Source organism: Leopardus geoffroyi, chromosome D4 (genome assembly GCF_018350155.1).
Source record: "Leopardus geoffroyi isolate Oge1 chromosome D4, O.geoffroyi_Oge1_pat1.0, whole genome shotgun sequence".
NCBI classification, from domain to species: domain Eukaryota; kingdom Metazoa; phylum Chordata; class Mammalia; order Carnivora; family Felidae; genus Leopardus; species Leopardus geoffroyi.
Window position 1 is genome coordinate 28,679,065 of NC_059342.1, and position 72,089 is coordinate 28,751,153.

The window sequence follows — 72,089 nt, forward strand, 5'->3', positions numbered from 1 at the left end:
TCTAAACCAGTCCTGCCTTCCAGGTGGTCAGAAGGTGTATTTGTGTAAGTGGGAGGCAGGACATGTGCTATTTTCCTGTTTGTTCACTCGAACCTTATACTTTATTTTTTTTTTTAATTTTTTTTTTCAATGTTTATTTATTTTTGGGACAGAGAGAGACAGAGCATGAACGGGGTAGGGGCAGAGAGAGAGGGAAACACAGAATCGGAAACAGGCTCCAGGCTCTGAGCCATCAGCCCAGAGCCTGACGCGGGGCTCGAACTCCCGGACCGCGAGATCGTGACCTGGCTGAAGTCGGACGCTTAACCGACTGCGCCACCCAGGCGCCCCTCGAACCTTATACTTTAAATATTTACCCAGGGATAGGTGCCTCCATCTGCACTCCTGCCCATGGCTTACAAAGTGAGCCTGGAAAACCCCATCCAAGTGCCATCATATCTCACCTGGCCACCAAGATCACCTTCTACCTGGTCTGTCTGGCTGGGCAGCCTGGGGTGGGAAGGGGCTTCCTAAAACCAGACTCAGATCTTGCTCCCACCTGCAGGACACCCATGGACCAAATCCAGTCTCCTGACCTGGCCAAGCAGCCAAGTCTGTGATCAGATCCCTCAGGCACCATTCTCCCCCAAACCACCATGCTCAAGCCCTGGTGCCAGGCCCCATCAACCCTCCTTTTGATCTGTTTCCTGGGAAACCTAACTCTCTGCTGCCCCAGGCCCTTTGCACTCACTATTCCCTCTGCCTTCCACCAGCTGCCACTGTTTGAATCCCTGCACTTACAGCAGGTGCAGCAAACCTTTTGTAAAGTGACCGGTGGTCTCCATTGTGACTGCCACGTATACCACACCACGCATAGACAGTAGGAAGTCAAGGGGTGATTATGTTCCAATAAAAGTTTATTCACAAAAAAAGGTGGTGGGCTAGCTTTAGCTCCTAATCCATTGTTTGTCAACCCCTGACTTACCCCATCTGGCATTTTTCTTATTTGTTTATAAGCAATCTTGCCTCTTTTGTTCACTGTTGTCTCTCTTGTGTCTAGAACAGGTCTTGGCATATCTAGACACTGTGAATATCTTTTAAGTGAATATTGTTTGGTAACTGCATTGCTCTTAGAAGCCGTGGTGAATCCTAGTTACTAGTTTCTTTTCTTTCTGCACCTTTTAGGAATTTAGCTCCACTTTCTCATCAGCAAAGATGACTGAACGTCAACAGATTGGCAGGAAAGACAATCAGTATCTGGGAAAGGCAGATAAGAGAGTGGGGAGGGCTCATCGCTTTCCACAAGTGGTGGGATGCAGTTAGACTCTGCCCTAAAGGAGCAGCAAGTCTTAATTATGCAAATGCAGCTTATTTGTGCTGAATTTTAAATTTGGGGAAACTCCCAACTGTATCTCACTTTCCAAAATATTCCTGGGCACCTTTCTTTACTATCTTCATCTTCAGATTAGGAAAAGTAACTACTTTTAATATAAGTTTATGGAATATTTAATTAGAGGGACAATCACACAAAATAAAAATTAGCCAAATCCTCATCCTCCTCCCTCAAACTAGGATGCTAAAATCAGATCGGAAGGACACGTGCAGTGATAGTAAAACTAGATGCACACGTGACATCTACCTGTACCCCCTCCCCAACATCCTAATAAGCACCCCTCATCTTCCTGGGAGGCAGAATTGGTCTGACTAAGCAACAGCACACTTCTGGGCAGGCCTGGGCAGCTGCACTCGCCTGTTCACTGGGGGGTGGGGGGTGGGGCGGTTGGGAGGGGGGCCACAGGTGGTTCCCCACAGGTAAGAAGGTGGTTCCCACACCCCAAGGTGTGGCTGTGGGGCTCCTGAGCCCCCAGAGCAGCGGTGGGCTGCTTCGCCAGCTCGCTGGGGGTGAACAAGCCTTGATTTACAGCACCGGCTGCTTCCTGTGATGTAAATACTGCCACCACGGCTGATTCCAAGCCCCCAGTGTGAGGGCACTGAACACCCAAGTGGGAAGAGACACGTGTGGTGGGCTCTGCGGGGGGCACCAGAGGCTCCAGCACACGGCTGCCCCCCAATCACTTCGTGGTGAACTGGGTCACAGCACACCTCGCCCAGCTCAGGCCTGTCCCGGCTTCTTCCTTCCCCCACAAGTTCTGGCCGGGGCCACCCCCACCCCCACCCTGTCCAGATGCACTGGCTGCAAGGTCTCATCTCTCCAAGATCAGCCCCCTGAGCTGTCTCAGGACCCAAGTTGCAGCTCAGTGTGTTCTGGCCAGTCCTCTGCTGCCCCCTGCAGGTCAACAAGATGACTTAGGTTGTATTTCTGGAACCGGAAGCCCATGGCTTCTTTAACCATGTTTTTGCAAGATACAATCCTGACTCTTCTACGTGATTAGAGGTGAAAACAAGGGGGTGTTTCTGTTGCTAATTTGGCCCACTGGGAAACCTATGGAATGGTCAGGCAATTTAAGGCCACCCTCCCCCCCACACACACACACCTGCTGTGCAGATACAAACTTCTCCCCATGAATATGTTTAGGATCCAGGGGAGGGGGTCTTACAGAGGGTAAGGAAATGTGTAAAATCAGTTTTTGAGTTCAATGAATGGGGGGAGACTATAACTGGAGCTGCTTGGGGTCCTCATGTCTTACAACGACAGGAAGTCCCACTCACCCCAAAATGCCCACTGCACCCTGGTGAGAAAGACTGGGAACATCAAGAAGAAATGACATGGAAAGGAAATTGGTGACACGATGCTCCTATGTACAGATTGCCCTCTTCCTTTCCCTTATCCGCGGATCCTGGTGTGATCACTCTCCTCCAAGAACCCGACTTATAACTGCAAATACATCTACTGTCTTGGCTTCTCTGTAAGTATCACCTGCTCCTCCTGACAACCTACCACAAGTCCTTGCTGACATATTCTCCAGGGCCGCTCCTGTGACGCCTCAACCACTTTCAAGAACCAGATTCCAGGACCGGGTGTCCCCAGCTCCAGGCAGTTACTTATTTGAGAATATATTTATTTTATTAAAAAATTTTTTTAATGTTTTTATTTATTTTTGAGACAGAGAGACACAGAGCATGAGCAGGGGAGGGGCAGAGAGAGAGGGAGACAGAGAATCTGAAGCAGGCTCCAGGCCCTGAGCTGTCAGCACAGAGCCCGATGCAGGGCTCGAACTCACGGACCGTGAGATCATGACCTGAGCTGAAGTCAGACGCTTAACCGACTGAGCCACCCAGGCACACTTTGGATGTATTTATTTTTAAAAACACGAATGTGGTTAGAAATACATGGCAGCCAACTTCTCCCTTTCTGCTTCATCAGGAAGCTGAGTCTAGAGCCTTCTGAGGGAATGACTGCAGCAAACAAATCATGGGTCTCAGTGAACACGGAGTCCAGGAGACTCCGCTGAAGGGAGCAGGCCGTGTGGACCCCTGGAAGGAGATCGGGCTCACCGCACAGCAGGTGAGCTCAGCACGGGGATGGACCCCCACCCCACAGCTGGTGAGGAGTTGGCACTGAAGCCCGGAGCCCACTGAAGGCCACAGGACATCCTTATTTCAGGACTGACTCTGGGTGCTGCACTGATGAGCGTTTGCGTAGCCTCACTGAGCCCCGCTTTCCTGCAGGAACGTCTCCATCTTTGGGATGTTGTAAAATCATAGCACCTGCTACACATGGACGATTGAATGATGGCTGTTGTAACGCTGGCTCTCAAGGGGGCCCACTTGCCTTGTTGACACTCCCACATCTGCTCCTGGGTGCTGGGTCACAGGAGGGGCCACCACAGGGAAATCCTTATGTTTCCCCGGGATTCAGAGAGTGGTTTGCAGGCTACCAGCAACAACAGCAAACATATGGCATCAGGCAGGGAACTTATCTGATGCACAAAGCCATGAAGTTGGATACACACAGCAGCACTCCAGCATCAGGTGGAGGTGGTATGTGCACCATCCAATCCCTGTAACCCCTGAAGGCACAGGTAAGTTACCTTAGGAAGGGGCCCACACCCCACCCACCCCTGGACTTCTCTTTCCCAACCTGCTCCTATGGCCTGATAGGGAATAAATACAGTCTATCGACAGAGAAAAGAGAAGACTCGGGCCTGGCTTACAGTTGGTTCTCCACGATGGGCAGATGCCCCCTAAAAGTGGATGAGTGTGGCACTGATGTCCCTCTGGGTCGTCTCTGAAGGACAGTGAAAAATGGAGATCCTAACCAGGGGCAGAACTTCTAGCTGTGTACTTAGCTGTTCACTTGGCTTAGAAGGAGAAATGGCCAGACATGAGATCATATTCTGATTTGTGAGCTTGGCCAATGGTTTGGCAGGATGACCAGGGACTTAGGACAATGATTGGGTAATAGGCTCCAAGGAAATTTTGGGGGAAGTATGTGGATAAACATCTCTAAATGGGTGAAATGTGAAGATATTTGTGTCCCGAGAGAATGTCACCAAGGGGTGAGCTCAGCAGAAGAGGACAAGTGAGTAGGGTGACCCATTCTGTGAATAGCGTCAGCCTGTTTACACAGACACCACTGCCATCACCCAATGGGCCCATGGACAAAGTGGCTATGGTGGCAGGGATGGAGGTTAGTCATGGGCTCAGCAACATGGACTTCTGTTCACAAGGACAACCTAGCAATGGCCACTGCTGAGTGCATGGAGACCTCCCCGATGTCTAAACGATTAAGCAGAAGTTAGAAGTTCTTGCATTTTTCAAAGACATTTATATTTATTTAAACTTGTGAAAAGTCTCAGAGGCCATCATGCATAGAAGCACATTGAAAAGAAGCCAATTGCCATGAAATAACACTGAAAACAAATTTCAATTTTAAAAGTCTTGTCTGAAACCTAACAATAAACTTACTGTCAGAGCTGAAGAGGCAAAGATACCCCCTGAAGCTCTCAGAGGGTCTATAGCCCTGCAGACACTTTGGTTTGGATTCTGGCCTCCAGACTATGAGAAAACACATTTCCTTTACTTTAAGCCACTGGGTTTGTAGTCATTTGTTTCATCAGCCCCAGGATACGACCATACCTGGTCTACACAGGGAGCCTTGTGCTCTTATCAGCAACCCAGGAACACAACTGGACTCATGCAGTCAAGATCAGCCTGGACAACTAGACTCACTGAACATCCAGGTGGGAAGAGTAAGACACCTGTCAGCTCACAGTGGTTCTCAGCCACCCATCGGGGACACAAGACCATGTTATATCCCCACAGTCACAGTGGTTCTCGGCCACCCATCAGGGCTGCAAGGTTGTGTTATACCCCCACAGTGTCCATCTAGATCTCAGGAGTCCACAAGCTCAACAGGATGCTGGGCTCCCAGGGAAATCAGCAGGCCACGGTAAGAGAAGTTTAAGAAACCCACATGGCTTACCAGAGGTGTCACCAGAGCAGTGGATTTAAGGATTTGCCAAGCAGAAAAGGGAACTCCAGAAGGTTTGCTACCATTTCCCTCCCTTGCCAGTCCTCTGCCATGTCAGTGAGGCCCCAGCCAGGGTCCCACACCAGAGACAAGGGACACCTGACAGAGAAGCATTCCCTCACACACAAACATGCACTCCAAACATGTTTTGCTTCCTTCTCTTTTTATTTAACTTGTGATTATTCACATGTTCTTTACTCTTCAGTGCCACTTTCACTCGATGACATCAAGTGTCCCCTGTTTTTCCCTGTGAGGGAGAAAAGAGCATGAGAAAGAGATGGGGGGAGACCCGGGAGACCATGGAGGTCTTGGTTGTGGCACCAGACCCCTCCTCATACTGGGGATACTGATGGCCTTTTGTCACTGACGTCCTGACTTCTGACAAGTCCTCTTGCCACAGGGCTGGCCCCCAGAGTCAGGTCTCCTGGGGCAGCTTGGCTCTCCTTTGGTCACTCAAGTGCAGGAGGGTAATCCTGGCCTGTACTTCCTAGACCACCATCCACATTGTCCCAGGAAGTCTGAGATCCTTTGTCACATGATCATCACACTGCCCTGGGTGTCAACCTAACTTGCAGGACAAATGAAGCTTCCAGGGACATGAGCTGCATTTGCAAACAAAAAGCCCTCTTGTGCTTGAGAAGCTCTTTTGTTGGGGAACAGGCCAGAAAACAGTCTCAGGTGGGGCCAGCCATTCACCAGAGAGGGGGGCAGCCCCCCTTGTCTTTTCCTGCCCACCTCTCCAGTGTGAGTCAGACCTTTCCTAGAGGTGGCAAGAGTGAGATCCTAGAAAAGGATGCTTGATATCTTGTATATAGTATTTTTTAATGTTTAGAAACATTCTTTTAGTTTAAATGCCCTTTTTATGTATTTTCTGTTGCTTCCCTGTCAAGATGTATACAAGTCTTCACCCCTCCATCTGACCTTGGCTGCAATGTTACCCTCTCCAAGAAGTGTGTCTTTGCCCAGAATTAAAATTAACACAACCTCTCCTGGTACTGCTCTCCGTTCCCCAATTTGTTTTTCCCATAGCATGGCCGCCATCTGACATAGTGTTCCATTATGTTTGTTCAGGCTGCGATTGTGTCTCTCCACACAGCAGCACTGAATCTATCATGAATCAGATCATGAATCTTTGTTTTGTTCACCTCTCCGTCCTTAGCACTCGGACAGGACCTGGCACAGGGTAGGCACATCATAAAATCTGCTGCCCAACTGAATTAATAAATGATGTACACAACGTATATGTGAACACATTCTCATAGTTTTAAGAGTCAAGCAGCAAAGATAAAGTAAGGATCCCTTTCTTTTATTCTATCCACACCCCTCCAAGAAACTATTAATTATCCTTTTTCTTTATCTATGCATGTACTTAATTATGTGCTTTTTTTTTTTTTTTTTTACTTTTACAAAAGTGGTGCCACATCATCTATTTGTAAAATGCCTTTTTCATGGCTCACTCATTGCAACACGTTTGCCAGTTTTCTGGAACTTCTGTCCTGCAAGGGCACCCGTTGCACTAAAAGCCCAAGAAGAACCATGCTGACCCTCTAAAGCTCTCAGTCTACAAACCAAATAGCAAGACTTTGACAACAGCCTATTGATCTGAGAACTCTTTTAAAACAGCAAACTGCATACTGCACCACAGTGTGCCATAGCAGGGGCCACTTTCTTTCTGGCTTCACTGTTGAAGAGAGACCTGATCGGTTGTTGCCCCCAATTCTTCATAGGACTTACATCGGCCATCTCTCTCCTGTCCACAGGGACAGAGATACCAACAAACGAAGGTATTTGAAACACTTTTCCATTCTTGCCCTTCTGGATTTTAAGACCATTCATTGTGTGCCTGAATTCATCGTTGGTCTTCTAGGAAAAGAAAGAACAATGTTGACAAGCGTGAGATTTTTTTGGCAAAGTACTGAAAAGAGAAAGAACAAAACGTTCAGCAATCCATGCCACACTCACCATGTCACCAAAGCCATTCATTGCCATTGTGAAGCTGTGTTTCCTTTGATTGTATTCCCGATTGTGCTGTTCAATCATCTTCAGATTCGTCTCCCACACTGCTCTCCTCCATCCTTCTTCATCCTAAAGGCAAACATATAACTTACCATCTTTATGTCTTTTTAAAATCAGCTCACCTGTGCCAAGTAAATGTGCTGACAGAAAGGGGGAGAAACCACAGCCAGGGATGGCCTGATGCTTCTGGGAGCTGTTCTCCAGCAACCACACAGCAGGACATATGCCCACGTTGTGCGCAGTCATGGGGCCCTGCTTACTGCCTTCGTAAGAGCGGCCTCAAGAAGCTACTTTCTGCTACGAACTGCCACCAGCACAGATTGTCCTCTGTTGGTCCCCCTGGACAGGTTAGATGTTACCAACCACATTATATATTTTCCCATGTGCCGCTTTCCACTGGAACCATTGTGCATCTAAATTTGGATCGACTTGTGGAGCAGCTGAAGCTATTCCCAGGCAAAGGGCGGCCAGGAAGAGTGAAGGATGCATGTTTCAAAAGCCTAGGCAGCGAAAAGAAATGAGTTTCCTATTAGACCAAACCATCTAAAAAGCCATACTCTTTTCTTCTGAGATGTTAGAGCCTCTAAAGTGGAACTGCATTTATCCTCCCAAGTGTCTTACAGAGGGCTGTGGAGGAAGGCTGAGGGTTTGGGATGTTCTGGGGGCCTGCTGCCCTCCTCCCCACCTGTCACCTTCCCGCAGCTTTCAGGGTACTTGGATCTTGACGCAGGGAGGGGTGGGCCCCGCAGCCAGTAGTGTGGGGATCAGGCTACCGCGTCTGGTGGTGCCAGTCCAGGGGACAGTGCCTCCTGGGAGCCCCCGAACCCCCGACCCCCAAGGCTGGCCGCCATGCTGGTTCCCAGAGTGGCCCCTCTGCTCAGGCCCGGCGTGGGAAGATCACCTGTGGCAGCTGCAACTGGACAGGCACAATCACAGGCGCAGATCCGAGGGTCTCACAGCCTGATGGTGGGTCTTAAACCTCCCATTTAACGCCCGGAATTCTACATTGCTGGCCCCGCCTCCACCACATTCCTTCGCCACGATTGGCTGAGCTGGCCTGTGGGCGGGGCCTCTGTGCCCTGGAATTCAGATCAAAGGACCAACATACTGGATTCCACCTGGTCCCAGAGCAGCCTGAGCCTGCCTCAGGGCACTCAGGGGAATAGAGCTGGGGGACCAAGGACAGCGCTGAGGCGGTGGAACAGAGGGTCCAGAGCCTCTCTGGGGACCGGATTTACTAGTTACCCCGAATTCATGGGATCTGCCGGTGGTTCACCGAAAAGAAGCTTGCAAGAAGTCCCAAGTGGGTTTTCAGCGTCACTCTGCGTGTCCTTTAGTCCTAGTGTTTGGAATGAAGATCTCTAGGGAGGCTGAGAACAGGATAATCTAGTGGTTTCTGTTTATTCCACGCAAAGGTGGGGCAGGGAGAGGAATGCAGCCACCAGGGGGAGATGTTATCAATGTCTCAGGATGAATGCCTCTGGGTTAAGGAAGAATCTGGAGTGGAGTGGAAGTCCCCAAAATACAGGACGCCAGGGGCAAGACCTAATCTTCGGAAGGAAAGTGGTTGGGCAGAAAGGGTGTCCAAGAAAGGCGTGGCATTTTGTTATGCTTCTGTCCTGCCTCGCCCAGTCACGGATTCTTCCCTCTCAAGCCTTTCTCAAAACCGACAGAAACAAGTTATTTACAGAAAAATCTGCTTAATAAAAGGAGGAAAGGCAGAATGTAGAAGCTACTTTTTCCTCCCAACTCTCTGTGTTATGTTCCTCAGTATCCAATGTATTTTTTCAAAGATTTAATTTAAGAACTTTGCTTTAATGACTTCGACTTCAATGATTTTTACTCTAATTTACAATTAATGTCAGGATTTATTTATTTTTTACAATTTTATTGTGAAGAAATATACATAACATTTATCCTTGTAATATTTGCAAGCATATACTCAGTGGCATTAATTACATTCAAAATTCTTTTTTTTTTTTTTTTAGATAGCAAGGCTTTATTTATTAGATATGAATTTTTACAATCACACAAAAACAGTTCTACCCATCGTTGATATAGTACTATGTGGACACATTTTGATTAATGTCAAGATTTAAATGACAATCTGTGAAAACGTTTTAGATGGAGGGAAAACATATACATTAAATATTAATTTATATAAGTAAGAATTTAAGGAACAAAACCAGAAACATACATGTTTGTCCTTTTTTATTACTTAAAAGATGGATTTATTATATAAAATACCCATAAGAAAAAGAATCATCATGACCTCCCTTCCCTTCCCACATCACTTTTTTCTCTGTGCAAAGTTTGAATTCTTCTGATAAAAATGGAGTCATAGTTTATGTGGATTAGGAATCTAATTTCTGTTTAAGATTAAATTAATAAACCTTTTAGTAGTATAATCATACATATTTTTTTTACTGGGGTAATATGTACATAACATTAAAATATCCATTTTAATTATTTTCAAGTGTACATTTCAATGGCATCATGTACACTCACATTGCTGTGCAACCATCCCCACCATCCATCTTTAGATCTTTTTTATCTCACCAAACCGAAAGTGTACCAGTTAAACAACTCTCCATTCACCAGTCCCTGGCACCCCCATGGCATTTTCCATCTCTATGAACTTGACACATGTACCTCACACTTAAGTGGAATCTTGTACTATATGTCCTTGCCTGAGTTTTTCACTTAACACAATATCTTCAGCGTTCATCCATGTTGTCACATGTGTCTAAATTTCTTTTATTTTCGAGGTGAGTAATATTCCATTATGTGAATGTGACCTGTTTAGTTTCTCTCGTCATTGCTGCATGGACACAGGGGTTATTTCCACATCTGGCTATTTTGAATACCGTGCTGTCAATGTTGTGGTACAAACGTTTGAGTTCATGTGTTGAATTATTTGGGGTATAAATCCAGAAGTAGCTTTCCTGGATCGGATAACTCTGTGTTTCATTTTTTTTCCTGTGTTCCACAGTGGATGCACCCTTTGGTACTTCTATCAGCATTGGACAGGGCTCCAGTCTGCTATCATTTGCAAGGATAGTCTCATATTCTGTGAATTCCCTTTTTCATCAAGTTGGTAGTGTCCCTGGATGCACAAAAGTTTTTAATTTTGATGAAGTACAACTTCTCTATTTTTTCTTTTGTTGTCTGTGCTTTTGAGTGATGTCCAAAAAATTAATACTAAATCCAAAATCATGAAGCTCATCCTCTATGTCTGTGTCATAGTTTTTTATCATTTTCCCTCTTACACTTGGGTCTTTGGTCGATTTTGTATTAATTTCTGCAGTGGTATAAAGTAGGGGGTCCAACTTCATTCTTCGGTATGTGGATATTCGATTTCCCCAGCATTATTTGTTGAAAAGAGCATTCTTTCCCTACTGAAATGTGCTGGCAACCCCATATGATTTTTTAAAAATTGATTCATTAAAAATTTCATTTTAAGATCTCTGAGGAAACAGAAGCTCTTCTTAAACATACTTGAGGCTGAAGTTCTTTTTATTTATTTTTTTTTAATTTTTTTTTCAACGTTTATTTATTTTTGGGACAGAGACAGAGCATGAACGGAGGAGGGGGCAGAGAGAGAGGGAGACACAGAATTGGAAACAGGCTCCAGGCTCTGAGCCATCAGCCCAGAGCCTGACGCGGGTCTCAAACTCACGGACTGCGAGATCGTGACCTGGCTGAAGTCGGACGCTTAACCGACTGCGCCACCCAGGCGCCCCTCTTTTTATTTTTTTAAGTTCATTCATTTATTTTGAGAGAGAGAGGGAACGTGAGTGGGGGAGGGGCAGAAAGAGAGGGAAAGAGAGAAACTCCCAAGTAGGTTCCATGCTGCCAGTGCAGAGCCCGACATGGGGCTCAAACCCACAAACTATAAGATCATGACCTGAGCTGAAATCAAGAGTTAGACATTTAACCAGCTGAACCACTAGGTGCCCCAAGGCTGAAGTTCGTATGTGATTACAAAAGTACATTGCATTGAAATGACTAGAGGCTCAAAAATGTTTTTTCTGTTTAATAAAAGTACTTAATGCTGCCCAAAAGTATAAAAATACAGTAGGAATGGCAATACAGTACAAAGTAGTCTCTCCTGATGTATTTCTTTTACATCTTTCCATGTTTCATACACACATTAAAAAACTTACGAGTACATCCACTTAGAGGGCTCTGCAAAGTCTTCTGCTGGTGGTGTTCTTCATTCCCTGGATGTAAAGTTTACTTTGAAAACAGGCAAATGGGAGGCAATCTACAGGTAGGTTCTGGAGTCTGTTTCTGGTCTTTGCACATCAATCATTCAAAATTCATAGCTGCAGGGGCGCCTGGGTGGCGCAGTCGGTTAAGCATCCGACTTCAGCCAGGTCACGATCTCGCTGTCCGTGAGTTCGAGCCCCGCGTCGGGCTCTGGGGCTGATGGCTCAGAGCCTGGAGCCTGTTTCCGATTCTGTGTCTCCCTCTCTCTCTGCCCCTCCCCCGTTCATGCTCTGTCTCTCTCTGTCCCAAAAATAAATAAACGTTGAAAAAAAAAAAATTAAAAAAAAAAAAAAAATTCATAGCTGCAGAATATACTCAAGTAATGACCATTTAAGTGTCTATCCATCTTGGCCTGACCATGTCCAAGTAAGTAGAGTAAGGAGAATTTTCTCCAAGTAGGGAGAATTTTCCTTCAAATATATTTTTAGGGAAAACTTCTGTTTCTTTGTTTTTCTTTTTAAAGTTGGGAAAATTTTTTCCTTTACATTCGGTCTCATTAGCCTCTGTTTCATCTGCTGCACCTTCGGAACCATGTTACTTTTTTGGTCCTCTTGACTGTGTTTCTGTGGAACACTAGCGCTGTTCTCCTCTGTAGTAGCCTGCATTTTAGAGTTTAGTCCTCTTTACCTGTTACCTGTCAGTTTTTCTTCTAGGCCTATCCTATTCCCTCTGTATTTTTCAGTCATTATGTTGGTCGGTGAATGATCAAAAGCAGGACATGTCTTCCTTAGAAAGTTCTTTCTACCGCTTCTGTACATTTGAATCTCCCTTTATAAATTTTGCTCCTTCTATGATAGTCACATATGGAAATCTGAGTTGATCTGGTGGCTGAATAAGTCCCACTGAATATTTTCTCACATTTAGTGACAATTATTTCTGTAACATCATCGCCTTTTTCCATCAGAACAAGACAAGCATCTACCAGTGAAAAGGTGCCTGACCGCCCAGCGCCTGCACCTCGGTGGATTACTGCAGGCTCGTGTTCAGGATTCAAGGAACCACATTCTCTCACTTTAAATATGAAATCGAGAGATGAGGCTGTTAAGGGACTCCAAAATCTGGCCAGGTAGTATAATGACAATGAGGTATTGCTCTGGTTTCACCGCTATTGATAATTTCCAGTTGCAGTAGCTATACTGCATAACAGGACTTCACATCTTTTGACTAGAACTTCACACTGAAGCCTGTTTCTTTAAACAACATCTCTCGGTTGTCTTTCGGGGACAATACCTCCATCTTGCCATTTTGGCTAAGTTTCTGTCTCTTGCGTGTTTTAAAAACTCTTGATGCTTCCTGCACCTGAAAGTAATGCTGTATTAAAAAGGGGTCATGGGGCGCCTGGGTAGCTTGGCCGGTTAAGTGTCCGACTTTGGCTCAGGTCATGATCTCACGGTCCGTGAGTTCGAGCCCCGAGTCGGGCTCTGTGCTGACAGCTCGGAGCCTGGAGCCTGTTTCAGATTCTGTGTCTCCCTCTCTCTCTGCCCCTCCCCTGTTCATGCTCTGTCTCTCTTTGTCTCAAAAATAAATAAACGTTAAAAAAAAATTTAAAAAAGGGGTCATACACTGTCCAGGGCCTGGCACTTCAGGAAGTGTTTCTGGCGTATGCTGTGTGCACTCTCCTGTTGTGTTTTGGCTGCTCTATCCCACTGGTCAGTCCTCTGCAGAGCTCTTCCTTGCTTGCAGTGGAGAGTGTTTGGACCTTTAATAGGTGTGTTTTGATTTGTTTGTCGAAGTAAGCCTGGAAAAAAGCGGGGGGAGGGAGCCTGATGCCCAAATACAAGAAAGAAAAGGAAAGAGAACAAAAAATACTAAGCAAAGAATCAAAAAACTATAAAGCTGATTCCAAAGAAAAAGAAAGGGAAAAGAAGAAGGAGGAGAAGAAGGAGGAGGAGGGAGGGAGGGGAAAAGGAAGGAAAAGGAGAAGAGAAAAAAGAAAGAAAAAGAAAAGAATAAAAAAGCCGATCAAAAAAAAAAAGAGAGAGAGAGAGAGAAAAGGAAATGAAAAAACCAAACAAGAAACTATTTGCCTGGGGTGCCTGGGTGGCTCAGTCAGTTGAACGTCGGACTTCGGCTCAGCTCATGATCTCGCGGATTGTGAGTTCGAGCCCCACATCGGCCCTGTGCTGACAGCTCAGGGCCTGGAGCCTGCTTCAGATTCTGTGTCTCCCTCTCTTTCTGCCCCTCCTCTGCTCATGCTCTGTCTCTCTCTCTCTGTCAAAAATAAATAAACATTAAAAAATTTAAAAAAGAAAGAAAGAAAGAAAGAAAGAAACTATTTGCCTGATTCCAAAGGAAAAAAAAAAAAAAAAAGAATAAAAAGTAAGCCTGGTCCTATTTGCACCAGAAGTGCAGGTATCATTTTGAGACACTTGATTTTCTGCACACTTGGGGCATGCGCGGTGCTGGCTGTGCTGGTCTGGAGGAGAGATCCCCTGTGTTGCTGCCTCCGCTCAGAGCAGTCTTGCCCCAGTAACTAAGCAGTTGCCAGGCACGGGGTGGGGGGCAGGGTTTGGTGTAAGCAGATCCCCCCTGCACTGGGGGTTCCTGCCTGCCTTGGGGGCCTCCGTGTCGCTCTCTGAAGTTCCACCATGCTGATATTGGGGGGGGGGGCGGGGAACGGCACCACCCCAATCTCTCCTCCCAGGACCAGGGATCTTGACACCCACCCCCCAGCTGTTCAGGCAGCCCTCACAGACCACAACTCTCCTGCATTTTTTCTTGGGCTCACAGCTGGAATTCAAAACCTGAAGTCTTAAAAGAATTTGACATGGTGTGGATCCACTCCCCTCCTCCAGGGTAGAGCCTCTCCACGCTGTCCCCACGCCTGCGCAGTGTGCAGAAACTATGGTGTAGCACTGCTGAAAGCAGCAAAGGTTGTATTCCCTCTGGGTGCTGATGAAAGTCCTTTGGCTGGCGCCTGCGGGGTCTTTTGTCCCTGGGAAGGCAATAGGCCCTCTTCTAAAAGCACTCCAGGAAGGGGACTGTTCTCTCCCAGTGCACCCCGGAGATTTCTAGATTTCTAGATTTCTACACTCCAGGGCTGGCTCCCTCCTCCCCAGGAGCGCATGCCACAATCCCCTCCAGAGAAAGTCATGCTCCAAAACCTCAGGGTTTGAGCTCCAAATGCTGTATGAAAAAAACAAAAAACAACAAACAACAAACAAAAACAAAACAACACACACAAAAAAAAAAAACCTGCAGACACTTGGTACTTCTTGCTCCCCATTCTATGGCCCAGAGAGATTTTCCTCGTGTGCAAACTTGGCGCCACACTTTCTCAACTCTTCTCTTTCTCTCCCTTTTGTCTCTCCACAGAAAGGCTTCCCTCCCTCCACGGCACCGCTGTTTTTCTCTCCCCCAATGCACATCCACACACCTTGCATCTGCCACACTGTCTCCCTCCAACTGTGGAGATCCTTCTGCTGCTCCACAGATATATTTCCCGGGCGTTCCATGGGATCTGACCTCAATATAGCTGTGTTTGGGGGATGAGGAAAGCCCAGGGTCTCCCTACTACTGCACCATGTAAACTCTGTCTCTCGGTTGTCTTTTTTTGGCCAGTACTATGCACCTTTCACCAATTCCTTCTGCACAACTCAGTTTAGCATGACAACTGCTTTAGTGCTACCAAACCATGAGCCAGAAGTGGATCCTGTATTAGGAAGTGAACCCTATGTGGAGATGTAAGTCCTTCGCACCTCTTCTGTGTCAACTAATCTGCCATAAATATAATCATTTTCAGAATTTTGCAGCTTAACACGACTGTGATCATATGCACTTACGTCTCTGCATATGTTTCAATTTCTGTGTTCTGGAAACATGGCCACTCTATGAGGATAGTCATGGGACTCATCACCAATTTCCAGATACAGATGCTGCCAGCAATTTGGAGCATCCAACTCCTCAAACTCCCACTCAATGGAGGCAGACACAGAGGCAGGAGCGAGCTGGCATGAACAGACCCGTGCCAGTGGAGAAGTTCAGGCCCCACATAATCCCAGAAGCATAAAAATTTTTAATGTACCATGGACTTCAACACATTCAGTCATTCAAGATCTCTAAGTACATGTACTGATACATGGGTTTTACAGTTGTCCTTATAGCCCAGCTCCATAAGATTGTGCACAGGGACTAAGCTGCCACTGTATGAACACCTGCACGCCTAGGCAACAACCAGACAAGAGGCTGGGTGGCAGGGGCTGCTCCAAAGAATGGACTTCCTTCTTTCTTGGAATGTGATACAAATGCACTGGAGACAGTATGGCCTCTTTTTATACCAAATGTGCCCCACATCTAAAATTAGGCCAAGAAATATCGAATCACCCCTCTGGAAGCTGGTGGGACAGGAAAATGTGGAGGTCCAGCTGAGGGCGCCAGCATGGCTCACCTGTCTTCTCCTTTCAGCCTGGTGCCAGGTGAGCAAGCATCAAAGTCCAAGTGGAGAGCCTGGCTCTGGGGAGTTCGGTGTTTTATCTCATTATGACCTCAGTGCTCACCTGAACCTGTAAATGGATTTGAAATCCCCCCAAAAAGGTGACAGAATTGTAAAACATGTTTCCATTCCATCCCAGGGAAAGTGGTAGGTGTGAGACAAGGATCTTGAGGAGTTGAGGCTTAATTTACACAGCAGGGGTCAAGAGTGCCAGGCCTGACCTCAGAGTGACATAAACAACTGGCCCTTGCTCTTACCAATAGCTCTCTAGCCAGATCAGCAGGACTGGGGGTCCTCTCCATCTCTTCCTTTGCAAATGACCTGCACTCTGTTCCTCCTGGGGATATTGCGTAAAGTGTTGGAGAAGGAAGGGCAGGAGCTCAGGATAATGACAGTACAATGACTGGGTGCAGGAAATGATGTTTTGCCATTCATTCATTCTATGAATCCTTATTGAGTCCCTTTTATATCTAGCCCTGCACTAAGGAATCAAAGAAGAACAAACACTGATACACTCCCTGCACTGGGGGAGCTTGCATCCAGTGGAGCAGCAGGCAAACATTCCCTTTAGATAATATATAGCTCTACACTTTCTTTCCACAGCATTGACCTAAAATTTTGGCAGTTTCTCACTTTGTGGGTCCCAGGTTTCAATGTAGCCATCCCATCCCCCTGATAGGGTGATAGGGGGAGCCTGAGAAAGGCTCCAGATTTTATCATAAAAAAGAGAAGTCCTGAACCACGTGAATTAGAAGACATTCCAACCAAGGCTATGTAATGCCCTCCCTCGTGGATCAAATGTGCCACAGGACCCAGTGTCTGCCACCTGGTTCAGCTCTAGCCCATTCATTTGTTACCTGCTGTGTGGTCTTAATTTTCAAGTGAAGGGACTCCTTGACCCCCTCACCCACCCAGTGAGTCCCTGTGGTGACCTCACTATTCACCTTTTGCAGGTCCCTCTGTGTTCACAGAGAAAACAGGGGCTGATATTCTGATCCTAGAGGACAGGCAGTGGCATTTGGTGCAGGCTTTGAGGTCCTTTTTAAGATTTTGTTTTTAAGGAATCTCTACACCCAACATGGGGCTCACACTCAACCCCAAGATCAAGAGTCGCATGCTCCACCAACTGAACCAGCCACGTGCCCCTCAGTCATTGAAGGTTTAGTCAAATGCCATCACCACCTTAGAGTTCTTTCTCAGGGGGAAAAAATGTTCTTTTGAACATAATGGGTACAGAATCCATCTCCCACCCACAACTGAAGGAATTAGCAAAATGTCTAGGATCATAAATGGTATCAATTCTACAAACTCTTCCGTTTCAGATCCAGTACTGTAGCATGGACATCCTTCCTGATCCATGCTCTCTATCCATCAGCTCAATACAGAGAGCATTCCTTTAACATTCTCCTTTTTACCTCCTGATGAGCATTTAGATAATCTTTGTTCTTCCTTTGCAACACTATAATGAACATCTTGCACATGTATCTTTGTAGACGTGCACAAATATCATTTAAAAACAATTTTAAAATGGAACTACTTGCTGAAAGTATTTATTCCAATGTGCACTCCCAAATGTAGTAATTGAGAATGTCCATTTCCTCACAACTTGTAAACCAGTTCATTTGCATATCTTTGGAAAGTGTTCTAATTTCAACTTTACTATCATAAAATCCAAGTATTATTACGTCCACCATAGTGTTCACAATTATCATGTTCATTACCGTAAATGTTGCTGTTAACATCATTTATGGTATACTGAGAACTCATGCACCAGGCACTCCACCTACAGGGTTGATTTAATTTAATTCACTCCTTGCAACAGCCATATGAGGTAATAATTACTCATCCATTGTACAATTGAAAACCGAAGTGTGACTAACTTGTGTGCCCTCAGTCATGTAAGTTGAGCTCTCTGTGCTTCTACTCTTCCAATAGAAAAATGGAAATAATACTATATAATAATACTATCTTCCTCTTCTACTATACATCAAACATTAAGGACTATGTATCTGCCAGATATTTTATGGTGCCTGTGACTTGTTTGGGTGACAATGTGAGACATTACATGCTCACAGTTTACATGTGAAGGGAAGGATGGCAGAAGAGAAAGGCTAATAAGACACAAGGTCTGGGGATCCAGATGTGGCTTGACCACCAGCAGGACATGTGATTTTAAGTCACGTCTTCTCTCTCTGGACCTCCATATCCACATTCATAAACTACAGAATATAACAGGAAGGACTTGGACTAGGAGTCAAATCTTTTCAAAGGGTTAAAATGTCTAAAATTATGAGTTTGCTTAAATTAAACATCTTTTCTTGTTCAATGTCAGCTTTACTGAAATATTATGTACAAAGAGTAAAATTCACCAAATCTTAATGTAGCATTTGATGAGTTTTAACAAATGTGTCCAGTGATATATGCACCACATCCATCCCTCCACAGAGTTCCCTCCTGTCCCTTGTCACCCAGCCACAAACCGCAAGCCTGGCCCCTGGCAATCACAGATTTGCCTTCCGTCACTATGGTTTTGCCATTATTAGAATTCTATATAAATGGACTCATATGGTCTGTTTTCTTTTGTACCTGGCTTCTTCCACTTAACGCAACACTTTTGAGGTTCCCATCTTTGATTATTAGTGCATTCTGTTATAATTTCATATTGGTCATTGGCATTTCTTTAAAGTGAGTGAATAATCTAGAGGTTGACTTTATTTTTTCTAAAGCTGCTTGAGTGTCTTTTTCCACCAAAGGGCCCACTTGGAGCCACCGATGGCCACTGATGCTGCCTTTCTTTCTCTCTCTGCCTCCCCAAAGGTGCTCATCTTTTCTACCTGCCAGCTTGCCGAGGACATGCACAGGCTGTCCCGTTTCTCAGGGTGCCCAGTGGGAAGGTGGGGCCTTGGGAGGAAAGGAGAGGACAGGGCACCTCTTCTACCCTTGCTCCTTGGCATCCATCTGGGGGTGGGTGGTTCCCAGCTACAGAGGGACAGCCTCAGCCCTGTTCATGGTCCCTGAGCCTGTTCCCTCAGCCCTGGGACAAGAGACTCTGAATGATCAAAGCCTGTATTTGATCAGACGTGCAGCCAAACCTCCTTTTAGTCCTGTGTACTAGGATGTACCTAGTGGTGGGGGAGGGACTGTCACCCTTATCCCCTTCTGCCTCATTACCCACCACAAACATTCAGGAAACCTCCATACGACAGGATGTTCTCCGCAGTGGCCACTTCCAAATCCTTTATGAAAGGGGAACCCTGTGCAGGTCTGTGGGACTTGGGGAACAAAGGGTGATGGGAAATCTAGACAAGGTCACTGCAGGCCCAGAGGCCACCTGGATGCCACCCTCATTTCTCCTCTTTCCCAGACTACCCCATCTTTTTGGGGTGTTAGGAAGAGACCACATCTCCCACTGCCCCACTCCGGGCAACTATAAGAAGGGAAAGCTTTGATCAACTGCACTGGGATGGATGTGTGCCTGGCTTCCAAGGATGATCTTGTAGCCCACAGAGGTCAGGTTCTATTGGATGACATAGTGTGGCATCACTTCAGGTACACCACCCGGTAAGTGGGCTGTCCTGTACCAGCCTCACAGCAGCTTTATTCTTAATAGCTCCCAATTAGAAACACATGGAGAGGTGTCCATCCACAGAAGAATGGAGGAACACACTATAGTACATTCATATTCAAACATTAAAAAGAACAAACTATCAGGGAGCCTTGGTGGCTGAGTTGGCTAAGCATCCCATTCTTGATTTTGGCTCAGGTCATGATCTCACAGTTTGTGGGTTCAAGCCTGGCATTAGGCTTCATGATGACAGCACAGAGCCCACTTGAGATCCAATCTCTCCCTCTCTCTCTGTGCCCCTCCCCCGCTCACACACTCACTCTGGCTCTCTTTCAAAACAAAAAATAAATAAATAAACATTAAAATATAAAATAAAAATAAAAAGAACAAACTATCTCTACATGCAAAAACACAGAAGAATCTTAAAAATACTATATCAAGAAAAAGAAAGCACATACGAGAAAAAACATACTATAGAAGTCTCTTAAATGGAATTTAAACAGGCAAAATTAATCTATGGTGATAGATATCAGAACAGCAGTTACTTACAGGGGAAGTATTGGCTGGAAATGAGCACAACAGAACTTTCTAGAATGATGGGGGTTTTTATACCTTGATGTGGAAGATATAGGTCCATGGGTGTTATACATTTATCAAAACTTAACAACCTATTGGGGCGCCTGGGTGGCGCAGTCGGTTAAGCGTCCGACTTCAGCCAGGTCACGATCTCGCGGTCCGTGAGTTCGAGCCCCGCGTCAGGCTCTGGGCTGATGGCTCAGAGCCTGGAGCCTGTTTCCGATTCTGTGTCTCCCTCTCTCTCTGCCCCTCCCCCGTTCATGCTCTGTCTCTCTCTGTCCCAAAAATAAATAAACGTTGGAAAAAAAATTAAAAAAAAAAAAAACTTAACAACCTATACATTCAAGCTCTGTTGATTTTACTCTATGCAAATGATAGTTACATCAATAAAAACTTTGTTAGCACAAATTTGTGAAGATCAAGTCAAAAAATGAAAGTTACATTGTAAAAATTGGAAATCTGTATCAGGATATTGAGCAGACACCTGCTTTTCTATGAAAAAAAAAATCTTTAGAAAGTAGCCAAGAATCTATTGTCCCTAGAGCTGTGCTCCAAACAGACTACTGTGTTTGATAATGTGGTAGAAATAAGAGGCAACAGTAAGCCTCCCTCTGAAAAGCAGCTGGGAAAGGAAAGCCTGACCTCCAGCTTCTCTGGTCACCAGTGCCTGCAGCCTGGGTTCACCTGAAACCACAGGGCAGCCATTAGCAGACAGAGCGGTCCAAACTCAGGATGAGCTCCTGTGAAGCTCAGGATCTTCCTTACTCTCTTCTGCAAATTATTATAAAATACTCAGCTGACACAGGATTTAAATAGCATTTTTTCATATTTAAAGCTGTAGGAGAACCATTCGTTACTGATTTCACATTTTATTCGTAAGCCAATAAAAATTTCCCCTAGATCCTTAGTCTGTGTTTCTGAAGTGGAGTGTTAGACCATCTCCCAGGGAAGCTAAGATGTGTGCACCTGCTGGGAAGGAGCAAAAGCAGGGGAGACCCAGGAACAGACGTTCCTTCAGGGGAAAAGCTGTTTTTTCTTCTGTATTTGACTTTTCTGTTTGGAAAGCCCGTTTCTCTCCTCTCCTGTGAGGGACCTCATCTCTACTGAACTATATGACCGAAGTCTTTCCATACAAAATAAAAACTGCACAATAGTGCTGGCTTTCAAGGATTTATAATATGTTTATGCATCTTGGGGAAATCTTTCTTTAAAATGTTTACCATTTATTTACATTACTTATATGGTCCAGGACACCAAATTATTGGAGATAGTGAATCCTTTAAGTAAAATCTTGTTTCTCAGAATATTTTAGAATTTTTAAAAATTGTTAAGTGTTCAGAAATCTGGTATTTGAAGCTGTTTCCTTCATTTATACAACTAGTGCATAGTTAAATTCACATTTGTTGGTGTGAGTTGTAAGTAGGTTAGAGATTTTTTTTAATTTTTTAAGTTTATTTATTCATTTACTTTGAGAGAGAGAGACCATGAGTGGGGCAGAGGCAGGGAGAGAGGGAGAGAGAATTCCAAGTAGTTTCCAAGCTAACGAAGTGCAGAGCCTGATGTGAGATTCAAATTCACGAGATCATGACCTGAGCTGAAATCAAGAGTCAGATGCTTAACAGAATGAGCCACCCAGGTACCCCTATCCCAGTGCATTCTGAAGGCAGCATTGTGATTACAATTCTATGCTATGGTGTCTGTAATCCTTCTACCCTCCATTCCCTGTATCTCCCACACCACCTTTATAGATTTGCCAGACAAATGAGGCTTAGCAAATGCCGTCATCTGGCCACTCGATGGGGGTCTTATAATCCTTGATCGCTTTCTTTGTAATTTATTCCCTATTCTAAAACAATGTCTAGTGAGATGGAAATGCCAGCCACATGGCTTTTCTCTTTATGGCTCATTCACCGAGAAAGTACAGCAAAATTGCTGGATTCCATCACTTGGAATGAAGGGTACATGATCAGGACAATCAATTCCTGCTGAGCAGCAGAGAAGAGATCAAGTACCCCGAAGGGAACACCTTAGCAATTTAAATTAAATCTCAATTTGACCACCTAAGAAAGTTGAAGGTAGCTGTGACTCAGAGACTTCACCTCAAATTAATCTATTCTCAGTTTTGTCCCAATGCTTCCATCAAGCAGAGACCATTTCTGTGGTACACTGCTCACTGGTGTTTATGTGCCTGCTTCATGATGGCTGACATACTTGTGTAGGTGTCTTACAACACAATCAGCAGGGTTGCTGGATAATTCTGCTCCAAGTGCTCAGTTGTCAATTTTGAGTTGTGGTCAATTATATAAATGCCTTTCAATATTTAATTCCAGAAAACTCAAACACTAACAAAACCTGCAGACTTTAAGTAAATTTGGGTGGACACTTAGTCCAAATTTGAAAGGAATATAATTTCCATGATAGACACTTCCTTCGGGCCACTCGGCACAAATGTGTTTCCCCAGGTGACGGAACTTCAGGTTTTGTCTGCCTCTCAATGACTGCCTTCGTCTCAGACTTTCACCTTCTAGAACTTTGAGAAAGAAAGTCTGTTCTTTATAAGCCCCCTAGCCAATGGTACTCTGCCAACAGCCCATTTGCACAAACTAAGACAGACTTTATGCATGACTAAGAGATGAGTCCTGATTTCCACATATGGGTGCAAGCCTCTGTAGGGCTGGATGGACAGACAACACTACTCTTCTGGGCTTCCCTTTTGAGGCCCAAGAACAGGATTGTTTGGTGTGAGAGGTGAAGATGGCTGCTCTTCTCCACCGGACAGGATAGAAGCTGAAAAAACTTGAAGGGATTCTGGACATCAAAGCTTAACTTGGAGCAGCAGAGAGATTAGTGGAAATAAAAAAAAAAAATAGCCTGTACAATGTTTATCAGGCTTTTTTTCTATGTAATCCATTGCCTAAGGAAGGAATAAATTAAACTGTGTGATTTCTTTTTCATGTATATCAGATTAAAACTTATATGCCACTTTCTTTCACTCAACCATATAGCATGTTCATCCTTTATGTCAGTACATGTAGATCTATGTGGTTCTTTTATATGGTTATGTGGAATTCTACCACAAGGACATATCTGGTGGAGGATGTTGACCTGTCCTCAGATTCATATTTTTCTAATATAAGTGTTGTACAAATATTCTTATACATGTGTGTGGATACTTCTTTAGATTCTTGGGCAACATACTAAATCAATTAGTATTCCCATTAAAATTTTGCAGATATCTTCTAATTGCCCTCTAAAAATCCTAAGCCAATTTATACCTTCACACAGTGAGTGAGAGTTCTCCCCCACACACCCATCCTAGCTCACAATGGATGTGTTAGTTGAGAATCTACAGATTCAAATTGTTCTGAGGACTTCTCTATGGTAGAACTCAATTCATTACGAGTGTTTTTGCTTTGTCTTTAATATTTAAAAAAAACAACAACAGATTAGTACTGTCTATAATGATCTGTAGTGGGTAATCAATTCTTAAAATAGAATCATGTGGCATGTCACTTTTTGCCACAAGTGGCCATGTACAAACCAGTCTAAGTGAATAGAAAGCATATAGTCTTCCTCTTTTCTTCCTTATCTCTATTTTAGATGTATACAGGTTCAATGAAGAACAACTCTCTAGCAGTCTCAGGAAAATATGAACTGGTGTCATTCTTCCTTCACATCCCAATCACATGATTTTTTTCTGAGCACAAATGTATTATTGCTTATTTATTATTAACTGTGAGCACAAATGTATTATTGCTTATTTATTATTAACCCCCCAGTGAGGTATCCAGAAATCAGACTGTTAACAATATCTCCACATCTGCAGACAGCAATGATAGTCACATGAAGACTGTCATTGCCATGGGCCTGTCACAAGGCTCTGTCCCCTTAACCAATACTGAGAGGAGACTGCAGTGAAGGAGGGGGCCTGTAGGCAGTCAGCTGGGTCATCAAGATGGCAGGGGGCTAGAATGGCAGCAGCACAGAGTGAGATGGTCCCCAAAGCCAGTTTCTCCTGCAGGTTTGTAATACCATAAGCGTCTGTCTACCACAAATGAGCATAAGGTTTGTAAGGTCATGTGGCCCTGACCTCAAATCTGTGCCCTGGGGCAGGAAAGCTTCCTAGAATATGAGGCATAATTCTGCCTAACATGGCTCAACTAAGCTGATGCAACGAAAATGCACTAATTCCTTTCCCCAAAGAGGAGATAAGGTTCTGGAATGATATGTATTTATCTCCTTGTAAGTAAATAGTAAAATGAAAATCAACAAAAAATACCATGATATATGATATGTTCAAAGTGCTGAAAGGAAAAAATCTATAGTCAAGAATATTCTATCCAGCAAGGCTATCATTCAGAATAGAAGAAAGATAAAAAGTTTCCCAGACAAACAAAAGTTAAAGGAATCCATAACCACTAAACCAGACTTACATGAAATGTTAAAGGTGACTCTTTGAGTGAAAAGGAAAGACCATAACTAAAAGTAAGAGAAGTGGAAAGCGCAAAAGCAGTAAAAAATTAGTATATCTGTAAAAATCAGTTAAGAAATTCACAAAATAAAAGGGTGTAAAGTATGACACCATATACCTAAAATGTGTGTGGAGGGAGAGGAGTCAAGAGTGGGTTCAAATTTGAGCAACCATCAACTTAATATGAACTGCTATATACAGAATAAAGGTAACTACAAATTAATAACCAGTAATAGATAAGCAAAAATAAAGAGAAAGGAATCTGAGTATATCACTAAAGAAAGCCAAATACTCCTGAGAGAAGAGAGCAAGGGAAGAAAAGAACAGAGAAAAACAGCAACAACAAAACATAAAATAAGTAACAAAATACTAATAAGTACATATCTATCAATAATTACTTTGAATTTAAATGGACTAAACACTCCAATCAAAAGACATAGTGGGACAGAATGGATAAAAGAACAAGATCCTTCTATATACTGCCTGCAAGAGACTCATTTCAGACATAAAGTCACCTGCGGATTGAAAGTGAAAGGATGGAGAAACAATTATCATGCAGATGGATATAAAAAGAAAGCCAGACAAAATACACTTTAAAACAAAGACTGTAACAAGAGACAAAGAAGGATACTATATAATCATAAACAGAATAATCCAATAAGAATATATTAACAATTATAAATGTGTATGAACCCCACATGGAAGCACCCAAATACCTAAAGCAGTTAATAACAAACATAAAGGAACTAATTGATAGTAATCTAATAATAGTAGGGGACTTTAACACCCCACTTACATCAATGGACAGATCGTCCAAAGAGAAAAATCAGCAAGGAAACAGTGGCAATAAGTAACACCTTGGACCAGATGAATTTAACAGATATATTCAGAACATTCCATTCTAAAACAGCAGAATACACATTCTTCTCAAGTACACATAGAATATTCTCCAGAATAGATCACAAAATATGTCTCAACAAATTCAAAAACGTCAAAGTCATACCATGCATCTTCTCTGAAAACAATGCTATGAAACTAGAAATCGATCACAAAAAAAAAAAAAAAAAAAAACCCTGGAAAGACCACAAATACATGGAGTTTACATAACATGCTACTAAACAATGAACAGGTTAACCAAGAAATAAAGGAGGAAATTTAAAAACACATAGAGAAAATGAAAATGAAAGTACAACATTCCAAAATCTCTGGGATGCAGCAAAAGCTGCTCTAAGATGGAAGTTTACAGCAGTACAGACCTACATCAAGAAGGAAGAAAAATTCCAAGTAAATAATCTAACCTTACACCTAAAGGATCTACAAAAAGAAGAACAAACAAAACCCCAAACCAGTAGAAAGATGTAAAAAATAAAGATTAGAGCAGAAACAAACAAAATAGAAACTAAAAACAAGGAAACAATAGAATAGATAAATGAAACCAGGAACTGGTTCATTTAAGAACATCAACAAAATTGATAAACCTTTAGCCAAACTCATCACAGAGAGAAAGAGAGAGAGCTCAAATAAAATCAGAAATGAAAGAGGAGAAATAACCACCGATCCCACAGAAATAGAAAAGATTGTAAGAGAATATTACAAAAAATTATATGCCAACGAACTAAACAACCTAGAAGAAATGGATAAATTCCTAGGAACACATAACCTCCCAAAGATAAATCAGAAAGAAATAGAAAATTTGAACGGACCAATTACCAATAATGAAATTGGATCAATAATCAAAAACTCCCAACAAAAAAAAGTCCAGGACCAGACAGTGAATTCTACTGAACATTGAAAGAAGAGTTAAAACCTATTCTTCTCAAATTATCCCAAAAATAGAAAAGAAAAGAAAACTTCCAAATTCATTCTATGAGGCCAGTATTACCCTGATACCAAAACAAAAGACACCACACACATAAAAAAAAGAACTACAGATCAATATCTATTATAAACATATGCAAAAACCCTCAACAAAATACTAGCAAACCAAATCCAACAATACATAAAAACTCATTCACCATGGTCAAGTGGGATTTAATCCTGGGATGCAAAGATGGTTCAATATTCACAAACCAATGAATGCGATACATCACATCAAGAAGAGAAAGGGTAAAAGCCATATGATCATTTCAGTAGATGCAGGAAAATCTTTGACAAAGTAAATCTATTCATGATTTAAAAAAAAAGAAACCTCAACAAAGTAGGTTTAGAGGGAATATATCTCAACATAATAAAGGTCATGTACAAAAACCCACAGCTAATAGCATTCTTAATGGTGAAAAACTGAGAGCTTTTCCCTTAAGGTCAGGAACAAGACAAGGATGTTCACTGTCACTACTTTTATTCCACATAGTACTAGAAGTCCTAGTCACACCAACCGGACAAGAAAAAGTAATAAATCAGTAAGGAAAAAGTAAAACTTTAACTATTTGCAGATGACATAATAAAATCCTAAAGACTCCACCAAAAATCCTAGAGAAATGATAGATGAATTCAGTAAATTCACAGGATACAAAATCAATGTACAGAAATCTGTCATATTTCTATACACTGACAATGAAGCAGCAGAAAAAGAAATTATGGAAACAAATTCATTTACAATTGCACCAAAAGCAATAAAATACCTAGGAATAAACTTAAGCAGGAGATGAAAGACCTCTACTTTGAAAGCTATAAAACATTGATGAAAGAAATTGAAGATGACATAAACAAATGGAAGATATTCCATGGATCAGAAGAACAAATATTGTTTGAATGTCCATATTGCACAAAGCAATCTACATATTTAATGCAATCCCATCAAAATACCAACAGCATTTTTCACGGAGCTAGAACGAACAATCCTAACATTTGTATGGAACCACAAAAGACCTTGAATAGCCAAACCAATCTTGAAAAGGAAAATTAAAGCTGGAAGTATCACAACTCCAGATTTCAAGTTATACTACAAAGCTGTAGTTATCAAAACAGTATGGTAATCAAAACAGTATGGTACTGGCACAAAAATAGACACATAGATCAATAGAACAAGATAGAAAGTCCAGAAACAAACCCACAATTATATGGTCAGTTAATCTTTGACAGAGGCAAGAACTTGCAATGAGAAAAAGAATCTCTTACAAATGGTGTTGGGAAAACTGGACAGCAATATGCAAAAGAATGAAAAGAATGAAACTGGAACACTTACTTACACCATATACAAAAATAAACTCAAAATGGATTAAGGTCCTGAATGGATACCAGACCTGGAACCATAAAAATCTTAGAAGAGAGCACAGGCAGTAATTTCACTGACATTTTTACATATGACACCTGAGGCAAGGGAAACAAAAGCAAGAATAAACTATTGGGATACATCAAAATAAAATCTTCTGCACAGCAAAGCAAACAATCAACAAAACTAATAGGTGATCTATGGAATTGGAGAAGATATTTGCAAATGACATATCCAGTAAAGGTTTAGTATCCAAAATATATAAAAAACCTACAGAACTCAACACCCAAATAACAAATAATCTGATTTAAAAAATGGGCAGAAGACATGACCAGACATTTCTCCAAAGAAGACATTCAACTGGTCAACAGACATGGAAAAATGCTCAACATCTCTCATCATCAGGGAAATGCAAATCAAAGTTACAAGGAGATATCACCTCACAACTTACCAGAATGACTGAAATCAAAAACACAAGAAACCACCAGCGTTAATGAGGATGTGGAGGAAAAAAAACACTCATGCACTGTTGTGTACTGCATCTTCTTTATCCGTTCACCTATCAGTGGACACTTGGGCTGCTTCTATTTTATATATATATTTATAATATGTATATAAATATATACATACATAATATGTATAAATACAAACTTATATATATGGATGTGTGTATATATATATATACATATATGACTCAAGATATGTATATATTAAGTCATAATATATTGAGCCATTAAAAAAGAATGAAATTTTGTCATTTACAACAACATGGATAAAGCTATAGAGTATAATGCTAAGCAAAATAAGACAGTCAGAGAAAGACAAATACTACATGATTTCACTCATATGTGGAATTTAAGAAACCAAACAAATGAACAAAGGGGAAAAAAAGAGGCAATCCCCCCAAAAAGATTCTTAACTATAAAGAACAAAGAGATGTTACCAGAGGGGAGGTGGGTGGGGGGGTTGGGTCAAATAGGTATATGAGATTAAGAGTACACTCATCTTGATGAGCACTGAGTAATATACAGAATTGTTGAATCTCTATATTGTACTCCTGAAACTAATACAACACTGTATGTTAATTATACTGGAATTAAAATAAAAATTAAAGGGGTGGCTGGGTGAGTGGAGTGACTGACTCTCGATTTCAGTTCAGGTCATGATCCCAGGGTTGTGGGATTCTCTCTCTCTTCTTCTGCCCCACTCCCACACTTGCTCCCTCGCTCTCTCTCTAAAAAATAAAATTAAATTAAATTTTAATATTCTATGCTCACACACATATACACAAACAGAAATGTATTCATAACAAAATAGAAAGGAAATCCTCATGACGATTACAGTCTCCATCACTGGCACTGGTCACGTGGTCCTACATAGCTGGTATTTATAACTACTTTCTTCCATTAGGCATTCCGTATTTCCTTAACCTTTAGTTTGCACCTGAGCTAGTTGTGGTTCTTTACATGATATGGTGACCCTAACCTTCATCTCTTATGGGTCCAGGTCATTATTAGTCCTGCCTAGATTGGATTGTTGTAATTTTCCATTGACCTTAATCATAGGCCACCCAGAGAGATCTCTTGTATTCCAGACATACCCTTTCTCACGTCCACTGGGGAGTAGCAAGTGAGGAACATTCACACGAATGAGCTCCATAACTCCCTTCTTTACCTGTGGACTCAGAGGGATGAGGAACCCAAAGTGGCTGGGAGGTAGTATTAACTTCCACACCAATGGCTTCACTGTTATGTGGCTTCACTATTTTCTTCTTAAACTAAGATATCTAGGCCAGAAGAGCATAAGGTTATAAGAACAATAAACAAAAATTTACTAGTAGGTCACTAGAGGTAATAGTGAGTGGTGCCATTTCCATTTCCACCCCTTAATTCTCAGACCTTTTTATCTTGTTTGTTGGGGAAAAAACACCATATTGGATGCTGATTCACACCACATACAAACTCCTAGAGAACCTTACCTTAGCTTTAAATGTATTGCCACCATGTTGGCACTGTAATTGAGCCTTCAAAAGGTCATTCCACCATTCTATCAAGCCAGCTGTTTTGGATGGCAGGGAATATAATACCAATGAGTTCCATGAGCATGGGACCATTACTGCACTTCATTGGCTACAAAGTGTGGTCCTTGAACACAGAAATGCTGTGTGTAATACCATGACTGTGGATAAGGCATTCTACAAATCCATGGATGGTAGTTTTGGCAGAAGCATTTTGTGCAAGGAAGGCAAATCTGCTGTATTCAGACTGTTCCAGGAAGAACAGAAGACTGCCCATTCCATGACAGATGTGGTCCAATGTAATCAACCTGCCACCACGTAGCTGGCTGATCACCCTGGAGAATGGTGTCATATCAGGGACTCAGTGTTGGTCTCTGTTGCCAGCAGATTGGGCACTCAGCAGTGGCCATGGCCAGGTTACCTTTGTGAGTAGAAGTCCATGTTGCTGAGCCCATGCACAACCTCCATCCCTGCCACCATGGCCACTTTGTTCATGGGCCTGTTGGGCAATGAATGGGGTAGCTGGGGAAAGAAGCTGAATGCTCTTCATAGAACAGGTCATCTTACCCACTCCTCCTATTAAAATCCTCCTCTGCTGAGTTCACCCTTTGGTAAGCATTCACACAAGACACAGATATCTTCATATTTTCTATCCATTAAGAGAGGTTTACCCACATAACTTTTCCCTAAATTTCCTTGGGGCCATTTATCCAATCATGGTCCTTCCAAGTCCCTGATCATCCTACTAAACCATCAGCCAAGCTCATGAGTCAGAATATAATCCCATGTCTGGCCATTTCTCCTTCCAAGCAAAGGGAAAAACTACATACACCACTAGAAGTTCTGATCACAGATAGGATCTCCCTTCCCCACTGTTCAAATATGTCCCAAAGGGGCTTCAGTGCTACAGTTGTCTATTTTTGGGTGGTGCTTGTCCATCATAGAGAACTATAAACTAGGCCCCAGTCTTCTCTTTCTCTATCAACAGACTATAGAGAGATCTCAGTGAGGCCATAAGTGCAGGTTAGAAAGAGAAGGCAGAGGTTGGGTCCATGGGCATTTGGGCCCCTTCCTAAGGTAAATAACCTACTTGTGCCTTCAGGGCCTACTTAGGCCTGATTGTGCACATACCGAGTGTTGATGTGCATGTCCAACTTTATGGCTTGGTGCATCAGATAATATCCATGAATGATAGGCATCCCGGGTCCCACTGTAATCTAATGACCTGTGGTTAAACTTTCAGTCTCTACTAAGGCATGATAAGGTAGACCAAGACCTACTTATCAAAAGGAGAGTAGGGCTCTCCTCCAAAATCCTCAGGGTCTGTGCTGTGATTCACCTATAGGGGACTGGCAAAGGTTCCAAAGAACACCCCTATCTGCCACTGACACTTCAAGCACCATGGGATGCGACCCAAGTGGCCGAGTGGCCTGAATAGCAACTGAACCTTATTCTTACCTCACTCACAGAAGCAGTATTTTGGGTCACTCAGCAAACAGGCTGGAGTAACATATCCAAATGAGGAATATGTTGCCTCTAAAATCCAAAGGTAACCTTGTACCTCTGTTTTGGTTGTAAAAAAAGCAACAACTTAACCTTCCCCTTAGGTGTGATATCTCACCCTGCCCCATACCACTGGACACCCAGAAATTTCACTGAAGTAGAGGTTCTTGATTTTTTGTCTGATTTATTTCCCATCCTCTAACGCATAAAAATTTTATGAATATGTCTGGAGAAGTTGCTACTTCTTGCTCAGAGGTCCAATCAACATAATGTCACAGGTGTAATGGACCACAGCGGTATCTTCTGGAAAGGAGGGGTAATCATGATCCAAGGAAACTAAATTATGACATAGGACTGGAAAGTGTATACATCCCTTAGGTAGGACACGCTTAGTGTATTGCTGACCTTTCTAGCTAAAAGCAAGCTGCTTCTGGTTGGTATTATGACAGGGATTAGAAAAAGGGCATTTGGCCAGATCAAAGATGCTCACCAATACCAGGAGTAGTGTTAATTTGCTCAACTAATGCAAGCACATTTGGTTTTCATTGCAACTAAAGCCACCACGTAGTTAAGCTTATGATAACCCATGTTCTCCAAAATACATCTGTCTTCTCCACAGGCCAAATAGGAGAGGCATATAGGGACGTGGTGGGAATTACCACACCTGCACCCTTAAATTACTTGATGGTGGCACTAATCGCTGCAACCTCTCCAGGAATGTGATGTTGCTTTTGGTTGTTTTCTCAGGTAGAGGCAGTTCTGGTGGCTTCCACTTGACTCTCCCACCATAATCATCCTCACTTCCCGTCAGGGAACCAAAGTGGGGATTCTGCCAGATATATGGCTATATATATCTATTTCAGTTATGCATTCTAGCACCAGGGAAATAACCATAGGATGGTTTCAAGACCTATCAGGCCCAATGGGAAATGGAACTGTGCAAAACCCCATTGATTTCCTGACTTCCATGGGCCTATACTCTATTGGACCATGGTGATATTTGAGGTCTGGAATTAGTGCCAATTCAGAGTGTCTAGTAGTCCCTAGAAGGTCTAATTATTTCCAATGTAGAGTTATCCTGGTAAAATGCCATAGGTACATTGGGGATAGCTGGTAGAAAGATAAACAGGATAATTTTGGGTAGTGTACAAGTGTCCTTCCTTAGGGGGACCTAGATTCCCCTTCATTCAAGGGTTCTGGGTCTATAAACTGACTCAAGTCTGGGAATGATTGAGAGGTATTATCTTCTGTTTTGTGATTCAGGGTTGTTTCTTGTTCACTTGACTTGGAATTTTTCTGCTTCATTAAAATTTAGCAGTCTTTTTATCTATTTTAGTTCTAGGAACACTGTGATCAACCAGCCAACACCACAGGTGTGCATGAGGCAGACAATTCTGATTGCTGCTTTGACTCTGCTGTCCATCACAGTGATGGCACCGGCCCTGCCTTGGGCTGCTGAGTGTTGCCACTGGGCCTGTCACAAATTCATTTCTCACAAGGTGGTAAAAATATGTCTTCTGCATCCTCCCAGTGTGCGTGTGAATGTCTTTAAGTGATAAATCCAATCTAACATTCCAACTTTCCTATACTGTGAATCCCTGCCTCTACATTAAACCAGGGCAGGTCCGGCATTTCCAACTCACTCACTATGGACCTTTTGGTCCGTGTATCACAACCAACCAAACAAACTGCTAGACCCAAGCTGCAACATTAAATGCAGAACCTCTTCTTAGGGAGAAAAGATATGAATTCACATCAATGAATTCATTCTTATCCAAGTTTATGTTCTTCTCCCCACTGCCTCACTCCCTTAAGATCCATTCTTACACATGTTCCCCAAAGTTGGTTACATAAGTTAGAAAACTCGAGTAGTTCCTTTGGAGTATAGTGCACCTCCTCATGGGTCACACTTCATACCTCACTTTTAGGGGCCTGTTGGGACTGGACTCTATTTACAGGTCTAGAAGCAAAGAGGGGAGATAGGGGTGGGTCCTTTCTTAGTCTTAGCCTGTCTTAAACTGTCTTTGGCTAGCCAGGCTACCATAACAAAATATCACAGACTGGGTGGCTGAAATAATAGAAATTTATTTCTCACAGTTCTGGAGGCTTGAAAGTTCAAGCTAATGTGATAGAGGATTGGCTTTATGGTAAGAGCTCTCTTACTGTCTTGTACACGGCCAGCTTCTTGTGGTGTCCTCAAATGGCCTTTCCTTGCTATGTGAGCTAGGAAGACACAGACTGAGAGAGAGAGATCTGTTTCTGTTCATGTTCTTACAAAGTTGCCAACCTATCATATTAGGACCTGACCCTATGGCCTCATTTGACATCAATTACATCTTAAAATGCTTTATATCCAAACAAGGTCACATTGGGCATTAGACTTTAGCATATGAATTTGGGGCAGAATACAATTCATGACAAAGGCCATGAATTTGTAGGGAAGAAATGATTCTTTTTACTGTTCTTGACTAAAAATTAGCATTCCTTTCAACTATATATGTCACCAACAAATCAGAGTAAGATTTACAGTACCCATGACTTTGTCATCATAAGAAATCAGATATTTCATATCAATTATGGTTGGTCTAGATATCTTATAAAAGTATTTACTTTTGTCATTATTTTGAAGTTAGAACACTTAGAAGATCCCCCACTGGAGGTACACATATTATCATGTTACCCAATTTGATTGATATATTTTGATAAATATATTTCAATATCCAGTTACCTTGTTAGTACATGTATTTTATTTCAAACATTTGAGAGCATTATTGTGAGACAGGACCCATGGGTATCATCTGATTGCCAGAGGTGCCAGGGCTGAGAGGCCCCCATTATGGTTGTTGGATTTGGGGTCACACTTTGCTGGTTAACAACTATCAGGATCACCCAGGATTGTCTCAGAAGTGATGTGTGGAAAGGTGAGCTGACATTTAGCCATGAAGTCCCACTGAAGACAAAGAAGTTTAATGATCAAGGCCTCTAAATTCAAACTTGAGAGCATAATATTTGATAGCCAGTACAGCACAATCATGGTCAAGAACTCTGGAACTATGTGAAGGAGTCCTGAAGCCTTGAAAATAAAGATAAAAATTACCATCATGTTGATAGAATATTAGCAGCCTACCTTCTCTCATAGAATTAATTCTGCACTAGCCAGCACATAGCACATAGCACCACACGGTAGTACCAGCCCCGGGATTGAAGGCTGGCAGTCATTAAAGATAATCAAAGAGAATGAAGAGGACAACAGCTAATGCTCTATGTTGCAGTCCTGGGGACAGCAACCAAGGGACCACAGTCTTTCCTGGGGCCCCATGTCATTACCCCAGGCATAGTCTCTAACCCTCTGCCATTGTGTCCATTCAACATTTCTGGAAAGTGCCTCCTTTGTGACTTGCACTGATTCATGGAGAGATCTTCCCTTCTCCCCCAGGAACCACAACTCTCTTCTCCTAGCAGAAAACTCCTCCACCCCTGAGTTATTTCTTCTAGAGTAGGTCCTGAGGTGTGGTTGTCAGGGCTGAGAGGAGACTGTATCAGATGTTGAGAGAGGCCCTGTAGTGGCCTGCAGACCTATGTCATACATGACAGTGATACTTTCAGAAATGTCAGTGTTATTTTCAGGTTTATGTTTCTTTTCTGGGGACATGACCCCTCTACAGTCAGGTACATCTTTGTCCCACAGAAGATCAGGATTTGAATAGCAGGAACAAAAAGAGGAAAGAGTCACTGTTCAGCATTTGACATCCTGAATACAATTCCTGAGTCCACAAGAGTCTTGAGCACCAAGCTTTGAAGAGAGAAAAAGGGTGTCCTAATCCCAGGGCCCAAAAGGAAAATGTCCTTTAAGGTCACTGTCATCAAGGTATGAAGTGTCCATTGTCTGTGGACGAGAAGGGAGAAGGATCTCCCCAATACTGGGAAAGGGCAGGGGGTTCTCAAAGGCCAAGGGCAGGAGTCTGCTTGCATTCAGGCTGTGCATGGCTTGGGCCTAGAACGGGTGACTCTGGAAGATTCCCAGGCACTGCCTTTGGCCACAAAATGATCAGGTCACACATCCTGGGATGACAAAGGGCAGCAAATACAGTTGTCCCTAAGACCCCAGGACACTTGTACAGGCATGGGGAGGAGAAGCTCCTTAAAGAAACAAAGAGACTAGATTTTACTTGAGTACTTACAAGTCATATTTTATTTTAAGAAAAATAGTGAAATATGATAGTTCTCTTCTAGTTCTACTCAGCCATTAACAAGGATAAAGGTTTACAAACAATTAAAGAAAATGTCAGACTCTCTAATGGGTTAAGACATTTTTGTCATACCAGCCACGTGCGCTCAGCTTTGGGTTCCTGTGTCTAGACTACTTCCCCACCCTCTAGTCTCCTCCACCTGACTTGTATGCTTTCCTGTTGCAAAGGGAACTGTTCTCAGTTGATGCCCCCTGATTCACATAGTGGAGGCTCAATGAGTTCAGAGGAATCCCAGCAGCCTGGGCAATATCCAATCCAAGCTGTGCCAAATGGTGTTACTAGAAACGTCAGGCTTGGTGCCTATAATCACCTGTACAGGAGAAGATCCCGCCCCAGGCACACAGGGCTTGGGTTGAACACAGGTGAAATGTGGGCCCACAGCAGCCTTTTCCAGGCACCATAGGGCAATCTACACACCACACATGCATTTCCAGGGGCCGGACAGGAAATATGCTGTTGCAGGGAAGATACACAGCCTGCTGCACCCCTGCTTGCTCAGAGCTTGTGATCCAGACAGGTGGGGCAGCAGAAGGTCCCAGCTGGCTGGTCACACTCACAGGACTGCACCAGGGAGCTGGACCCCAGGAGGTCAGCACTGCCCTCCTGAGACCACACGCCACCATCGTGCCCGACTTGTTGCTTGTTCTTTTTCTAGGAGAGAGGGAAACAACTTCCCACACTCACCTGCTCACTGGGAAGCAAGTTGAATTGCTTTTTACTGTGATGAAATATGCATAACAAAATTGACCCCTTTTAACCATTTTCATTTAGTGCAGTCACATTGTTGCAACCCTCACCACCATCCATTTCCAGAACATTCCTCATCTCAAACTGAACTCTGTCCCCATGAAACACTAACTCCCCACTCCCCTCTCCTCCCAGCCCTCCAATTTCAACTGTGATGAGGGTAACATTTTTGGAAGGCTTACGTTCATTTTTATTGACTTTATTTTATGCAACCCACCCTTGATTCACCAGAAGCATCCATTGCCTTGGGAAGTGTAGTAAAGGAGAGATGAAAATAAGAGTCAAATATTCAGGCTTTGAGCTCTTGCCTTTCAATAAAAAGCCAGGCTTTATGGAAGGACAAACCATCCTTCCAAATGCCAGAAGCTCAGGAGAAGCTGGGTGGGACCTAGGCCATCCCGACTCACAATCGTTTTGTCTCCCACTGTGCTCGTCTTCAGGAAATGAAAGATGTCAGCAAGCAGCATGATAACTGTGTTAACAAATGTTTACATGGCTATCGTGGATGAGGATTCCAGGCTTCTATGTAATGTGGAAGGAAGGACAGGGATGGGAAGTTTAGACGGCAAGTGTCAGGATACTCAGGGATTAAAACCTGTTCTTCCCATTCTCCATCCCGTGTCTATGGAACAGAGACGCACTGACCCCTGTGTTTCATGACAGGGCCGTGGTCTGACATGTGCATGACTCCAGGTTTCCTACTAACACTGAGATCTGTGAGCGTGTTTCAAGAGCAGCCAGAATCACTGTTCTTCCCAAAGTGAGGTCCAGCCTGTGGGACAGGAGGTGAGTTTTATAGCATCAGGTGATGGAACCCACATGGCCTCTAAATATTCCATGGGAATGGGCCTGTGGGGCTTTCTTTGTACTGCTATACACCACTTTTTCTGGAAAAAGCATAACAATGAAGTTTAAAACCTCACTGCCCGGAACAAACTGGTCACAAATCTAGAAAACAGAAATAAGAGCCACTGGATTATTTTTTTGCCCACGATTAAATTATTCAATTTAAAGAAATAGCCAAGTACTCCCAGACTCTAACTTTCCTCATTTTTTCAATCTATTCTTCTTTTTTAAAGTGACATTATAAATAATTAAATAATTAACATAAAATTACTTTAAGTAATTAAAATTAAACATGCTTTGTGATGACAAAAGAAATAGGAATTGTTGCTCTTCTTTTTTTTAAAATGTTTATTTATTTATATTGAAAGAGAGAGAGAGAGAGGGAGCAAGGGAGGGGCAGAGAGAAAAGGAAACAGAGAATCCCAAGCAGGCTCTGCACTGTCAGCACAGAGCCCAACACAGAGCTGGACACGGGATTCAATTGCAGAAACCTTGAGATCAAGACCTGAGTTGAAATCGAGTCAGACACTTAACCGAGCCCCCCACACACCCTGGTACCCGTTGCTCTTTATACGCAGTCTTACTTTGCAAAACGAAGTCTCAGTCTCCATGTTCTTCATGAAATTTTACTATTCCATGAAAATCCCAAAGTATGGGAACCTCTGACACACAGGAGAGCTGCTCAGGGTTCCAGAGTCAGTAAATGAGAAGCTCATCTTCATTGGAAAACAGACTCAAACTACACACTTTGGGAACTGAGGTAGTAAAATTTATTTGTATTTATCTTCAGGACAGCATCTTGCCAAAATGATGAATGACACCTAATCAAGTCATAAGTGCACTTTGTCCAGTTTATGGGGTGTAAGTTAGATGTCACCAAGAGAAATAATCGGAACATTCTAGAAGATAACCAGTTTTGCATGTTTGTCCTAGGACTGTGTGTTCTCTATACGGAAGGGTCTTTCGTGGGGTCCTCACTATTCACTGCCCTGTTGACCAATAAAGTCTTCCAGTCATTTCCCAATGGGAGTGCAGGCAGGGCCCAACTGGACGGCAGGCTCCCAGGTGCAGAGACATGAGGAGGCTGGAGAAACGGGGACCTGAGCCAAGTGGCAAGGGAGTCTCATATGGAGAAGAGCCCAGAGCACTAGTGAAAATGCATCCCCAGCGAGGGGAGCCCGCAAAGGATCTCAGCCCCTCAAACCAGATGAAGGACGCAAACCCCCATAGAGTGGTTAATGAGAGTCAACAATCATGAACACTCAGAATAGGTCACTAGATGAGAAATCTTCACATGTCTGAAGATTCTAAAGTTTACATATGAAAAAAATATCTAACTTGATAGAAGTTTTCCAGATTTGAAAAAAATCTTCAAAATTCTTACAGTATTACCAATAGTGAGTTTTGAAGCTAGAGGTTTTCAAAAATATCAACAACTATAATATTGACTAATCATTTTTGTCTTTCATCATGGTAAGAAGATTGAATTTTCTTTCCATTCCTACTAAAACTTCACATTATAAAAGCTGTCATATGGTAAGATAATGTAGCAAAAAAGCATTATAAAGTGTGTCAACAGTCAACTAACAAATTCATATATTTTTAGAAAAAGTTCTCAGGGTGTTCTATTAGTCACCCTGACTGTGGGAAATGGGCACTCATGGATAAATCAGTGAGGGTCACAGCTCTTGGCCATGAGATCAGGTCTTTAGAGCCAGAAAAACCCTCGACTCATGAAACACAGACACAAAATACACACACACACAACACACACATGCACACACAAACATTTATAGACAAATGCACACATATGCATACACACTTTCACAGTATTCACATATAAGTGTACACTCAACACACACACACACACACACACACACACTACATTACCATATAAATACTTAGCACAGGAGAATAGCAGGCCCCCAGGTGTGGGAAGATGGCCTGACACTTAGTCTGAATTGTTAGTAATTGATGGCACAATTTTGTCTAAATCTCTTAAACCCTTTGCCTCCAGATCCCAAGACTGAGTTGAAGCAAACCATCTGTAAGACTCTTTCAGTTGTAAATTCTGTGATTTCAGGGGGACAAGGAACATCATCTACCCAGAGCTGGCCTCAGGCCCTTCTCTGTGCCCCTGACAGGAGCCCTGCAGGCTGGAGTCACAGCCTTGGGCACCAGCCAGGCCCCCTCACCAAACATCAGTCCCTAGAGGCAGGGCACATCACAGCCCCATCTGTGGGGAAACTCTGCTCTAGAAACTTGTGGAACTTCTTTCCTGCCCCTCCTCCCTACGCCCACAATCTTCTTCATTCCTTAGGAGCAAAGACTTGGCCCTGTGAGCAACAGTAATGATCAGCAAGCAACTGAGGTTGGGGTTTGGGGAGATTAGCAGCTGTCCCCTGGTTCATTTCCTGCTCCTGCCACACACATTTCCAGAGGTGCCCATGACAGGGGCCTCACCATTCCTTAAAATCCCCTTTTAGGGGCTCCTCCCTCTCCCTCCTCCAGGGTATTCATCGGGGACTGTGCTCCTGTCCCTGTCCTGGCCTGTGTCTGGAAGCTGCTGAGTCCCAGGCCTGAGGGGGTTGAGGCCCCAGCCTCTCAGCAGCACATGACCTTTGGCTGCAAACATCAAGTCTGATCTTGCTTTCAGGTGGCTACCCAAAATACAGCTCCAATCCCTGAAAATAACCCCCCAGGGCCAGTTTTTCAGGCAGCTGTGGAGTTGAGCCCCAAGACTGGCTCTGTGAGCAGGTACATTGTCATCCACCTTCTGCCCCTGTCATGAGCCCCGGGGCTGGTGCCCATGATAGGTGCTCAGCAAATGTCTAGGGACCATGAATCAGACAACCTCATAAGCAATTGGGCCTGATTAAGTCCTCAAGAATCCAAAGTCTTTATGGCCTTTATCCCATGTATGCATTCAAACGGGGGGGGGGGGGGGGGCGGGAAGGGAAGATTCACAGCAAACAAAAGATAAAGAGGCCAAACAAAATTCTTACCTTCTTTTCCTACAGAACCACTTTAAAGGTTGTTTCTGAAATATCAAGTTCTTCCAAAACAGCAATCTATCATTTTTTCTATCCCATCCCCCTTCTTTGGGGGCCCTGCTTTGCTGGATTCTCTAAACACAACTGGCAACTTTGCATATTCCTCCGCAAGCTAAAATATTCCCGGATATTTTAGGTTTCAGCTTTATCTTTTTTGACTTCATTTTTTAAAAACTGTGGTAAAAGAAGCATAAAATAAGATTGTTCATTTTAGTCATATGTACCTGCGCGGCCCAGAGGCAGCCGGTACGTGGGCATTGCTGTGCACCACCACCACCAGCCGTCTCCAGAACGTTTCTCATCTTGCGCAACTGGAAACGTCGTCGTTGTATCCTTCAAGGAAGGCATTCCACTTTGAGGCTCACTTCCCCTGACATCCCTCCGGGTTTTACAGCCTGGCTGCCATCTAGCGGCTGCTTATGCAGGAACAGCCAGGCCGGCCTTTCATGTTGGAGGGGCTTTTCCAGGGTCACGCCGTGAAGGTGTAGGGGCCAAGGGCAGCTGCCAGAAATGTGCCACTTTGGCATTTTGATTATTGTAAATAAAAATTATTTAAGACACTCAGACCCTCCCCCATTCCCCTGAAAGCAGGAAAGAACTCTCCCTGTGGCAGGCGCCCTCCCTGCGCCAGGAGACAGAGACGTTCTCGTCACCAGAGAAGGGGATTCAGAGCCCAGAAGGCTGTATAAACAACCCTGTTACTTATTCTTAATTTCGCACCCAGTCCAAATCCTGTTCAGAATTACTTACTGATTGAATCTCCTGGAGTTAAATTTTCCTGATTTTTTTCAGTTCCTCAAAGATCCATTGTCTCTCTGGGAGAAGACATTTATAAATGACATATCCAATAAAGGGTTAATATCTAAAATACATACGGAACTGATACAACTCAACACCCAAAAAACAAATTATCCACTTAAAAAACGGGCAGAAGATATGAACAGACCTTTCTCCAAAGAAGACATCCAGATGGCCAACAGACACATGAAAAGATGCTCAACATCACTGATCATTAATGAAATGCAAGTCAAAACTACAATGAGGTATCACCTCACACCTGTCAGAATGGCTAAAATCAAAAACACAAGAAACAACAAGTGTTGGTGAGGATGTGGGAAAAAAGGAACCCTCGTGCATTGTTGGTGGGAATGTAAAGTGGTGCAGCCACTGTGAATGTTACTCAAAAAGTTAAATCCAGCAATCACACAACTGAGTACCCCAAGAATACAAAAACACCAATTCAAAGGGATACATGCACCCCTGTGTTTATAGCAGCATTATTTACAGTGGTCAAATTAAAGAAGCACCCCAAGTGTCTATCGACAGACGAATGAGTAAAGAAGATGTGGTATATATACAATGGAATATTATTCAGGCACAAAAAAGAATGAAATCTTGCCATTTGCAACCACATAGATGGAGCTAGAGACTATTATGCTAAGCAAAATAAGTCAGTCAGAGAAAGACCATATGATTTCACTCTTATGTGGAATTTAAGAAACTAAACAAAGGAAAAAAAGAGATACAGGGAGGGAGAGAGACAGAGAGAGAGAGAGAGAGAGAGAGAGGAATCAAGAAACAGGGGGCCTTATAGGCTTGAGACTGTCCTCCACCTCACGCACTCCTGAGGGTTTACGGGGTCTCTTAACTTCCACCTTCTCCTTATACTTCCTGAGTGGGAACTTGACACTTTTGAACACTCAGAGAGCAAATTAAACTATGTGCTTCTTTAGCCTGCAGACTGTAAGCAATTTGTCTTCTTTTAATAAATTCTGAGGTTAGGTAAATTCAACCTCAGATGATCACTTTGGATGCCGTCACCTTTCTGCCACCTCTGAAACCCCAGCACTATTTCTGAATCCACCCCTCATGTCTAGGGGCTTACCCTCAATCCTTGTGGACCCACAACACAAATTCCTGGCAATCCGCTGTGTTCAGTCCTTCCTCACCTGCAAAGTACTGATGTAGTCTTCACTAGCAAGTGGGGACGATGTACCCAAAACTGACTCTATGACATCCGTCCTGTAACTTAGCTGGGTTGTAACCATCTAAGGTCAAATGACCATGATATCTAATGCACTTTTTTATTTTGGAAATCCTATGTGTGTATTTACTTTTCTAAAATGTGAAGTTTTTTCCTTATTAAAATAGTGTACCTTTGTCTTTATAGATCATTGGTCACATTTTGTTCCATTTGAGGGTTGAATCAAACAGTGAAAGAGCAGCTGACATGAGATGTGCATATTTACAACTGTAAGAGCCAGAGGCCACCCAGCCTTTCCCCTAGTGGACCCCTGGCACATTCAGTTATATCCCTAGAGCCCAATCACATTTTTGACTTTACAAAAAGTTATTAGAAACTTCCCCACTACCACTTTATTTTTAATTTTGCCTCAAAAGGTGACATTTATTCAAAGGAAAAGAAAAAAGAAGAAATGATAAGATGTCCATCACTTGGCTCCCTTCCCTCCCCCCCTCCTCACTACTACTCAAGTGTCTGACTTCAGCTCCGGTCATGATCTCAAAGTTCGTGAGTTCGAGCCCCATGTCGGGCTCTGTGCTAACACCTGCTTCCAGTTTTGTGTCTCCTTCTCTCTCTGCCCCTCCCCCAAACTTGCTCACTCTCTCTTTCTCTCTCTCTCTCAAAAATAAATAAAGAAAAATTTTAATTGCTTTATTTTAAAAGGTAAAACTTCATACATCCTTTTAAAACAATAAAATTTCAACATATTAGACGAGTCAATCATACAAAGCTGTTTACGGCAGTAATAAGCAAAGTAGTAACATTTTACCAGTATAAAATACCACAGAATCAAATCACAACTTGTATCCTCAAAGGTTCAAGTGTTTTATCCCACATAATAAAGTGTGGTCAGCTTTAAAATTCATTTTCTGGATGTTTTGTTGCCAATCAAGGTCTTCTTCCCACCATCATCTCACACAGTAGGAAAGCTGGCCAAAGAGGCGATTCCACAATGGTTGTCCCGGTCTTTGGCCATCTTTATGTAGCCATCCATGCCCCAGTCTGTACCCCAGCTGAAAGAAGACAGCATTTGCCATTTTATTCAAATAAATCAAATACATTTGTCTTTATTAACAATGGGACTTGATACTGAGCAGTGCACCAGAGGCCAAGACAGATTCAGAAAGTATCAGGAGAGGCTGTTCTTGTTCATGGTTTACGTTCCAAACCTGCACAGAAAGCTATTCCCCCAACCTTTCATGAAACTGCAAAATGAGAGACAGGAAAAAGAAACTCTCAGGGCAAGATGTATTTCAGAAATAAGAAAATTTTCAAGTTTAGAAATGCAGTGGTACCAAAACTATAGCAAGGACCCTAGCAAACTTGACACAGTACCTTATTAGTATCATCCAATGAATATGTCTGTGTTCCCCCCGTGTGGGGTAAAGACTTCTGCGACTTCAGCAGTGTGCTCAAGGGTTTGAGGACCTGCATCCAGACACTAATTCCAAAAAGGATTCCCTTTTCAATTTCAAAGATAAGTATTTTTGGCTTTTTATACCTGTTTTTGATAATCCAGTATTTTTTGTTCTCTGTCTCTGTTCCATCAGCACCATAGCCAACCACCAGAACACCGTGATCCACGTCTTCACTGCTACAGCTTGGATCATAATAAATGCCTGGAAAAGTAAAATTCAATGCTGGGGTGACATGTGGCTTATCAACCATGCTGGTAGGCATATCAAACTTCATTAAATATTTAATGAATATTTAAATTACATATTACATAAATTACATTAAATATTGAAATAACATAAATCCAGAGAGATTTTAAAAACAAGATTTTTTAATATGCTAGAGATTTAGGCCCTCATCTAATGCCACCAGAAATACAAGTTGGCACAAACTCTTTTCCAAATAACTTGCCAAGAAGCATAAATGACCGCTTATTGACGCCTTGTCATTCTACTTTTAGGATGTCAGCCTGGGGATACAGCACAAAATACAAAATTATGTGAGCCAAGAGTTTTTTTTTTCTAGTTTCAATTATATTAATACAATTCCTTAGAAATTTCGAAAGGTCTGATAACTAAAAAAATGTAAATTGAGCTATACCAAATCAAATTCTGTAGCCATTTAAATATATTTATGACAAGCTTAAAATCATGAAGATATGATTCAAGTAATGTCACACAGAAACAACAGGCACAAATACTACATGTACAGAATGAACAACCATGTTAATCAACACACTCAAAATTCTACATTGTATTCTAAATACCTACTAGTCAATTATATGGTACATCATGGTACCATTTTTCTACCTAAATTTCCATATGAACAAATGCTTACCTTCTTTATAGAAGCGGAAGGTATCCAGGCTTGCATCTATAGCAGCAGAGATGGGCCCCACAGCTGCCAATGTGATCATAAGTTCATTCTCCTTACTAGGGATGTCCCAGTAGTCAGTGACATTGGCAACAGAGTTCTCAGGCCTGTATTTGCAGGAGTCTCCCTTTCAAAGGTAAAGGGGAAGAGACTTGATTACTACCATCCACCTCCTGGGGAACATAAGTTCAAAACAGTTTGAAACTTACTGAATTCAAGACAAATTTGTTATAATGCACCCCAGGAGCTGAAATGCTATTTATTGGTTGTTTTGAAATTGAAAAATCAGCAGGTGTCTATTCAATGACACACTCTCGGTCTCCTTGTCCATAAGAAATTTTTCAATCTGGAGAAATCCATACCAGTATACAGAATGGTATACTGTACTTACCTCCCCATAACATAGAAGTAGGAACAACTTGGGGCGCCTGGGTGGCGCAGTCGGTTAAGCGTCCAACTTCAGCCAGGTCACGATCTCGCGGTCCGTGAGTTCGAGCCCCGCGTCAGGCTCTGGGCTGATGGCTCAGAGCCTGGAGCCTGTTTCCGATTCTGTGTCTCCCTCTCTCTCTGCCCCTCCCCCGTTCATGCTCTGTCTCTCTCTGTCCCAAAAATAAATAAACGTTGAAAAAAAAAAAAAAAAGAAGTAGGAACAACTAGATGGTAACCATCAAGGCAGAGAACTATGCCGGACTAATAAATTTTAATGACAGTTCTGACAGTCTGCATATATAAAGTCTACAAAATAAAATGTGAATATAAATATGGTAGCTGTTGTCTTTGAACCTGTTCAACTTGGATAACAAGACAAGAAGCTCTCTTTACCTGTGCATGATATGGATAGGATTCCTCTGAGTCCAGGCCACCGTTGTCCTTAACATACTGGAAAGCATCATCAATTAGGCCGCCACTGTAGCCCTCATTGCCTTCAGTCTGAGAGCAGTCCACCAGGTTCTGCTCACTCAGTGAAACAAGTTTGCCAGTTTTCCGGAACATCTGTCCTTCAAGGGCACCAGTTGCACTAAAAGCCCAACAACAAAGACAATAACCCTGAAAACAAAATTGAAAAGCTCTTAGTCTACAAAATAAACAGTAAGAGTTTGACAACAGCCCATAGATCTAAAACTTCCTAAAACAACAAACTGCATATTCTTCCCCAACATCCATAGCAAGGACACTAATTCCTTTTGTCTTCTATTCTTTTTTTTTAATGCTGTATTTAATTTTTGAGAGCGAGAGAGACAGAGACAGAGTACAAGCAGGGGAGGGGCAGAGAGGGAGGGAGACACAGAATCTGAAGCAAGCTCCAGGCTCTGATCTGTCAGCCCCATTGTGGGCCTCAAACTCACAAACCACGAGATCATGATCTCAGTTGAAGTTGGACGCTTAACCAACCGAGCCACCCAGGTGCCCCTGTCTTCTATTCTTGAGAGGGACCTGCTGAATATTGTCACACCTGATCCTTCACAGGAGTTACATAGCCTTTCTCTCTCCAGTCCACAGATGAGGGGATCTCAACAAAGAAAGGTGCTTGGAACACTTTCCACTTCTTGCGCTTCTGGATTTTAAGGCCATTCATCACCTGCCTGAATTCTTCATTGGTCTTCAAGGAAAAGGAAATAGAATGTTGACAAGCGTGAGATTTTTTTTTTTTAAGTACTGTGAGGAAAATAAAAAAAAAACAAAAAATAAACAAATATATAAATAAAGAAATAAATTGGGGCGCCTGGGTGGCGCAGTCGGTTAAGCGTCCGACTTCAGCCAGGTCACGATCTCGCGGTCCGTGAGTTCGAGCCCCGCGTCAGGCTCTGGGCTGATGGCTCAGAGCCTGGAGCCTGTTTCCGATTCTGTGTCTCCCTCTCTCTCTGCCCCTGCCCCGTTCATGCTCTGTCTCTGTCCCCAAAAAAATAAATAAACGTTGAAAAAAAATTTTTTTTTAAATAAATAAATAAATAAATGATATTGTGAGGAGGACACACATAACATTCAGCAATCCATGCCACACTCACCATGTCACCAAAGGCATTCATTGCCATTGTGAAGGTGTGTTTCCCTTGACTGTGTTCCCGATTGTGCTGTTCAATCATTTTCATATTCCTCTCCCACACTGCTCTCCTCCATACTTCATCCTGCAGAAAAACAAGTATCTTATCATCTTGATTTCTATTTGAAAGCAAATCACCTGCACCAAGTGGATGTGCTCCCAGCAAGGAGGAGAAACCACAGCCAGAGGTGGCCTGATGCTTCTGTGAGCTGTTCTCCAGCAACCACACAGCAGGTGCCCTGCTTACTGCCTTGGTAAGAGCTGGTAAGAGCAGACTCAAGCGACTCTGTGTTATGAACTCTCACCAGCGTGGAACATTCTCTGCAAGTTTCACTGGGCAGTTTAGATGTTACCAACCATGCCATATAGTTTCCCATGTGTTGCCTTCCACTGGGACCATCGTGCATCTAAGCTCTGATAGAGCTGTGGAGCAGCTGAGGCTACCCCCAAGCAAAGGCCAGCCAGGAAGAGTAAAGGATGCATGTTTCAAAAACCTGGGAAGGGAAAAGAAATGAGTATCTGATCAGGCCAAGCTGTCTGAAAAGCCAACCTCCTTTTTTCTGAGATGTAAAAGCCACCCCGGTGAAGTAAAAACATTGAATTTATCCTCCCGAGTATTTCCAGAGCTGTGGAAGGAGGAAGGCTGAGGATGTGGGATGTGCGGGACACTGCCCTGCGACCTCCGCTTCTTCCGGGGGACTTGGATCTCAGGGCAGGGAGGGAGGGGGGAGGGCCCCGCAGCAAAACCTGCGGGGATCAGGGGGCCGCGGCTGGAGGGGCCAGACCTGCAGATAGAGCTTCCTGGGAGCCCCAAACTCCCGACTCCCAAGGCTGGAGGCCGCGCTGGTTCCGAGAGTGTCCCTCCCGACCCCCTGCTCAGGTCTTGCGCTGGAAAATCACCTGTGACAGGTGCTACTGTGCAGGTGCAGTCACAGGTGTGGGTCCGGGGGCTTCCCACTCTTCCCAGGGAGAAGAGTGCATCCTAGGTGCATTTCAGGCCTGGGACTCTGCCTGGAGGGCTCCGCCCCCACCACCTGCTCCCACCGCGATTGGTTGAGCCGATATGTGGGCGGGACCTCCGTGCTCTGGGACTCCAGTCTTGCTACGTGGCTGGGTTCATACTTGACCTACCTAGGGAGGTCTTAACCGTCTCAGTGGTATCCTGGCCAGGAGAGCTGGGGGACCAGGAACAGGACTGAGGAGGGAGGGCGGAGTGGTGGTGTGTGGCGCCTGCCTGGGGACCCGAATGAACTAATTACCCTGAATCCATGAGCTGGCTAGTGGCTCACGAAAAGTAGTTCATAAGGAAGCCTAAATGGGTTTCCAGCGTCACCCTGCATGTCCTTTAGTCACCGAACTTTTGGTAAAAATCTCCCAGAGGACTGAGAACAGGATAATCTAGTCTAGTGGTTCCTGTTTACTCCAGGCAAATGTGGGGCAGGTAGACGAAGTGGCTAATGCCCACCTTCGGATGTGTTATCACTGTTACAGGAAGGGATGCTCTGAGTTTGGGAAGACTCTGGAGTGGACTGGAAATGAAAACTCGGGACGCAATTGGACAAGGCTCAAATCCTTGGAAGAAAAAGGGGCAGACGGGAGGGGTGTCCAGGGAAGGCATGGCATTTTGTAATGCTCCTGTCCTACCTCTGACTGTCAAGAATTCTTCTTCCGTCTCAAACCTTTCTCCAAACCGACAGTAACGTATTATTTATTAGGGGGGGAAATGGTTTAAAGAAGTGGAGGAAAAGTAGAATCTAGAAACTACATTTACCTCTCCAGTATCCAACCTGGTTTTCTTGAGATTTAAGAACTTTAAGAAAAATTAGCAAAACAGCGTTTATCAGGAAACCATGAATTTGCTGTTTGATGACCAGTTTTGCTCTCCTTAGAAACACGATTCCATAGGTCTACACCGCCTACTTCTCTGGACCTATGTCAATGATACACCCTAGTGACCTTCCTCACACATCTTCAGGACTTCTCTGCTCCCGGACAGCCATGGTCAAAGGGATTCTGAACACTGCCTGGAGTCAGGGTTGGGCCAGCATGGCCATTCTGCAGCTCTCTCCGTGTGGGCCCCTCAGGCCCTGCAACACCCTCAGCCTGTTTCTTCAGTGAGGACATGAGGCAATAACTACATTTTACTCAGAGGATTAAATGAGATAATACATGTCAGGCATGAGCATAGAGTAGGGCTAATTTAATACTGCTTCCTTGTGAGGGCTGTTGAACAGAAATCCACAGGCCCAAAATGGTGTCACTTAGGTTAAGGGCCCAAGTCAGGAAACCAAGACTTAATACCTAACCCAACTGCAGGTTCAACCCCTAGCAAGGTAACCCTGAGTCAATTTCCTGGTCCACACTGGGGAATTTACTGAGAGCCTTTCTGCTCTCATTAGCAGGGCTACCTTGTCCAAACAATGCATTCTTTGCTAATAAATTCCATTCTTCTCTTTTGGCTATTCCCCTGCTTCTTATTTATTTTTGAGATTTTATTCTTAAGTAATCTCTGCACCCAATGTAGGCTCGAACTCACAACCTCGAGATCAAGAGTGGCATACTCTACTGACTGAGCCAGCCAGACTCCCCTGCCCTGTCTTTTAAAATCTTTCTTTGGTTTAGCTCAGATGAGTTCCCTTCTACTTGCCAGATGGGATACTGCCTGATTCATGGGTTGTCTAATAAAGCCAATTACATCCTCAAGTTTACTTGGCTGAATTGTGCAATTTAACACATTTGGTGGCAGGAACAAGCTCTGGAGTAAACTTCCAGCAGCATTCAGGACAAGGAGAAATACAAGGCATGGTTTCAAGGTCTTCCTTCTTTCCTAACACTGTGGGTAAGCTCCTCTGGGTCAAAGGTCCATTCTGTTTGTCTCTAACTTTGCCTTGAAGCTCCTGATCCCATTAACCATCCATTACAGGTCAGGTCAGCTTGAGCTGCAGATGGTTATGCCAGGAGCCCAATGGTGCTGGTGTGTTTGCCAGGACTTCCACTGAGCTGACAGAAGGGTCGCCCTGAGGCAACCCCTGCCTTTCATGCCACATTCCTCAGCAAGAGGTTCCCAAGGGAATGGGTGGTGGTGCTCATAAGGCCTTCCTAGTGACGAGACACAGTGCTGCTGATATATGAAAGTACATGTTTGTCCTGTTTGTGTAAATAAAGGCTATTGCTAGCAGGATCTTGGAGGCCAAAAAGCCACAAACATTGGTAGGCAAGGGTCTAGCATTTAAAGGCTGCTAGAGCTCTGGCCACCTCAAGAAGGCTGCCATGATAGAATAAGTTGGTCATAGAATAGGTTAGATGGACACTAGGCCACCCTCCAGCTCAAGAAAACTTCCATGCAATAAAAATACACTGTAAAACACACACTATCCCCAGTCCTGTGGCACTTCCCTCTTAGGTATTAGTTCCACTCTGAGAAAGCCAAATTGAAGGGATCTTTCAATTCTAAAGAGTCAGGTGTCCTAGCTTCCAGCACACCTGCTTATTTTGTGCCTAAAAACTATGGTCCCAGAAGTTATATCAGCAAGATATATAGCTTTCTAGATATCAGTAGATAGCAACAGATATCTAACAAAATGGAAAAAAAATTCTTAAAAATAACCTAGAATTACAGTGGCCACCATGAGGAACCTTCCAGTTAGGCCAGATTGTTCATTTAAGAAGTGTACATGAAAGTCAGGCATCCCAATCTAAATAAACAGAGTGGGGTGCCTACTTTAATTCATATGCAGAAGGCTCCAAAAGTCTTCAGGATTATAAAATAGTCCCAGTGAAAGATTCACTACAAAAGGCTACTGAACAATTAGAAACACGAGAGGTGCTTAAGACCAAAGACTGTAAAACTGACTTATGTCCTCCACCTCCTCAGCCCTCCTTTCCCTGAACTCTGTGTCTGCCATTTTCCCATCCCAGGTGCCTTTCCACCTGAAGAGACACCCACCTTTTTTACAGGACACCACCTGAGGTTACAGGTGGTCCTCCTGAGAAGCCTTTCATCCTTGGTCAAAGACTGAACTAAGGCCCACAGTAAAACATTTCATAAACACAGCCAGGGTCCTCAAGAGTTTTCATTTGTTTGTTTATTTGTTTTATTCTTAAATAGATTCCCCCTGAGCCCAGGTGAGAGAAGGAAATAAAAATTCACATCATCCCTTCCTTTCCAACTCCAGACCTATTGGCTATGAATCCTTCTTTCCTGGGAAAAACTATTTCCTTCTTGTTCCTTTTGTTTTACATCCTAAGAACATGGTTTGGCTTTCCACTTGCCTCAGCTCTCTCTTTGGCCGTCTTTGGGAGTGGGTCTAGATTTTGTAAAAATAGTATCTTTTACACCCTCTTTGAGGATACCTCTTGGCTCCATGAAATCATTTAATACAATCAGAAATCTTTACCGTGTTTTGGCTAAAACCCAACAAAATATTTATTTTTAATTTAATAGCTTTATAAATTAAAGCTATTGGGCCTCAGAAATCTGGCCCAATTAAAAGCTGATATTCAGAGCCTGATAGATTTTTGTTTTTTAGCTTCTCCCTTAAGCAAAATGCACTCAGAGGAAAAAGAAGGCTTTCTACAGGTGGATGGGTGTGTCAGTCCTTTGATATTATTTAGGCAACAACCAATTGTTTGAGAAACTAAACACTGCTGTCCCTGTGAAACTGGGAAAAATACTAGCAGAGAATGGAACAGAAGGCAGATTTGTTAAGCTACACGTAAGTCACTATTGATCACTGTGGCAGAATTTTAGCTATGTGTTGTTTAAAATAATTGTAGTTATAAATAGAGAACACTTCCACAATCACGTAAGGTAACAAAATACTGTTGATAAGATCACAGGACATATTGCCCCAGTACACTACATTTTATTAACTCACTGACGTACAATAGAGACGTTTTGCAGAGTTACAGTCTTTGAAGTAGAACAGACCCCCTCCCAATCAGACATGGAAGCAAAGAATAGAAGACAGCATCTTAAGAATGTGACTTCATTCTCCAACAGTCCTTGAATGCCACTCCACCCGGAGACCCTGGCTGTAATTCTTGCCCTTAAAAATCCTCATTTGTAAGCCAGGGGACAATTTGAGACCTTGAGCATTAGCTCCCTGCTCTCCTGGGTGACAACACACCAATAAATAGCCTATCTTTCTTCACTGCAACAGCTGGGTGTTCGTTTCTTTACTGGCTTGCAGTGCATTTCGCGGACAAACACTCTTTAGTTCCATTATACTTCTTTTATGAACCCAGGCTTTACAGGACCAGAGGTGCGCTTTCAAAAACAATTCAAAGACCACCAATCCTTTTTACCAATCCCAACACCTCCCTTATTTATTTTAAAAGGCTTATAAGTACTGTAAAGAAGAAACGTCCTTCTAGAAAGTGTTTGTATTTTTTTCCCAGTGCCTTTACAATCTAAATACTTAGCTTTCAGCCTGGTCTTCTCCAGGAACTCCTTATGGCCCATCTCTTTAAGATAAAAATTCCAAGAAGATATTTCTTCTCAAGTAAAAACAAGGAGGAAAGGCCAATGAAAATCTGACCCTCCAAATAGAAATACAATTTTAAGTATCTTCTCCACAAATTTTTTTCAAAAAATAGCTTTAGCCATCTAGACCAATAACCTTAACTTATTCCATCCACTAAAAAACCCAAACCCAGATCCAGCTTTTATAACTAGTAAACTTTGTACCTATTTTATGGCAGTAATTTTAAAACAGAAGGTGTAAGGTCTGTGTCTATATATTCAAGAAGCTGAGTGAAACTCAGACAAGATGAACTCTCTGTGCTCAGAGACTCACTCTCAGCCTCCCAGAATGGCAATGTATACCTACACGTCACCTCTTCTTGATGTATTCATCTACCAACTGACACTTGGGCTGCTTCCATAATTTGGCTACTGTAAATAATGCTGCAATAAACACAGAGGTGAATATATCCTTTTGAATTAGTGTTTTTGTATACTTTGGGTAAATACCGAGTAGTGCAATCACTTGGTCATATGGCAGTTTTATTTTTAATTTTTTGAGGAACCTCCATACTATTTTTCACAGTGGCTATACCAGTTTGTATTCCCACCAATAGTGCGTGCACTAGACTTCCTTTTTCTTCACATCTTCATCAATGTTTATCATTTTTTGTATTTTTTATTTTAACCATTATGACAAGTGTGAAGTGATATCTCATTGTAGTTTTGATTTGCATTTGCTCCATGATGACTGATGTTGAGCATCTTTTCATGTGTCTGTTGGCCATCTGAATGTCCTTTTTGGAAAAATGTCTCTTTATGTCTTCTTCCCTTCTCCCCCCCCCTCCCTTTTTTAATTGGATCATTTGGGTTTCTATGTGCTAAGTTTATCAGTTATTTTTACATTTTGGATATTAACGTTTTATTGGATATGTCATTTACAAATATCTTCTCCTATTCAGTAGATTGTCTTTTAATTTTGTTGATTGTTTCTTTTTTTTATTTCTTTTTTTTTTTTTATATCTTCTCTCTGCCTTTTAAAATATTTCTTTTGCTTAGTTCAGTGGAATTTCCCTCTATTTGCTAGGTGGAATGCTGCCCCAATTCATGAATCATTTAATAAAGCCAATATAGATCTTCCAATTTACTTGGTTGAATTGTTATTTAAGAGGTCAAAGACAAAATCTTTCCAGAGGCCTTGCTTATTTCAGAAAACAGTTATTCAAGAATTTCATACACAAGCAATTCCTACTTACTTTTTACTTTCCATGAGCCAGGTCACAAGATTGGTGAAATGAACCATAAAGTATAGTGGTAAGCAAGCTTATATGCTACAAGCCAAGATACAGCTAGTAATATTCTTAAATTTGGCTTCCGATATGATATATTACTCATACATGTCTTAGGACTACACTCACAGAACCTAAAATAAAATTCATTGTCTCCTGTTTTACCCATCATGCTAGAGATAATGTTCTATTGTAAATTACAGATAGCTTTTCTTGCCTATTTGAATTTAGGAGGTCATTTGAGGGTGCTTAGGTGTATCAAGTTTCCTTAAAAATGATGAGATTACAAGGAGATGACATTTCATACCCAGCAGAATGGATGAAATTGACAAGGGTGCAATACTAAGTGTGGGTGGAGATGTGGGACTGTAACTGAAATAACATGAGTTTGCTCCCTAGTGAATTACAGGTAGAGACTACAACAAGTGGAGTTGTTACCACAAAGAAAACTGTGCATCAAATACAGAGATCACAGGAAGTCTTTTTGTGAAGCCATGAGTCCCTAGGTGGGGATAAAAGGGTTTCTTTTATGTAGAGTTAGGATGAGCATTCAGAAAAGGGAGTTTTGTTTTCCATGTAAAGGCAGGCAGATGGTTGCACAGGTGTACTTAAAATACCTATACATGTTATGTTAATGAAGCTTGGGTGGATATTTTAACATTATAATGAGGTAGAGGTAACTGCTGGACACCCCAAGGTCCATCCACACAGATATGAGTCTGCCATTGATCAAGCCCAAAGTGGTCTAGGCCAGCTAAAGCTCTTTCTGTTGTTTGCCTATAAAAGATTAACATGCCTGTGAAGAATGAGGGTGAGTGGGTGTCTGCAGGTGACAGTTTTAACTTTATAAACACTATGGGGCACAGTTTCAGAACCACAGGAACTCTCAGACATTACTAGTGAGCGTAAAAGGTAAACCACTCTGGACAGGGGCTCATAAGCTTCTTATAAGGGTAATTATACACCTGCCCACTGGCTCAACAATTCCAGTGTTAGGATCTGCCCAAGTGAGAATGTTCACAGAAGCTTTACTTATAATAACTTCCAACTGGAAACACATGGAGAGGTGTCCATCCAAGAAGAGTGGGTAAACACATGGTAGTATATTAATACTCAACAATTTAAAAAGAACAAAGTATCTCTATGTGCAGCAACAAACATGAATCTCAAAAATACTATGTCAAGTAAAAGAAGGCACATATGAAAAGAACATAGTATATGAAGTTTGAGCAGGCAAAACCAATCTATGGTGATAGATATCAAAACAACGGTTACCTGCAAGGGAAATATTGACTGGAAAGGGGCACAAGAGAACTTTCTAGAAGGATGGAGATTTCTATATTGTGATCCTGGGGATAGTTACATGGGTGTAGATACTGGTCAAGATTGACCAGGCTATTCACTTAAGATATGTTAATTTTAATCTGTGTTAAATTCTACCTCAATAGAAACTGCATTACCATAAAATTCGTGAGATCAGGGCAAAAAAGGAAAGTTACATTGTAAAAAATAGAAATCCGTATCAGGATATTGAGCAGATTCCCACCTTTTCTATGAAAAAAAAAAAAAAAAAACTATAAAAAAGTAGCCAAGATCTTTCTATTGGCCCTAGAGCTATGCCCCAAGTAAGATTACTGTGCTTGTTGATGTGGTAGAAATAAGAGGTGACAGTAAGCCTCCCTCAGAAAAGCAGTTGGGAAAGGAAAGCCTGACCTCTAGCCTCTCCGGTCACCAGTGCCTGCAGCCTGGGTTCACCAGAAGTCACAGGGCAGCTGTCAGCAGACCCAGTGGTCCAAACTCAGGGTGAGCTCCTGGGAAGTCTGTCCACCCATCCAGGCCTTACTCTCTTCTTCTGTAAATTATTCTAAAATACTCAGCTGACACAGGATTTAAATACCATTCTTTCATCTTTAAAGCTGCAAGAGAACAATTAGTTACTGAGTTCACATTTATTTGTAAAACAATAAAAATTTCCTCCAGATCCTTAGTCTGTGTTTCTAAAGTAGAGCATTAGAACATTTCCCAGGGAGGGATGCCTGGGTGGCTCAGTCAGTTGCATGTCTGACTTTGGCTCAGGTCATGATCTCGCAGTTTGTGGGTTCAAGCCCTGCATTGGGCTCTGTGCTGCCAGCTCAGAGCCTGGAGCCTGCTTCAGATTCTGTGTCTCCCTCTCTCTCTGCCCCTCCCCTGCTCATGCTCAGTCTCTCAATAATAAATGAATGTTAAAAATTTTTTTAAAAAAAGAAAAAAAGAACATCTCCCAGGGAAACTAAGATGTGTGCACCTGCTGGGAAAGAGCAGAAGAGGGGGAGACACGGGAACTGACTTTCCTTCATGGGGAAAGCTGTATTTTCTTCTGTATTTGACTTTTCTGTTTGAAAAGTTTGTTTTTCTGCTCTGCTATGAGGGACCTCATCTCTACTAAGCTATATGCTCTAAATCATTCTATAGAAAATAAAAACTCTGCAATAGTGCTTGCTTTCAAAGATTTACAATATGTTTATGCATCTTCGGAAAAAATGTATTAGTCTAGCCAACCACTTATTAAGGGTAGTTGTCCAGTTCACTATTCCAAATTATTGGAGATTACAAGGCCTTTAAGAATTCACACTATTATTTTATATCACATCCATTATAGTTTCCAAATATTTCACACCTTTCTAGTAGCACCAGAATGATCCATTAATAGGGGGAAAAGTCACTTCCAGACAATTTAACAGTAACTGAAAAAGATATTCACAGTGAGTATTTGTGACTTTACTCTAGCAGGCGACTTCCCCCCAACCTCCATAAGATATGGGCAGGAAATGTATTTTGACTGGTGTAAAGTCATAGCAGCTGGTTTTTCATTAATTGTTACTATCTGCATTCCAATGACCAGAAAATTACGAGTGTATCATTGACTTACTAAAATAACCACTTCACTTTGGTTTCACTTTATCAGCAACAAGAACAAGTTACTTGCAACTTTTAATTCAGATATTCTACAATCATCATTCTCATCACCACCTTGGTAGTATTTGTCAACACTTATGATATGCTAAGTATTGTTAAATAGTTAAAATATATCACTGCATTTGTTTCCATAGTAACTTCTCTGTGAGAGAGCCTCTGAACACTTGCTCCCTTTCCCAATAATCTAAATTTGGAGGGTGGTGGGGGGTATTCTAATTTAGTGTATGCAAAGAACAAAAAATCTTTGAGTTTGAGTTAGTACTGAGTGAAACCTGAGTAACAGCTCAAGTGGTTGTGAGATCTCCTTGAAGACCACATGAAAGGTAAGCTGAACCAATTGAACTTCTTCTAAAAAGCATTTGGGAAGAGATATTGGGATGTTCACACAATTGACCTCAGGCTGGAAAAACAGATGTCAGGACCAAAACAACCAGAATCCAGGGCAACAATGGCATCTGAGTTGCAGGAAATATTCAGCAGCGTTGTTGGGGCTCAGCTGTTGGAATGAATAGATTCACACTGTTTCTTCCATCCTGCATAACTGCTCAAGATTCAAGATCTGGAAGACGACATCTGTTAATATCCCATCTGCATCTAGAGAAAGGCATGCCACCTTGATTATAGCTCCAGCAAGACTGCTTATAATGGAGAAATCATATAGTGATTTCTCAAAAAGAAATTAGAAGAGAAGAGAAGAGGAGAGGAGAGGAGAGGAGAGGAGAGGAGAAGAGAAGAGAAGAGAAGAGAAGAGAAGAGAAGAGAAGAGAAGAGAAGAAATTGCATTGCTCCCACCAGGACAAGAGGAAATGCATGCTGGTGCCTAAGAAATAGCCTTTGTTCAACACAGCAACTGCTCCTTAGCTTTCCCAACATACAGAGAAGCTTTTTCTTTCATTAAACTTTTTCTTTTGAGATAATTATAGAGTCACATGCACTTGTAAAAATAATATAGAGAAATCCCATGTCCCTTTTGTTGGCATAAAAATAGACACAGATCAATGGAACAGAATAGAAAGCCTAGAAATAAACCCACGAATATATGGCCAATTAATTTACAACAAAGAAGGTGAGAATATACAATGGGGAAAGAATAATCTCCTCATAAATGCTGTTGGGAAAACTGGGCTACCACACCAGAAGAATGAAACTGAACCACTTTCTTATACCATTAAAAAAATCTAATTCGAATGTAAGATCTAAGAGCATAAAACTTCCAGAAGAAAGCAGAGGCAGCAAGCTCTTTGACATAGGTGTCAGTGATGATTTTTTGAATCTGACTCCAAAAGCAGCAAAAGCAAAAACAAACAAGTGGGAAAACTATAGAAAACTAAAAAGCTTCTGCTCAGCAGAGAAAACCATTAACAAAATGAAAAGCCAGCCTACCGAAAGGGAGAAAATATTTGCAAACCACACATCCGATAAGGGTTTAATATCCAAAATATATAAAGAACACATACAATTTAATAGCAAAAAAAAAAAAGGTTAAAAAATGGTCAGAAGATATGGACAGACATTTTTCCAAAGACACACAGATGGCCAACAGGCACATGAAAAGATGCTCATTAATTATCAGGAAATGCAAATGAAAACCATAATGAGCTATCACCTACACCTGTTAGAACAACTATTTTCAAAAGGACAATAATTAAGAATCATGGCAAGGATGTTGAGAAAAGGGAACTCTTGTGCATTGTTGGTGGCAAAGTAAACTGGTGCAGCCACTTTGGACCTGTGGAACACAGGGTGAGTTTTATAGTGTCAGGGGATAGAATCCACATGACCATGAAATATTTCATGGGAAGGGGCCTGAGGGGCTTTCTCCACACTTCTATACACAGTATAGAGCTTTGCCAGGACAAACAAAACAATAATAAACTTGAAAGCCATACTGCCCACAACTAAGTGGTCATTACTGCAGTGAAATATAGAAATAAGGACAAATGGATAGGTTTTTTTCTGAGATTAAATTATTCCTTTGAAAGAAATGTCCATTATCCTAAGACTCTAACTTTTCTATTTTTTCTTTTAAACTTTCTTTCTTCCTTTCTTTCTTTCTCTTTTTCTTTTCTTTATATTTAGAGAGAACACACCTCAATATAATAAAGGCCATATATGACATACCCACAGCTAACATCACACTCAATGATGAGAAACTGAGAGCTTGTGCCTTGAGGTCATGAACAAGGCAAGGATGTCCAATCTTGCCACTTTTATTCAGCATAGTTCTAGAAGTCCTAGCCACAGCAATCAGAGAAGAAAAATAAAAGACATTCAAATTGGAAAAGAAGAAATAAAACTCACTATTTTCAGATGACATGATACTATATATAGGTAACTCTAAAGACTCCACCAAAAAACCATTAGAACTAATAAACAGATTCAGTCAAATTTCAAGATACAAAATTAATATACAGAAATCTGTTGCATTTCTATACACTAATAATGAAGTAGCAGGAAAATTTTTAAGAAAAAAATTTTATTTATAATTGCACTCCCCAAAAAATAAATAAAATAAAATAAAATAAAATAAAATAAAATAAAATACATAGGAATAAATTTAACCAAGGAGGTAAAAGACCTATGCTCTAAAAACTATAAGACATTGATAAAGAAATTGAAGACAATACAAACAAATGGAAAGATATTCCATGTTCATGGGTTGGAAGAACAAATATTATTTAAATGTCCCTACTACCCAAACAAATCTACAGATTTAATACAATCCTTATCAAAATCTCAATAGTATTTTTCACAGAACTAGAACAAATAATCCTAAACTTTATATGGAACCACAAGAACCTTAAATAGCCAAAGCAATATTGTGAAACAACAGAGCTAGAGGTATCATAATCCCAGATTTCAAAATATACTACAAATATAGAGTAATGAGAACAATATGGTACTGGCACAAATATAGACACAGAATTCAGTGGAACTGGATAGAAAGCCCAGAAATGCTTATATGGTCAATTAATCTATGACAAAAAAAGGCAAGAATATGCAATGAAGAAAGACAATCTCTTCAATAAATGGTGCTGGGAAAACTGGATAGCTACATGCAAAAGAATGAAACTAAACTCAAAATGAATTAAAGAACTAAATAGCTTTAAAGACGTGAAATCATAAAACTCCTGAAAGAAAACATAGGCAGTAATCTCTTGGACAACAGCCTTAGCAACACGTCTCTGGATATGTCTCTTCAGGCAAGGAAAACAAAAGAAAAAAGAAATTATTGTGACCACACCAAAATAAAAAGCTTTTTCACAGTGAATGAAACCATAAATAAAATGAAAAGGCAACCTATTTAATGTGAAAAAAAAGATTTGCAAATTAGATATCTGGTAAGAAGTTGGTGAATTCATACAACTGAACATCAAAAAACACACAAATAATCAGAATTAAAAAAGGACACAAGAAATGAATATACATTTTTGCAAGGAAGATACGCAGATGGGCAACAGATACATGAAAAGGTGCTCAACATCTCTGATCATCAAGGAAATGCAAATCAAAACCACAATGAGATATCACCCCATACCAGTCAAAATAGCTAATATCAAAAAGACAAGAAAGAACAAGTATTGGTAAGAAAAGAAAACCCTCATGCACTGTTGGTGGCAATGAAAACTGGTGCAGCCACTGTGGAAAACAGTATGGATGTTCCTCAAAAAATTAAAAATAGAAATATCATATGATCCAATAATTCCACTACTTGGTATTTACCCAAAGAAGATGAAAACATTAATTTAAAAAGATATATACACCCTTATGTTTATGGCAGCCTTATTTACAATAGCCAAGGTATGGAAGCAGCCCAAGTGTCCACTGATGGATGAATGGAGAAAGAAGATGTGACGTATATACACAATGGAATATTACTCAGCTATAAAAAGGAATAAGATCTTGCCATTTGCAACAACATGGATGGACTTAGAAGGTATTATGCTAAGTGAAATAAGTCAGGCAGAGAAAGACAAATACCATATGATTTCATTTACGTGTGGAATCTAAAAAACAAAACAAATGAACAAACAAGCAAACCAAAAACCAAAACAGGCCCATAAATACAGAAAACAAGTCAGCCATTGCTACAAAGGAGGAGGTGGGGGATGGGAAAAATAGATGAAAAGGACTAAGAGGCACAAACTCCCACTTACAAAATAAATACCTCCCCACAACGGAAAGTACAGCACAGGAAATATAGCAATAATGTCGTATTAACTTTGTGTAGTGATAGGTGAAGTACACGTCCGGTGGTGAGCATTGTATAATGTACAGTATGGTCAAATCACTATGTTACACACCTGAAACTAATATAACATTGTGTGTTAAAATTATAAATTTTTAAAAAACTGGATAGAGTTTCCCCAGATCGAAATATTATCTTAAATATTTATATGGCACTACCAATAATGAGCTTCGAAGCTGAACGTTTTCAAAACTATCACTAACTATATATTAACAATAATGATGGTGGAATAGTGATATTCTCAAAGTTGTTATATGTAGCAAAAAACTGTAGTGAGAGTATTATAAGGTGGGTCAACAGCTAATAAAATAATGTTTTTCCAAGGGGGAAAAAAAACAGATCTAGAGAAACACACATGTAATTTTGTGCACAGCAATAAATGCTTCTCTCCTTGAATTTTAATTGTCTTGCGACAACCCATACACACAAAAGGAGTTCCGTGTCCAATCAAAAATACAAAAAAGGAAATTGTGCAGACAGATGTTGATCCCATCTTTATTTGTAACAGGGAAATGTGCCTCAGTGTTTCCTGGTCAGGAACAGTTACGTGAATCGAGATAAGGCAACACCATTGTCCTATGTGCCATTAAAACTGGTGTTTCTGGAGAGCTTCCAATAACATTGAAAAGTAGCTGTCATGGTGTCAGGCTTAAAAAAAAAAAAGCAGTATATATAATTGTACATTTTGCATGATTTCAGTTATATGAAAATGTGCCAGAAAAAAAAAAAAACGATAAAACTTTTTTTATCTTGGATAAAACTTCCATTGCATCAAAGGGCCCCGAAAGCCAAGTGTGTTGCCTGAGCTTCAGAGCTGGCCAGTACTGAAAGACTTTGGTTTGCTGACTTGCAGAGGCGGGACTATCACCAAAAATGCCTGGCCTCTCCTTTCCACAAGAGTACAGTCACGGATTCACATGATTCATCGGAGTCAGCACCAGCCTCGTTCTCGGGTGACTGGCCTTCCCTTCTTGGAAGACAGAAAGATTATCATCAGCACTGGCTGTGATGCAACCCGGGGGCTCTGCAGGACCCCGTGGGGCTCACACAGGGGTGGGGATGGTGGGGAGCTGGGGGGAAGAAGACAGTCCTCACCTGCTCTGTGAGTCTCCCTAACTGTGGGGAACAGGCACTCGTGGATGGATCGGTGAGGGTCATGGCTCTTGGCCGGGAGAACAGGTCTTTAGGGACAGAGAATCCTTTACCTCATGAAAACACACACACACACACACACACACACACACACACACACACACATTTATACACAGTACACACATCACACACTTAGATACACAAAAACACAAACATATATATATAGGCACACATACCCTTGCCCATAGGGACACACACACAGTTCACATATGCACATGTGCATACACACATACACACACATACACACACTTATGCACATAAGACACACATGCACACGTATGCATACTCAACTTTCACAGTATACACATATAAGTGTACACCCGTGACACACACATGCACACACACACTACTTTACCATATAAATACTTAGCACAGGAGAATAACAGGCCCCCAGGTGTGGGCAGATGGCCTGATACTTAGTCTGAATTGTTAGCAACTGATGGTACAGTTTTGTCTAAATCTCTTAAACCCTTTGTCTCCAGACCCCAAGACTGAGGTTGAAGCAAACCATCTGTAAGTCTCTTTCAATTGTAAATTCTGTGATTTCAGGGGGACAAGGAACATCATCTACCCAGAGCTGGCCTCAGGCCTTTCACTGTGCCCCTGACAGGAGCATCACAGGCTGGAGTCACAGCCTTGGGCACCCAGCCAGGCCCCCTCACCAAATGTCAGCCCTGAGAGGGAGGGCACATCACAGCCCCATCTCAGGGGAACCTTTGCTGTAGAAACTTGTGCAACTTCTTTCCTGCCCCTCCTCCCTACGCCCACACTCTTCTTCATCCTTTCCGTGCAAAGACTTAGCCCTGTGAGCAATAGTCATGACCAGCAAGCATCCGAGGCTGGGGTTCTGGGAGATTAGCAGCTGCCCCCTGGGCCATTTCCCGCTCCTGCCACATGGAGGTGCCCATGACAGGGGGCTGACCATTCCTTAAAATCCCCTACCAGGGGCTCCTCCCTGGCCCTCCTTTCCAGGATGTTCAGCAGGGACCTGTGCTCCCATCCTGGTCCTGACCCCTGTCTGGAAGCTGCTGAGTCCAGAGGGGTTTGAGGGGGTTGAGGCCCCAGCCTCTCAGAAGCACGTGACCTTTGGTTGCAAAGATGAAGTCTAATCTAACTCACCCAAAATATAGCTCCAATCTTGAAAATAACCCCCCAGAGCCAATTTTTCAGGTACTGTTGACTTGAGCCCAACGATGGGCCTGGGTAAACAGCCATATGGTTACCTGGCTTTGTACCCCTGTGCTCAGCAAAGGTCTGGGGGATAATGAATCAGATAACTTCACTCCTCATAAACAATTTGGCCTGATTAAGCCCTCAAGAATCTAAAGTCATGAAAGGACTATGGCATCATCTCATATATGGATTAAAACTGAAAAATAGAAAATTAAACAGCAAACAAAAGAGAAAAGAGGCAAACCTCATATCCCTATGATAACCACTTTAAATATTTTTTGAAATAACAAAATATCATGAAGATGCTTCCAGTTGCCATTTTCTGAATGCCTCCACTATGCCAGACACTCTACCAAGTGCTTGAATAAACAAGGACTCATACAGTCTTCACAGATGAGTCTCAAAGAAATTTATTGATCCCTGCCCTAAACTGCATCTCAACAGGGCAGAAGCTGGTATTCAAGTGACATGGGCCCAACTGGGGTTCCTGGGAGCTCGGAAGGTGCAGCACCAAGGATTCAGTGGTTGATGGAGATAGTAAACCTTCCCTGGTAACATTCACCCCCTTGGAAATGATTGAGAGCACTTGAAATTTTGCCTGTGGGAAAAAACTGCCTGGCCTGTATCATAGCATCAGCCGTGAGTGGAGATGTATTCAAGAATCACTCTTCTCATATTTGCATTTGTCAAACTGCTAATGGGATTATATTTTATAAGTTTTCTCATCCAAGTGGATGTTTGGCTCTGCCTAGAAAATGTATTGATTTACTCAGCAGTCATTTATTAAGCACCTACTGTGTGCCTGGGGCTTTTCTAGGTGCCCAGGACAGCAGGGTGTCTGGTTTCACTAGGGGTATTGACCAGCACGCTTCACTGGGTCATCGCAAGGTCACTTTGTGCGGCTCTTCCTCTGTCCTTCGTGGGGCTGTGACACATGCAGCGGGAGAGGCCCCCTGGGGGGGGGGGGTTGATTTACAGTCCGGGCAAAGGGACTCTGGGCGCGCTCCCCGGTGCGGTGGGCGGGCTACTGTACCGTTCAGATAGGCGTTCTGGATGTCGATGGCCTTGGTGGACTGGTCACCAGCCACGCAGTGCGGGTGTTGGGGCGGGGCCACCACCACCTCTAGGGTCCCCCTGGTGAGACCCGGCCCGAACATCATGCTGCGGCTCCTGATGCTCACATGCTCCCAGCCCGGGTACAGGTTGCTGACACTCAAGGAGCCTGCAGGCGGAGAGGAGGCAGTGAGACCCCGCCCCACGGCGGCATGTGTGTGTGTGTGTGTGTGTGTGTGTGTGCGCCCCTCCCACCTTGCCATGCCCTGTCCCTTCCCAGGACACTCTTGTCCCCACCCCTGCTACTTGGGGCTGGGCCTTGTGGACCCGTCACGTGTGCTGTCCAGAGTAGACTTCATCCTCAACAGAATCTTCTGTCACTGAGCCCCATGACCAAGTCTCCTTCAGCACTGCCTGAAGGATGCTGCTACACACTGTGACCCTGGCTGATAATCTGGCCTTCCTGAGCCTCATTTTATCAAGAATCTACTTCCAGATTCTTCCAGATGTGGAAGATGAATACAGGGGATAAAATCTCACCCTCCTGGGAACCCACGTATCACTTGATGTGTAGCTGATTCAGTGTAACTCCTAGGCTTCTGGGGCATAATCTTCAAACCCAATGAGGACTTAGAAAAAGTCCAGATCATAGAATAGATCTAAATAGATCTCTCTCCCTCTCCCCCACCTTCTGTGTGTGTGTGTGTGTGTGTGTGTGTGTGTGTATGTGACATATACACATATGTCACATACATACACACACACACACCATCTCATAACTGCCCCCCACCCCCACCCCCACCTGTGGTTGGGTCTGGAGTTAACTTCAAAATTGACATTGTGTGAGAAACTCTCTGAAGGCCTCTATTCTTATCTTTACAAAATGGAATTCCCTCACTAGGGGGATTCAGGAAAAATAACTTCGCAGGTGGCACAATTCCCTCTTGGTCCCTGTGGATGTTTCTTAGGCATCCATGGGCAACCCTGCAGTTCTGGATGTGAATCCACCCATAATTGTGTCTGCAGAAGGAGGGGAAGACAGCAAAGCCAGCCTCCCAGGCAGGTTCCATGCATGTGCATGGACCATTCGTGATATCATTAAGGAGCCTTTCAAAACCACCAACCAATTTGGAGATGCCCAGGATCGTGCTTCCACAGGAACCCAACTGTGCTGCTCTCTGCTCTCAAGTCACTGGATGTGCCCAGAATTCCAAGAAGAAAGCCTAAGGGGAGGGCGCATCCTGGGGCCAATATTGGGGATCTGTGCAATCTGGAAACTGTGCTGTCCAAGTTTGTAGTGTCTTCTGGGGGCCGAGTCCCCAAGAAGAACCCAACACCATCTGCGATTGGCAACATTGCAATTTGGACCCTTGCGACTATGACCGTGATTTCGGTGAGGCCTTGTCCTTGCTACTGCAGAGGCATCTTCGATTACAGGCCAAGAAGGGCCCACTGTGGGGCTGACCACACCTAAGGCCACCAACATATTGGGACCCAGATGACATGAGCCAAGCAACCAACACAAAGCCAGCATTCCTCCCAGACTGTGCCAGGAGACAGCACAAAAGCAAGCATGGAGTGGAGAGAAAGGAGCCAGGGAGGAGGCCCCTGCTCGCCAGCTTGGATGGTAGGGGTGAGGGCGGGAACCTTGTGGAGCTGGTAGAGGAGAGTCTGGGCCAGCATCTTCTGAAGAAGGTTTTCAGCAGCCCACACTTGAGAGATCCCCCCAGAGTGGTCTTCCCAGACCCCTAAGGGCCCAGCAGCTTCACTATGACTCAAGATTGGAGGTTCTATGTGGGTCTCAGCTGCTGGACAAAGGGTCCTCAGTATGTATCCTAAACACAGGTGACAGAGGGTGTATTACTCACAGAAAAAGAGAAGGCCCTTAGCAGATTGTCATTGCTGATTCTCATGTTTGGAATCCCTGGCTGCTTCCTTCCTGGCCTACAATTCTTTTTCTCTTTTTTTAAAGGTATTATTGACATATAACATTTTATTTGTTTCAAATATGCAACATAACGATTCAGAATTTGTATATATTGTGGAATGATCATCATAATAAGTCTAGTTTACATCTTTCACCACACATACTGAGAAACATTTCTTCTCTTGTGATAAGAACTTTGGTGGTCTATGCTCTTAGCAACTTTCAAACACGTGGCACAGTATTACCTGTAGTTCCCATGCTGTACATCACATCTCTAGACTTATTTGTTGTATTTATGAAGGTTTGTACCCTGGTCTGCAATTATTACCCATGTTGCAGATATGTTCTATTCTGTCCCATTGCATCAAAAACAATTCATGCAAAGTGCACATAACAGGTAATTGACCATTTTAGCCATTTCAGGGTGGACGGAAGCTCTGAGGCTTTACTACACGCACAGTGTGTACACACAACACTGACTGGGTTCCAGAGCATTTCCATCCTCTAAGGAAGCTCCGTAGTATAACCAGTCACCCCCTCTCCCTGCCTGGCCCCTGGCAACCACCAATGTGCTCTCTGTCACCAAGGATGTGCCTGCGTCCAAAGTATTTTGATACACCAGGAATGGGCTGGAGGAACTCCCATGAAGCCCTCAATTTAAAAGGCACCCAGGGTCAGCCTGTCAGGGTAGCCCAGGGACACCTGCTCCTCTGTGTGGAGGGGTCCTGTTCCGTCATGACACCGTGATGGCACCAGATGCTCAGAAGAGGCATCAGGAAATACAAACATGAATGCTGTGGTGGGGCCGGAGACCCCATAAACTTCCCACTGTTTTCTTTCAGCCCTACAGGGAGAAGCAGGATAATTCATAGATACACTCACTCACTCACTCTGTTCATAAGAGGCTCATGAGAATTATAGAGAAACTTGGAGAATCTGAACGCAATAGATTTTGATGCAGAAGTACAACAGAAGGTTCTGAAATCTCTTTTCCACTGCAGGTGGTGGCACAGGGACTGGTGGGGGCCCAGACCAGTGACCCAGGAAAGGTAACTGCCATCCACCTGACAGGTGTGCTTTCCAAGGTAGACTGTGGTTCTGATACAGAGAGGGCCTGAGGAAGACAGTGAAGTGCTCCCAGCTAGCTCTGAAAGTGAGAGGCACCGATTTCTTTGGAGGGAGCACAAGTCCCTCTGTGGTCTCTACCTACCAGGAGATCCAAGACCACCTGTACCCTGGTGGCCAAAAAGCCCCTCCTGGTCAGACCTTCCTACAGTAAACCCAGAGAATGAGGAGCTGGGACTATGATGTTTCCTAAATTCTGCCTCTTGCCTTGAAATATTCCTCTGTGTGTCCCTGCTCCTCAGGGAGGCTGGTGTGACTGGAGGCAGACATGAGGCCTGGTGTGTCCATGGCTGTGGGCCTCTAGCAGGGGAGGATGCCAGGCTTGGGAAGAAGAGTAGAAAGCAGAAGAGAACCCAAAGATCATAATTCTAAACCAGTCCTGCCTTCCAAGTTTTCATATTGGTGTATTTATGTAAGTGAGAGGCAGGATATGTGCTATTTCCCTGTTTGTTCACTCTAACCTTATATTTTACATATTTACCCAGGGATGGGAGCCTCCTTTTGCACTCCTGCCCATGGCTCACAAAGTGTCTAAGCCTGGATAACCCCATCCAAGTGCCCTCATATCTCACTGGCCTCCAAGATCACCTTCTACCTGGCCTCTCTGGGCAGTGGAAGGGAAATTCTTAAAACCAGTCAGATCTTGTGCCCACCTGCTAAACCCTCCTGGACCAAACCCAATCTCCTTACCTAGGTATGTAAGGCCCCCTATATTTCTGATTAGATCCCCTCAGGCACCTTTCTCCCAGACCACCATGCTCAAACCCTGGTGCCAGCCCCCATCAGCCCTCCTTTAGGTTTCTTTCCTAGGTGACACCCAACTCCCTACTGCCCCAGGCCTTTTGCACTCACTATTCTCCCTGCCATCCCCAGCCCCTCTTCTGGCTGCCTCTACTTTCTTGTCCTTCACATGTTGGTTTAAATGTCACCATTAGAGAGGTGTCCCCTGAGCAGTCAGTGGAGAGTAACCATGGCCCCAATCTCTTTCTCTCATTTCACCCTGTTTGAATCCCTACACTTATACCAGACCAGCAATCCTTTCTGTAAAGTGACTGGTGTTCTCAATTGTGAATGCCATGTCTCCCAAACCTCTCATAAACAATAGGAAATGAAAGAGGTGTTTTTGTTCCAGTAACACTTTATTAAAAAAAAACAAAAAAAAACAGGTGGTGGGCCAGCTTTGGTACATAGGCCACTCTTTGCCAATCTCTGACTGACCCCGTCTGGCAGTTTTCTTATTTGCTTATAGGCTGTGGTCTTTCTTGTGCCTGGGACAGTTGTTGGCATATAGCAGACACTGTGGTTATCTTTGAAGCCCTAGTGAATCTGTTTCTTCTACTTTTCCTTTCTTTCAGTGCTTTTTTGCACTGGCAACTTAGCTCCACTTTCTCATTAGCAAAGGTGACTGAACCTCAGCAGACCGACATCAGTATCTGGGAAAGCCAGAGGAGGCATGGAGAGCTTACATTGCTTTCCCCACAAGGCAGGATGCAATGGGTCCCAGCATGGAAGGAGCAGCAACTCTTAGTGATGCAAATGCAGCTTATTTGTGCTGAATTTTAAATTTGGGGCAAACTCTACACCTTGTCTCATTTTCCAAAATATTCCTGGGCACCTTTCTTCACTGTGTTGTCTTAGGCTTAGAAAAAGTAAGTACTTTAATATCAGCTTGCAAACAATCTGATTAGGAGGATAATCAAACAAAACAAAAATGAGCTAACTTCCTAACCCCTTGAAACTAGGATGCTCAAGTCAGATCAGAGGAATAAGCCCACTGCCCCAATCAAAGGAGGGACACAGAGACCCGGAGCACAGTGAAGCAAGGCTTTAATCAACTTTCTTGCAGGAGTGGGTGTCTGATGGACAGGCACACTCAAGGCAGTCACAACAGACAATTTATCTCCTAGCATGTAAGTCCCTCCCCTGGTTCCTCATTGGCTGAGGACTACAGAGGTTACACCCTTACCCGGATGTTGCCTTTGCATATGTAAGGCAAAAAGCAGTCTGATTAGAACAAATGTACATTCCTTGAGGTGACACAGAGACTTCAGTTTTTTGGAGCATGCTCATTTCAAAGCCCACAAAAATAAGCCCCTGAAATGGAGAGGGGAGGAACCAGAAGTGAAGTGTCTAAGGATTTGGGACTCCATTGTGGGGGGACAGGGTTCATACATATTTCCAATATGCTGTAAACCTATTGTTAATTAGACAACAGTTTTATTTGGTATTTCTGAAAATGAATCATCTCCCTTACTTCTTACAATCCCTCCTCTTGTTTTCTATATTAATTCCATTTTCATATATAGGTTATTTTGAGCATAAGGCACAGACATTTGCTTCTTAAGAGGAACCTTAAGCCCAAGACAGTCTGCTGTGGTCAGAAGCTCCCAGCATTGTTGCAAAATATGTTTGTTTGTTTGTTTGTTTGTTTGTTTGTTTTTTCCACTCAGGTCCTAACCTTTCTCTTTCTGCCTACCGAATCCCATCCTTTCCTATCATATTCCCTCTTTGAACACATGACTCCTAACTACCATTAGGAATTGAGATGATGACCAATCTTAACTGTTTCCTGCTGAAAGGGAGCAATAACAGGGGCACAGCAGTCAGGGCAGGGTCAGAGGTCAATCCAGAGGTTCGAAATAATGGGAGGGTATTTGGAACATCTGGGCTAGCAAAATTTTCTTGGATGTCTTATTTTTCTGGCATATGTGACAGCTTCTACAAATGACATATAAAAAGAATATTAAAAATGAACTATTGGGACCTCATCAAAATAAAAAGCTTCTGCACAGTGAAGGAAAGGAAACAATCAGCAAAACTAAAAGGCAACCGATGGAATGGGAGAAGATATTTGCAAATGACATATCAGATAAAGGGTTAGTATCCAAAATATATAAAGAACTTATGAAACTCAACACCCGAAAAACAAATAACCCAGTGAAGAAATGGGCAAAAGACATGAATAGACACTTCTCCAAAGAAGACATCCAGATGGCAAACCAACACATAAAAAAATGCTCCACATCACTCATCATCAGGGAAATACAAATCAAAACCACAATGAGATACCACCTCACACCTGTCAGAATGGCTAACATTAACAACTCAGGCAAAAAAGATGTTGGCGAGGATGAGGAGAGAGAGGATCTCTTTTGCACTGCTGGTGGGAATGCAAGCCAGTGCAACCACTCTGGAAAACAGTATGGAGGTTCCTCAAAAAATTAAAAATAGAACTACCCTGTGAACCAACAATTGCACTACTAGATATTTATCCAAGGGATACAGGTATGCTGTTTCGAAGGGACACATGCACCCCAATGTTTATAGCAGCACTATCAACAATAGCCAAAGTATGGAAAGAGCCCAATGTCCATCTATAGATGAATGGATAAAGAAGATATAGTATGTATATATATACAATGGAGTCTTACTTGGCAATCAAAAAGAATGAAATCTTGCCATTTGCAACTATGTGGATGGAACTAGAGAGTATTATGCTAAGAGAAATTAGTCAGTCTGAGAAAGACAAATATCATATGACTTCACTCATATGAGAAATTTAAGACACGGAACAGATGGACACAGGGTAAGGGAAGCAAAAATAATATAAAAACAGGGAGGGGTACAAAACATAAGAGACTCTTAAATATGGAGAACAGAGGGTTGCTGGAGGGGTTGTGGGAGGGGGGATGGGCTAAATGGGTAAGAGGCATTAAGGAATCTACTCCTGAAATCATTGTTGCACTATATGCTAACTAATTTGGACGTAAATTAAAAAAAATAAAATTAAAAAAATAAAAATTAATTAATTAAAAATAAATAAATAAATAAATAAATAAGTAGAATATTAGACCAACAAACATTAATATTCCAAATGCAATGTTTCCAAGGAGGAGGTCACAACATCATGGAAGGGAAAGTTGCATTGTAGCCATCCAAAAAGTACCTGACATGTCTAGTCATTTTCTTTTTTTTTTTTTTTTAATTTTTTCTTTTTCAACGTTTGTTTATTTTTGGGACAGAGAGAGACAGAGCGTGAACGGGGGAGGGGCAGAGAGAGAGGGAGACACAGAATCGGAAACAGGCTCCAGGCTCTGAGCCATCAGCCCAGAGCCTGACGCGGGGCTCAAACTCACGGACTGCGAGATCGTGACCTGGCTGAAGTCGGACGCCTAACCGACTGCGCCACCCAGGCGCCCCCATTTTCTTTTTTTTTAAGCTTAACTATAGTTTTTCCTCCCTCTTCCATATTTATTTGGATCTTGTGATATTGTTGGTTAGAATAATTAAGGATTTGATCTAGTTTTGGTTCTCAATCCTCAAATCTTCCTTCCTGCCCATCCAGTTTCCATAGGAACAACTCCATGGGGTGCATTTAATTTTACCTCAAGGAAATATCGATCTTCCATACCCAGATTACTATAAGTGCAGGCAATTGTTTATCCATCCGGAGCTAGTAGCACTATAGTCCCTAATTCAGTCATCTTAAATCTCACAATGAAAAAGCTACTTGTAATCTTATCATGGTGTTGCCTCCCTCTGTTTCTCCTTCTGACACTCTAGCTTCTTATGGGGACTACATGCCTGTTACATTACGGACGGGGAGAGCCTAGATAAGGTGAGCAGCAGGGAGCAGAAGTGCATGTTTTAAGTCTGGATATATATAGATCTAGGACCCAAGGAGAAGAAGGTTGAGGTGGAAGTCTTCTCTTCCTCCTTCTCTAGGTCTGCTTTGGGTACAGGCAACGGACCCTTGGTGCCCTCTTTTCATCATTGTGAACCCTTGAAAAGGGTTGCTGATAGGCCAAGATCGACCTTATACATATCTAAATTTTCTCTTAAGACCCCCAAAACACGGAGCATAGGGGACTTCTCCCAGTTTCCCCTCAGATTTCCAAAACAAGTTAAACTGTAGCATAGCACTGTAATTGATATTTC

General features: G+C 42.7%; 2 protein-coding genes and 1 pseudogene across 3 annotated transcripts; all 3 read right to left on the reverse strand.

Moving 5' to 3' along the window:
- Positions 1 to 5,559: 5,559 nt before the first annotated feature.
- LOC123592925 (procathepsin L-like) lies at positions 5,560 to 8,459 on the reverse strand. 2 transcript variants are annotated; one of them, XM_045468360.1, is made up of 5 exons: positions 8,331 to 8,459; positions 7,793 to 7,929; positions 7,376 to 7,498; positions 7,148 to 7,273; positions 5,560 to 5,660 (listed from the first exon to the last, which is right to left on the reverse strand). In XM_045468360.1, the coding sequence occupies exons 2-5, from the start codon at positions 7,916 to 7,918 to the stop codon at positions 5,640 to 5,642; spliced, it is 396 nt and encodes a 131-aa protein (XP_045324316.1). In that variant the 5' UTR covers positions 7,919 to 7,929; positions 8,331 to 8,459; the 3' UTR covers positions 5,560 to 5,639. The 2 variants fall into 2 exon arrangements, with proteins under 2 accessions (XP_045324316.1, XP_045324315.1); XM_045468359.1 differs by having other exon boundaries at positions 7,148 to 7,276.
- Positions 8,460 to 12,039: 3,580 nt separating this feature from the next.
- Positions 12,040 to 40,720, reverse strand: LOC123592696 (annotated as a pseudogene).
- Positions 40,721 to 43,031: 2,311 nt separating this feature from the next.
- On the reverse strand, positions 43,032 to 47,247 carry LOC123592469 (procathepsin L). Its single transcript, XM_045467481.1, has 7 exons — positions 47,122 to 47,247; positions 47,081 to 47,083; positions 46,730 to 46,849; positions 46,177 to 46,323; positions 45,546 to 45,770; positions 44,688 to 44,850; positions 43,032 to 43,408 (listed from the first exon to the last, which is right to left on the reverse strand). The coding sequence occupies exons 1-7, from the start codon at positions 47,245 to 47,247 to the stop codon at positions 43,374 to 43,376; spliced, it is 819 nt and encodes a 272-aa protein (XP_045323437.1). The 3' UTR covers positions 43,032 to 43,373.
- Between the last annotated feature and the right edge of the window lie 24,842 nt (positions 47,248 to 72,089).

Excerpts from the sequence above, each read along its gene's own strand:
- LOC123592925 (XM_045468359.1), bottom strand. The coding sequence starts at position 7,918 with ATGCATCCTTCACTCTTCCTGGCCGCCCTTTGCCTGGGAATAGCTTCA. Across the intron at positions 7,499-7,792 it reads ATGGGAAAATATATAATGTG|GATGAAGAAGGATGGAGGAG; the intron begins GTTGGTAACATC and ends GTTTGCCTTTAG. Across the intron at positions 5,661-7,147 it reads ACAGGAGAGAGATGGCCGAT|GGAAAAACAGGGGACACTTG; the intron begins GTAAGTCCTATG and ends TCTCCCTCACAG.
- LOC123592469 (XM_045467481.1), bottom strand. The coding sequence starts at position 47,247 with ATGCATCCTTTACTCTTCCTGGCTGGCCTTTGCTTGGGGGTAGCCTCA. Across the intron at positions 46,324-46,729 it reads TGAATGCCTTTGGTGACATG|ACCAATGAAGAATTCAGGCA; the intron begins GTGAGTGTGGCA and ends TTTTCCTTGAAG. Across the intron at positions 43,409-44,687 it reads CTTCCGCTTCTATAAAGAAG|CTGGGGTACAGACTGGGGCA; the intron begins GTAAGCATTTGT and ends GTCTTCTTTCAG.